Raw genomic sequence first — 71204 nt, forward strand, 5'->3', positions numbered from 1 at the left:
CCACCACCACCCCTACCACCTCCACCTCCTCATCCACCACCACCACCAGCACCTCCCGCATCTTGGAGGGCATGAGCTCAATGGAGGAGTCGGGGGGACGCTGTGTGGGGGTCGCTAGCCCCCGAGATCCCTCCCGCCTCCATCCCCTATTTCGTTTACGTTACCCCACCTCCCTATTACCCGCTACGGTTTCGCCGGCATTCGAACGCGACGCCCCTACGGTTACAGCCTCGCGCCGCGCTCCCACGCTGCGAGCATACGTGCGCACAGCATCATCAATCAAACGCCCCACTCCCCCTCTTTACACCGCTACGTACAGCTCTCGCACACTGCGAGCGTGTGCCCATCTATAGCCCTGTGCGGCACGTTACCAACGCGCATCCGTATCCGCCACGTAACGAACGTATGCGCACTCACTCACGCACGCAGCTCTGCACGGCACTCGCTCAACACTGACCACTCACGTTAGGATCGCGCACCTGTATCGCGCACACACGCACACACTGCACGACAAGATCACGCGAGACCACGCTTCGCTATTAATGATTTATTACCTGGTAACTAATGTTGAATCGGTGAGTCGACGAGGCTGGCCTATTCCACTAAACCGGTACCTATTCCCTATTTATCTGCTATTATCATACTTCACCTCCCCACTCACTGTTTGGCGCCCGCGGAGGTACCTCGATACGTCACACGGACGTCCGGGTCGCTGGCTGGAGCTGCTGCTGGTCCGCTGGCCTGGAGAGAAGAGAGCCCCTTCCCCCTTGCGCCCCCCCTCTTTATTCTCCCTACCTCAAAGGGATGCTGCGCTGAACAATGGGCTCGTGCACCTCGAGCCCGCGCACGGCGGTTCCGGGCGCTTTTGATCCGCTAATCAGTGAGCGCGTAAATCCTAATTAATCCCTTTCTCACGCAGGCCCCCATCATCGAGGTTCATGCGGCGGCGTCCATGACAAAGGTGCGCCGTGGGAATTTGTGCACGGCTGCCCGCGTGACCCCGCTCTCCAGGTTATTCATACTAATAGCCTCATCCTTTAACTCCCCTAATAATGGTGCCTGCGTGCCCGAGCGTAATTACGTCGTCCCTCCGCTGCCGGTGCGGGGGTGCCTGATTATGCAGTTCAGATGCGCTGCGTGTTTTCTAATGATGCTCCTCCATCACAATACTTATTCCCTCTGCCTGCCCCGTCGATACTCGCCTGTGTGGGGGGAAATGCGCCTCAACCGCGGTGGCCAAATGCCCCACGCCGCGACCACACCATATTAAGGCCGGCCGCAGCGCCGCGGTGCCACGTAGCACGGGGGAGGTCATCCAATTCCCTGATCGCCAGAAACCGTGAGAATTAATCCCGATGAGGGTTTCTCGGATAAAAACCGGTCGATCAGGTGACCTTCCCTTCCAGCTCTATGGGGGGGGGGGGGGGGAATGCGTGCGGATGTGTGCTTATGTGGGGGGGGTGATGGGGGGCAGTGCGGTGGGGGAAGCCGGGCGGCTCCCTGGCTCGGCAGAGCGGCCCCGTCGCTGTGGCACCACAGCTGCATGTGGAGTGTCCGTGTGAGTGAGTGTACGTCCGTGAGTGAGTGTACGTAGGTCGACTCAGCCTCAAATGAGTACCCGGTGAGGTGTGTAAAATCGCCACTGGGGAGACAAAGGCGGTCGGGCGTGGTGCTGGCCACCCACCCCCTCGTGTACCGTTCTGGCCTTCATAGGTGCTCGCTAACAGCACTTGCCCCTACAGTCTGTTAAGGCTATACGGGGGATCTTTATCTTTGTCTCTCTCTGTGTGTCTCTGTGTCATCTTTCTCTGTGTGTCTATGTGTGTGTGTCTCTCTCTCTGTCATCTCTCTCTGTCCGTGTCTCCGTGTCTCTCAAATTGAGCAATCTTTGGAAGAACGTCATCAACCAGTTGGGGAGTTGACTTATGTTAGCCGACTCTGTGTTGTATTGCATTACATTTCTAAGTTTACTAGGTTTGTTTTCTCGTTCATGTTTTTGGTTGTTTGTTGCGGTTGCACCCGATTCAAGAGCCGAATGGCTCACGGGGCTATACCAAATAAATGAAACTAAAACTATTATGTAATTTATTTATTTTTTCTACGTGACTTTACCGAAAGAACCAAACAGTATCTTGCTTAAGTTTCAATTTCTCTTCACCTGGCTCGCTACTTTGTAACTTTGTTTTATTTTAAATATTCAGTTTTTTTTTCATTATTTACCAGGCCACACCCGCTTGAGCTGCTGTACTGCTCTTGTTTCAAAAAAATGCGTAATTCGCATGAATTATGTTAATGTATGTAATAATATACATAAATTATGATTATCACGGAGATAATCGTAGTAATGTATGCGAATGCTTGTGATTATGTTAATGTATGCAGTTATTATAATTATGCCTTAGCTTCGTTATCCAGAGTTGTATCAATCAGGATAACCGATTATCTTTGATTAAACATTTGTAATAAAAGACTTGACCACGATGTCTGGCTCGGTGTCCTTTATTTGGTTCGGTTTCTGTTTCCCACACGGCTGTCCTTATTTATCTCCTTCCACACGGTGCCGACTTCGCTGTTTCTCTCGTCACCGCCAACAGCTCCGCTGTTCGTCTCCGCCGCTCCCGTAGCTCCCGTAGCAGCCCCGCTGCTGTTACTCTCACGTAGCCCCTCCGGCTGTACTCGCTGCAGCCCCCCTCTCTGGGTCACTCCCGTAGACTCTGACAGCCTCGTTGCTGTCTCTCTCTCTCTGTCGCTCCCGTAGCTCCTGGCAGCCTCACCGCTGCCTCTCTTACACAGCCTCCCTGGCTGTACTCGCTGCAGCCTCACTCCCTCCAGTAGCCCACTACTGTCTCCGGGGTTGGCCACCGCTGGCCGACGGTGCCACCCCTCCTTGGTTCGCCCGCGTGGCCTCACCCTTTTCCAGTCTCAACCCAACTCCCTTCTCCTTCCGGTTTTACCGCTTAAGGACCCGAACCTTCCTCCCACGTCACATGACTCCACCTCCCCGTGACGTCACATCCCGAAGGTCGATTACACCCGCATTACACATTTATTGATTATCTTAGTGTGTTTATGTTATGTTAGGTCTCCAAATTCATATCTCATCGCAGGTAGACAGTTTTGCATGGACTGGGAGAGAAGCACTCGAACACTTGGTGTTAAGCAATTTTAATTCTAAACAAACATATGACACTAATATGCAGAGGTGGGACAAAGTCATTGTTATGCAAGTCCAAGTCGAGTCGCAAGTCATCAAAGTCATGACTCGAGTCCAAGTCCCATGACTCGAGTCCACACCTCTGCTAATAAATCGAAATTTAACTCTGCTAATATGCAAAGGCAAAAGTATACGTCAATAGATTCAATCGGCAAGATTATGCAATTAACGAAAATAAATGACAAACATTTCTTCTTCTTGGTTCTTTCGGTAAAGTCACGTAGAAGGGAAGTAATAAAATAATAAAAATAAAACATTCTCACGACGTTTCGGCCACAACGCAAGTAGCCGTCCTCAGGTGCCATAGACAAACCCAACGTTAAACCCTCCCCGTAGAGGCGGTTAAATTTCGATTTAAAGCTTTCGTGACTGCAATTTAACCGCCTCTACGGGGAGGGTTTAATGTTGGGTTTGTCTATGGCACCTGAGGACGGCTACTTGCGTTGTGGCCGAAACGTCGTGAGAATGTTTTATTTTTATTATTTTATTACTTCCCTTCTACGTGACTTTACCGAAAGAACCAAGAAGATGAATCCTTGCAGTCACGAAAGCTTTAAATCGAAAAATAAAACATTTCTTATTCATGTAACTCAACGGCAGCAACTGCTTTGCACGATCAGTTGATATTGAACGCACCACCTTGAAATGGCAACCCCTTTTGAAACACAAAGATAACTTTTTAAAATCTTATTCGTGTGCGCGTTGTCCCCTTGTAATATTAATTTTAAAAAAATTAGAGCCGGGAGTTTTGTCTTTAGCTTGTGGGGTGGGGGAGGGATTATACAAACAGTGGCCAGAGAGGTTCTCTCTGGCTTGGGCGTGGCCGCAGCGAGCCCGTGCTGCGCCCTCTCTCCACTGCTGGATTGAGCGGCGTTGGCACCATGTTCCTTGAAGAAACTTGCTTGCTTGGCGCTTGATGGTTCCGTCGTCGCTGCTGGACGTCTTGTCTGTTCTCACTGGGTGTTGGTCGGTGTGTGTGTGTATCAAACACACGGCGCATTCGATGGCGCTCTCTCTCTCTTGGTGGCAGCTCTAGGCTTCTCCACTGCTGGATGATTGTTGAGTCGGCACGATGCTCGGTGATGCCCGAGTCGTGCTGCTGCTGTCCCTCTCTCCTTGATCGCTGCCAACTTCACACGGACACCCGCCCTTACTTCAGGCTGTGTTGGCTCAGGCTCTGGACGAAGCGGCTCTGCGCGCTCACCGGCTTGGAGCGCCCTGGCGATGAACGATGGCTCTTGTTGCTCATCCGCTGCTGCTCGTCATTTGCGATGCTCGCTTGGTCGACGCTTGATGGTTTCCGCCCTTTCTATAGGTCGATTGCTTGTCACTCGTCACTCTCTCTTCTCCGTGCTTTCCTTTGTTCGTGCAGCTGCCAGCTTCACTCGCACTTAACTTCGTTCTGCGAGAAGCGACACCTGCTATCGGCATCGGCGTTTGCTCCCTCACGACGCTCCGCCAGCCGGAGCACGGCTGAACCCAGCCTCGACCCAGGTTGAACTCAGACTTCTGCGACTCGAACGACCCCTCCTCGTTCCATCTCTCTTCGAGGCACGATCTGCCCCAGCTCTCTTGCGAGCCGAGTTGCGAGAGTGAGCGCCACTCGAACCAGACTGCTCATTCGTGATGTGCGCTTGTGCTTAAAACTCAAAACGTGACTCCCCTCTCTGCGCATCTCTTGCGAGAGGAACAACAACGAGAGAAACAGATGTCCCAGCTATGCCAGCACAGACCCCCCCCCTCGCGACCCTTTGACCCCTCCCTCTGAGTGGGTCATTCCGAGGCCAGACCCCCAATACGTATTCAGGCTGGTATGTGTTTGTGCCAAATCGTTGGAAGACAAAGGTGGCCGAGGAGATTTTTGGTTCTATGGAATGCATATTCTTTAAGTTGTGCGTGGTTGACCTATTTTGACTTCCTATTCTTCTGGATGACCGTTGTTCTAACACTTAATAATTATTATTCAGTTTGTGATTTACCATGGTTATTAACACGTATTTCGTAGAGTTTATTGATGTTTGTTGTCTATCTATATACAGGGATCGCACTGTTTTACTCGAGTTATTTTGTTTAATGTCTTGAGGTTAAGTGTAAGTTGCCACTTACGCTTCCTTAACTGTTGGAATTCGTAATTATTATTTTTTTTGGTCAGGTAGATAGAAACATACAATACAAAATTATATATATATATACGGTGAATACGAGTAATATAAGGGAATATCTAATAACAAGCCCCTATTGTTTGTTGGTTAATTCTTTTTGTTAAGTTTCTACTTTTCGGTAAGGAAAACGTTAAAGAAAACGCGAGTTGCAACCGTTGTTATCCTTTACTCTGCACCTTATCTGTAGACATCCAGATGTCTTGGGAGGTTAGTCCATCGATCTTTGTCCATCTGGATGTCTATGACCTCTCTGTGACCGAAATCTTACCGTTTTAATGGCCCTCCATGTTTCATGGATTCCTGGTGTGCTTGTGAGGAGGAGTGGGTTGTTTTCATTATTAAATAAAAATAGAAGAAAAAAAATTTCTTCATTATTCTTAATATAAAAAGGGGGTATAAACACAACAGGAGGCACGTCCCGTGCCCCGCGGTGGGAATAGGCATTTCCGTTTTTTCGTCCGTCACCTTGAAATCGGTCTGATTTTCGATTTAGTGCGGTTTCTCTATATGTATTTATTTACTATTGCCGACCGGCACGTGACGAAGCACGCCATTGCGCATGCGCGAGACGCCGACCAGGGCGGTTGCCCCTGGCAACGGGCAGCAACGCCGTCGCTGCAGGGTGGACGCCATTTTTAATTCGCGTTAAAAATATGCGCACGCATTAACACGCGACGCTGAGGTAAATTCATCAAAGTTTCACGTCCTCTTCACTCCCCCACCCCTCTCCCTCACCACTCTCCCTCACCACTCACCCATCTCCCTCACCACTCTCCCTCACCACTCTCCCTCACCCCTCTCCCTTACCCCTCTCCCTCACCACTCACTCTCACCACTCACCCATCTCCCTCACCACTCGCCCTCACCCCTCACCGCTCACCACCCACGCTCATCCTCACCCCTCTCCCTCACCACTCACTCTCACCACTCACCCATCTCCCTCACCGCTCACCGCTCACCACTCACGCTCATCCTCACCCCTATCCCTCACCACTCGCCCTCACCACTCGCCCTCACCACTCGCCCTCACCACTCGCGAGGAATTTAGCATATGTATGGGAAATGCAGGAATGCGACTAGTACTACTTGTGAAATCCGCTTGATGCGGAGCTTCTCCAATTTTTTCATGCTGGAATTTCAGTCCACACACCCTGGCACTGACCAGAGTGTGGAAGATGCCCAGGCTGCTGGCCGGACGTTTCCCCTCCACGACCACCCTCCTTGCCCTGTATATGGTGAGCTTAGCGTAGCCCACCCAGTACAGTGACCAGCCCCTCAAGATGTTGGGATCTGTCGCCCTTTGGGTGTCCAAAGATGAGGAACGTTGGATAAATGGAGGTTGAACCTTTAGGCCTTAAATGTACGCTCCAGCTTCAAAATACGCTCCAAGCTTGGCGGCGTCTCATTCTTCACCTGAGGACGGCTGCTTGCGTTGTAGCCGAAACGTCGTGAGAATTCTGACTGTGGCAGAGCGAGGCAACTCTCAGCAGTGTGGAGGTGGAGGTGTGGGTGGACTTCCCCCGAGACAATAGAAAGTGAAATGGAGACCCTGTAGATGCGTAAGCTTGAGACGATGTCGCTCCAATAGATGCACCCTTGTCACAGGCCTTTAATGACAAGAATGTGAAGTTGAACACTCAGTTCCTAGGTTCAACCTGCAGGGTAAGAGCGGCCAGTCTTTGTGGACCTGTGGGTTGCGTAGATCTCTAACCAGGAGCGAGATCCAATAAGCTCCCAAGCATTCACTATGTTATCATAATTGCATTTATATGGTGCTCGCTTAATTGCCCCAGCAACACTGAGTTTTGTATCGTTTCTCGTCTCAAACACTCGAAGAGCATCCCCAAGTAGCAGCTGCCCCTGTGTGGCACAAGGTGGTGGCCCTGCACGGGCCTGCGTGTGGACAAGAGCCTGTCAGTAGGGGGCGATGGTTGATGTGGCATCTTAGTTGTGGAGTTTGTAGATAATTATTATTTGGTTCTTTTCGGTTAAGTCACGTCTAAAAATAAAATAATAAATTAAAATAACATATTACGACGTTTCGATTGCAACACAAGCAATCATCATCAGGTATAAAAGAAATAGCAACAAAAATCTAACTAGAAAACTATAGACAGACATACAAGCAGACAGACATCACAACGGCACACATGAGAGGACACAAATCGGCACAAAGAGAGGGGTCGTTTCTGTGACGGTCCCTTAAATATAGAGAGGGGGGGGGGGCGGGGACGGAGAGAGGGAGGGGGCAGAGAGAATTAGCATATCAATGAGTGTACGGCAACGTACTGCTGTTGCAAGTAAGATGACAATGTGGAACGGGCACGCAAAATTGAAAACGGGAATGCAAAATTGAAAATTAGGAGACAGGCACACGAAAATTAAATAACCTAGCAAAATATCGAAATGTGATGTAATACAACACAGAGAGTTGGTTAACACACAATTAACGCATAGCCTGGTTGATTACGTGTTTCAAAATTTGCTAAGTTAGAATTTTAAGTGTGAAAATTCCAAAGAGAGGACACAGGCAGAGAGAACAAATAGCCAGAAAGAAAAAGGATAAGCTTAAAACTTCCCCGTAGAAGTGGTTCAATCTTAATTTAGGAGCTTTCGTGACTGCAGGAATTATTATTTGGTTCTTTTCGGTTAAGTCACGTCTAAAAATAAAATAATAAATTAAAATAACATATTACGACGTTTCGATTGCAACACAAGCAATCATCATCAGGTATAAAAGAAATAGCAACAAAAATCTAACTAGAAAAACTCTCTGTGTTGTCAGATCAGAATCTTGTCATCGCGCTCGGGTTCAATCAACCCGAGCGCGATGACGTCACCACGCACGGGGGCGCCCCAACCAGCCCCCCCCACCCACGTGACCAGCCCCTCCACCCACTGCCCACGTGACCAGCCCCCCCCTGCCCACGTGACCAGCCCCTCCCCTCCCCCGCCCACGTGACCAGCCCCTCCCCTCCCCCACCCACGTGACCAGCCCCTCCCCCGCCCACGTGACCAGCCCCTCCCCCGCCCACGTGACCAGCCCCTCCCCTCCCCCGCCCACGTGACCAGCCCCTCCCCTCCCTCGCCCACGTGACCAGCCCCTCCCCCCCCCGCCCACGTGACCAGCCCCTCCCCCGCCCACGTGACCAGCCCCTCCCCTCCCCCGCCCACGTGACCAGCCCCTCCCCCGCCCACGTGACCAGCCCCTCCCCCCCCCGCCCACGTGACCAGCCCCTCCCCTCCCCCGCCCACGTGACCAGCCCCTCCCCCCCCACCCACGTGACCAGCCCCTCCCCCCCCACCCACGTGACCAGCCCCTCCCCCCCCCGCCCACGTGACCAGCCCCTCCCCTCCCCCGCCCACGTGACCAGCCCCTCCCACGTGACCAGCCCCTCCCCTCCCCCGCCCACGTGACCAGCCCCTCCCGCCCACCCACGTGACCAGCCCCTCCCCCCACCCACGTGACCAGCCACTCCCTCCCCCGCCCACTTGACCAGCCCCTCCCCCCCCACCCACGTGACCAGCCCCTCCCCCCGCCCACGTGACCAGCCACTCCCCCCCCGCCCATGTGACCAGCCCCTCCCCCGCCCACGTGACCAGCCCCCCCCCCGCCCACGTGACCAGCCCATGCCCACGTCACCAGCCCCTCCCCTCCCCCGCCCACGTGACCAGCCTCTTCCCGCCCACGTGACCAGCCCCTCCCCTCCCCAGCCCACGTGACCAGCCCCTCCCCCCGCCCACGTGACCAGCCCCTCCCCTCTCCCGCCCACGTGACCAGCCCCCCCCCCGCCCACGTGACCAGCCCCTCCCCTCCCCCGCCCACGTGACCAGCCCCCCCGCCCGCCCACGTGACCAGCCCCTCCCCCCCCCGCCCACGTGACCAGCCCCTCCCCTCCCCCGCCCACGTGACCAGCCCCCCCACCCACCCACGTGACCAGCCCCTCTCCCCACCCACCCACGTGACCAGCCCCGCCCCTCCCCCAGCCCACGTGACCAGCCCCGCCCCTCCCCTCCCCCAGCCCACGTGACCAGCCCCGCCCCTCCCCCACCCACGTGACCAGCCCCGCCCCTCCCCCAGCCCACGTGACCAGCCCCTCCCCACCCACGTGACCAGCCCCGCCCCTCCCCCTCCCCCAGCCCACGTGACCAGCCCCGCCCCTCCCCCAGCCCACGTGACCAGCCCCGCCCCTCCCCCAGCCCACGTGACCAGCCCCACCCCTCCCCCACCCACGTGACCAGCCCCCCCACGCTGCTACTGCTGCGGCGGCGTTCTGGCGTTTGTCCCAAGCGGGTTGGCTGCAATGAAGCCGTGAAGACACCGAACAGTTCCACTGCTACAATTAGCGCGCTGAGGCGCTGCAGTTGCACTATGTGTCCACACGGTGGCGCTGCAGCAACCATGTTAAATTTCTTCTTAGGTTTTTTCCGGTAAAGTCACGTAGGTAAAACATCAAAATGAATGAAAATAAAATAAAATAAAAAATCACGACGTTTCGGAGGCAACACAAGTCTCCGTCATCAGGTGGGACCGTCACAGCCAGATTAGCTGCATCAAGTGAGGCAATGATTCAAGATGTAATCCCTTAAAAGCGAGTTGAGGGGGGGAGGAGAGGGAGGGGGGAGCTCATCAGACTATGGTAGCCAATGAATGGAACGTATCGGGAGGGAGGGGGGGCGAGGCCAAAAGGGTGGGCGACGGCGTGCAAGCGATTGTGCGCAAGCGGCTAATTACTGCACACGCCAACACAATGGGCAGAGAGGGGGAGGGAAGCTCTAATACACATGATAGACAAAAGAACGAAAATGCCCATGTTAATACCAATGCTGGCTGAACAATGAAGAGAGTACTGTTAAAAAATAACTGGGGATGTTAACACTCGGTAAAGTAAAGTAAAATAGTGCCTGTCAGATAAGATGGTCCAAAAAATTGTAATTAAGTCTTTTTTGCGTGGTTGATAACATCTTTCCAATGATTACTAAGTTTGTACCCATCATCACGGTTGAAATTATGTCTGTGTTTGTATATTTGTATGGCTTCGTGTACAAACCTTTGATGGTAGCCGGGAGGTTTGCAGAGAACCTTGGTCTCGGAAAAGACAATTTCATGAGAGCCCACCGAGTTGTAGCAATGATCGGCAACGGCAGAAGAATCAGTTCTGCCGTGTTTCAGATCTGACTTGTGCTCGCGGACACGATCAGAAACATGACGTTTCTTTTCTCCAATGTAGCAATCACCACAAATGCAACTCAATTTGTAGACTCCAGGATACTGTAAGTCAGGAACGACATCCTTCACAGATGGAATCAGATCACGGATTTTATGCACTGTACTGAATCGGACTTGGATCTTATGTTTGTTTAGAATTTTGGAGATCTTTTTGGTCACGCCAGCTATGTATGGTAACGTGATGGTTTTGGTCGGAGTTTCATGTGGTTGTTTCTGTGTGGTGGGAGAGACAGCTTGGCTGATAGTACGGTCAGAGTATCCGTTCATCCTGAGGGCCCGATGTACATGTCTTAATTCACCAGTCAGGTGGTGTTTGTCAGAAATGCCATGGGCTCTGTGGTATAGCGTTTTGAATTTCGATTTAAAGCTTTCGTGACTGCAGCAGGGATTCATCTTCTTGGTTCTTTCGGTAAAGTCGTCGCGTAGAAGGGAAGTAATAAAATAATATAAATAAAACATAATAAACGTCGTGAGAATTATTTTATTATGTTTTATTTTTTATTATTTTATTACTTCCCTTCTACGTGACTTTACCGAAAGAACCAAGAAGAAGCAACCATGTTGGTCAAGTTATTTCAGCGAATTTTCATTTTGCTTTTTGGTTCTTTCGGTAAAGTAACGTAGAAAGGAAATAAATTAAATAATAGAATAGGACGTTTCGATTGCAACACAAGCAATCGTCATCAGATAGAAAACAAACAGTAAATCTTCTTGGTTCTTTCGGTAAAGTCACGTAGAAGGGAAATAATAAAATAATAAAAATTAAACATAATAAAATGCAATTCTCACGACGTTTCCCTGTCCCCAGACGACCTGCTTGTCAGTTTTGATGTGGTTTCCTTATTCACCAAAGTTCCTGTACCTGACACCATCGCAATCATTGAAGACTTGGTTCATCAAAGCCTGAATGCCGGGGTACCCCCCCTGGTGAGACACTGCTTAACCAATACATACTTCACCTGGAATGGAACTTTCTACAAGCAAACTGAGGGCACCCCAATGGGCTCCCCCCTATCTCCGGTTGTAGCCAACGTCTTCATGGAGAAATTTGAGACTGACGCCATCCAGACTGCCACTCTACGCCCGACCTTGTGGAAGAGGTACGTAGATGCCACTTTTGTCATCTGGCCACATGGCCGGCCTGCTCTAGACCAATTCCTCAACCACATAAATTCCATACACCCAGCCATCACACAGTGTACACACAGTGTACACACAGTGTACACACACAATGTACACACACAATGTACACAGTGTACACACACACACACAGTGTGTACACACAATGTACACACGCAGTGTACACACACACAGTTTACAGACAGTGTGTACAGTGTACACACACAGTGTACACACACACAATGTACACGTGTGTACACACTGTCCATGTGTGTGTACACACAATAATGTCCACATTGTTGAGCCGAGCTCACACACCCAAGGGGTCTCTGTTCAAGGGAGGGAGCAATGGAAAATTAATCTTAATCAACTTAAACTCTAATCCCGCTACGTGACGTCACCACTCAGCATGACCTCATCGGCGTGAAACGCCAGGGGGAGGTGTACCTTGCTAGTGACGTCATGTCACCAAAGTATTCACCCCAACCCGTCTCAAGGGAGCGTGACGTCACCTCTGCCTGGGTCACTTCCGTTATCTATTCAAGCACTATCCTTATTTGAGCAAAGCCACACCCACTGACTGGCGGCTCATTAACATAATTTATTCGTGAAAGACGTCACGAGTTCGTTGTGACCGGTTCGGAACCCACGGCCCATCCCTCCACGATTGGGCCAGGCGCATTAACATAATTTATGTAAGTTACAGAGCCGCTCATTGTGGGAAGGGAGTGTCTTGTACCCCGCAAGTGACGTCATGTCACCTGCTGCTGCCGCGTGACGTCACGAGGTAACGGAAAGTTGACGCTCCGCGCGGGAACTGAAATCTGAGGTGAGAAATTCTCATCGCGGTTGTGGTTGTTGTTGTTGTGGTGCTTGTTGTTGTTGTGGTTGTTGTTGTTTACCGAGGTAGAGCCTCGCTCTCTCTCTCGTAGGGATGTCAATTGAGTAGCAGCGAGCATGGAAGCGATGTCCACTTTGGAACTTTACAACGCGGGGCCTTGCCTCCTGCCCTCGCCTGGTCGCGTTCGCTTCAATTCTCTCGCTTAGTTGAGCAATTTCGATTTAAAGCTTTCGTGACTGCAGTGATTCATATTCTTGGTTCTTTCGGTGAAGTCACGTAGAATAGAAATAAAAAAATAAAACAATAAAACTATACAATTTAATTATGTTTTATATCACGTAGAATGGAAATAATGAAATCATTCCCTTTTATTTTTATTATTTCCATTCTAAGTGACTTTACCGAAAGAATCAAGAAGATAGTTTAGAGACCTGTGGAAGAACGCGATCAGCCAGGCGATGCGTTAGTTCTAGGTGAAGTCACCATGTAGGTAAGAAATGAATACAAATTCATACAAGTAAAAATAGAAATAAAATATAAACAAATTACGACGTTTCGGAGGCAACACAAGTCTCCGTCATCAGGTGGCACCGTCACAGCCACATTTGCTGTATCAAGTGAGGCGTTTTTATTAATTTAATCTATAATGTAGACTGTAGCCTGGTTATTAAGCTGGGTGAGTGTACTGGCAGTCTATAATGTAGACTGTAGCCTGGTTATTAAGCTGGGTGAGTGTACTGGCAGTCTATAATGTAGACTGTAGCCTGGTTATTAAGCTGGGTGAGTGTACTGGCAGTCTATAATGTAGACTGTAGCCTGGTTATTAAGCTGGGTGAGTGTACTGGCAGTCTATAATGTAGACTGTAGCCTGGTTATTAAGCTGGGTGAGTGTACTGGCAGTCTATAATGCAGACTGTAGCCTGGTTATTAAGCTGGGTGAGTGTACTGGCAGTCTATAATGCAGACTGTAGCCTGGTTATTAAGCTGGGTGAGTGTACTGGCAGTCTATAATGCAGATTGTAGCCTGGTTATTAAGCTGGGTGAGTGTACTGGCAGTCTATAATGTAGACTGTAGCCTGGTTATTAAGCTGGGTGAGTGTACTGGCAGTCTATAATGTAGACTGTAGCCTGGTTATTAAGCTGGGTGAGTGTACTGGCAGTCTATAATGTAGACTGTAGCCTGGTTATTAAGCTGGGTGAGTGTACTGGCAGGGTATAATGTAGACTGTAGCCTGGTTATTAAGCTGGGTGAGTGTACTGGCAGTCTATAATGTAGACTGTAGCCTGGTTATTAAGCTGGGTGAGTGTACTGGCAGTCTATAATGTAGACTGTAGCCTGGTTATTAAGCTGGGTGAGTGTACTGGCAGTCTATAATGTAGACTGTAGCCTGGTTATTAAGCTGGGTGAGTGTACTGGCAGTCTATAATGTCGACTGTAGCCTGGTTATTAAGCTGGGTGAGTGTACTGGCAGTCTATAATGTAGACTGTAGCCTGGTTATTAAGCTGGGTGAGTGTACTGGCAGTCTATAATGTAGACTGTAGCCTGGTTATTAAGCTGGGTGAGTGTACTGGCAGTCTATAATGTCGACTGTAGCCTGGTTATTAAGCTGGGTGAGTGTACTGGCAGTCTATAATGTAGACTGTAGCCTGGTTATTAAGCTGGGTGAGTGTACTGGCAGTCTATAATGTAGACTGTAGCCTGGTTATTAAGCTGGGTGAGTGTACTGGCAGTCTATAATGTAGACTGTAGCCTGGTTATTAAGCTGGGTGAGTGTACTGGCAGTCTATAATGTAGACTGTAGCCTGGTTATTAAGCTGGGTGAGTGTACTGGCAGTCTATAATGTCGACTGTAGCCTTGTTATTAAGCTGGGTGAGTGTACTGGCAGTCTATAATGTCGACTGTAGCCTGGTTATTAAGCTGGGTGAGTGTACTGGCATTCTATAATGTAGACTGTAGCCTGGTTATTAAGCTGGGTGAGTGTACTGGCAGTCTATAATGTAGACTGTAGCCTGGTTATTAAGCTGGGTGAGTGTACTGGCAGTCTATAATGTAGACTGTAGCCTGGTTATTAAGCTGGGTGAGTGTACTGGCAGGGTATAATGTCGACTGTAGCCTGGTTATTAAGCTGGGTGAGTGTACTGGCATTCTATAATGTAGACTGTAGCCTGGTTATTAAGCTGGGTGAGTGTACTGGCAGTCTATAATGTAGACTGTAGCCTGGTTATTAAGCTGGGTGAGTGTACTGGCAGTCTATAATGTAGACTGTAGCCTGGTTATTAAGCTGGGTGAGTGTACTGGCAGGGTATAATGTAGACTGTAGCCTGGTTATTAAGCTGGGTGAGTGTACTGGCAGTCTATAATGTAGACTGTAGCCTGGTTATTAAGCTGGGTGAGTGTACTGGCAGTCTATAATGTAGACTATAATTTGCTGCATCAAGTGAGGCGTGATTTATTATAATTTTATTATTTTATTTCTATTTTTACTTTTATTAATTTAAATTTCATTTTTTACCTACGTGGTGACTTTACCGAAAAAACCTAAGAGTACGTTAGTTGGTGTGTTGACCGACTCTGTGTTGCATTACATGAAGTGTCTCTCTCTTTCTGTGCAGTCACCAAACCTCCAAGTCTCTCATTGACACAAGGCCGTCATTATAACATAAGTATAATATTATGTTATAATATATAATATATAATGTTATAATAAGTATAATATGTTATAATTATAATGTTATAATATGTTATGATAAGTATAAAAATCAAATATGCCTTCCCAATATGTTTCTGTAAAAATATTTGTAAATAAAAATTGCGATGCTCTGTTAATAAAGACAACAATTTGCTAAACCTTGGCCACGAAATCTGGACTTGTCTTTATAAAACAATGCATAGATTCCTGTTTATAGGATTGCGTTGTACTTTATGAATCCCTAATCTCTGCCATTACATACTATGAAACAAGAAAGGTTAAAAAGAAAAAACAGAGCAATGTATTACAATACACTCTTAGACATTATTGTATCAAATAAAACAAAGTCCATCCCATGTGCTAGTGAACTTTTAAAAATACATAGACAGACACATGGCTTATGTGTCTGTCTATGTGTCTCCGTGTCTCTCTCTCAAATTGAGCAATCTTTGGAAGAACGTTATCAACCAGGTGGGCTGTTGACTGTTATGTTAGCCGACTCTCTGTGTTGTATTGCATTACATTTCTACGTTTACTAGGTTTTTTTTTCTCTTTCATTTGTACCTGATGATGATTGCTTGTGTTGCAATCGAAACGTCGTATGCTATTATATAATGTATTTATTTATTCTACGTGACTTTACTGAAAGAACCAAAGAGTATCTTGCTTAAGTTTTAATTTCCCTTCACCTGGCTCGCTACTTTGTAACTTGTTTTGTTTTAAATATTCACACAGTTTTTTTTCATTTTTTACCAGGCCACGCCCGCTTGAGCTGCTGTACCGCTCTTGTTTTCAGAAGCGACCTGCCCACAACAACAACAACAAGGTGAGGCTCGTAAACAGCGTGGCGGTGTTCACTCTAGACGCGTGGCGGTGTTCACTCTGGACGCGTGGCGGTGTTCACTCTGGACGCGTGGCGGTGTTCACTCTGGACGCGTGGCGGTGTTCACTCTGGACGCGTGGCGGTGTTCACTCGGGACGCGTGGCGGTGTTCACTCTAGACGCGTGGTGGTGTTCACTCTAGACGCGTGGCGGTGTTCACTCTAGACACGTGGCGGTGTTCACTCTAGACACGTGGTGGTGTTCACTCTAGACACGTGGCGGTGTTCACTCTAGACACGTGGCGGTGTTCACTCTAGACACGTGGCGGTGTTCACTCTAGACACGTGGCGGTGTTCACTCTAGACACGTGGCGGTGTTCACTCTAGACACGTGGCGGTGTTCACTCTGGACGCGTGGCGGTGTTCACTCTGGACGCGTGGCGGTGTTCACTCTAGACGCGTGGCGGTGTTCACTCTAGACACGTGGCGGTGTTCACTCTAGACGCGTGGTGGTGTTCACTCTAGACACGTGGCGGTGTTCACTCTAGACACGTGGCGGTGTTCACTCTAGACACGTGGTGGTGTTCACTCTAGACACGTGGCGTTGTTCACTCTGGACGCGTGGCGGTGTTCACTCTAGACACGTGGCGGTGTTCACTCTGGACGCGTGGCGGTGTTCACTCTAGACACGTGGCGGTGTTCACTCTAGACACGTGGCGGTGTTCACTCTGGACGCGTGGCGGTGTTCACTCTAGACACGTGGCAGTGTTCACTCTAGACACGTGGTGGTGTTCACTCTAGACACGTGGTGGTGTTCACTCTAGACGCGTGGCGGTGTTCACTCTAGACGCGTGGTGGTGTTCACTCTAGACGCGTGGCGGTGTTCACTCTAGACGCGTGGCGGTGTTCACTCTAGACGCGTGGCGGTGTTCACTCTAGACGCGTGGCGGTGTTCACTCTAGACGCGTGGCGGTGTTCACTAGACGCGTGGCGGTGTTCACTCTAGACGCGTGTTGGTGTTCACTCTGGACGCGTGGCGGTGTTCACTCTAGACGCGTGGCGGTGTTCACTATAGACGCGTGGCGGTGTTCACTCTAGACGCGTGGCGGTGTTCACTCTAGACGCGTGGCGGTGTTCACTCTAGACGCGTGGCGGTGTTCAGTCTAGACGCGTGGCGGTGTTCACTCTAGACGCGTGGCGGTGTTCACTCTAGACGCGTGGCGGTGTTCACTCTAGACGCGTGGCGGTGTTCACTCTAGACGCGTGGCGGTGTTCACTCTAGACGCGTGGCGGTGTTCACTCTAGACGCGTGGCGGTGTTCACTCTGGACGCGTGGCGGTGTTCACTCTAGATGCATGGCGGTGTTCACTCTAGAAGCGTGGCGGTGTTCACTCTAGACGCGTGGCGGTGTTCACTCTGGACGCGTGGCGGTGTTCACTCTAGACACATGGCGGTGTTCACTCTAGACTCGTGGCGGTGTTCACTCTAGACGCGTGGCGGTGTTCACTCTAGACGCGTGGCGGTGTTCACTCTAGACGCGTGGCGGTGTTCACTCTGGACGCGTGGTGGTGTTCACTCTAGACGCGTGGCGGTGTTCACTCTAGACGCGTGGCGGTGTTCACTCTAGACGCGTGGCGGTGTTCACTCTAGACGCGTGGTGGTGTTCACTCTAGACACGTGGCGGTGTTCACTCTAGACGCGTGGCGGTGTTCACTCTAGACGCGTGGCGGTGTTCACTCTAGACGCGTGGCGGTGTTCACTCTAGACGCGTGGCGGTGTTCACTCTAGACGCGTGGCGGTGTTCACTCTAGACGCGTGGCGGTGTTCACTCTAGACGCGTGGCGGTGTTCACTCTAGACGCGTGGCGGTGTTCACTCTAGACGCGTGGCGGTGTTCACTCTAGACGCGTGGCGGTGTTCACTCTAGACGCGTGGCGGTGTTCACTCTAGACGCGTGGCGGTGTTCACTCTAGACGCGTGGCGGTGTTTACTATAGACGCGTGGCGGTGATCACTCTAGACGCGTGGCGGTGCTCACTCTAGACGCGTGGCGGTGTTCACTCTAGACGCGTGGCGGTGTTCAGTCTAGACGCGTGGCGGTGTTCACTCTAGACGCGTGGCGGTGTTCACTCTAGACGCGTGGCGGTGTTCACTCTAGACGCGTGGCGGTGTTCACTCTAGACGCGTGGCGGTGTTCACTCTAGACGCGTGGCGGTGTTCACTCTAGACGCGTGGCGGTGTTCACTCTGGACGCGTGGCGGTGTTCACTCTAGAAGCGTGGCGGTGTTCACTCTAGGCGCGTGGCGGTGTTCACTCTGGACGCGTGGCGGTGTTCACTCTAGACACATGGCGGTGTTCACTCTAGACTCGTGGCGGTGTTCACTCTAGACGCGTAGCAGTGTTCACTCTAGACGCGTGGCGGTGTTCACTCTAGACGCGTGGCGGTGTTCACTCTAGACGCGTGGCGGTGTTCACTCTAGACGCGTGGCGGTGTTCACTCTGGACGCGTGGCGGTGTTCACTCTAGACGCGTGGCGTTGTTCACTTTAGACGCGTGGCGGTGTTCACTCTAGACGCGTGGCGGTGTTCACTCTAGACGCGTGGCGGTGTTCACTCTAGACGCGTGGCGGTGTTCACTCTAGACGCGTGGCGGTGTTCACTCTAGACGCGTGGCGGTGTTCACTCTAGACGCGTGGTGGTGTTCACTCTAGACCCGTGGCGGTGTTCACTCTAGACACGTGGCGGTGTTCACTCTAGACACATGGCGGTGTTCACTCTAGACGTTTGGCGGTGTTCACTCTAGACGCGTGGCTGTGTTCACTCTGGACGCGTGGCGGTGTTCACTCTAGACGCGTGGTGGTGTTCACTCTGGACGTGTGGCGGTGTTCACTCTGGACGCGTGGCGGTGTTCACTCTGGACGCGTGGCCGTGTTCACTCTGGACGCGTGGCGGTGTTCACTCTGGACGCGTGGCGGTGTTCACTCGAGACGCGTGGTGGTGTTCACTCTAGACGCGTGGCGGTGTTCACTCTAGACACGTGGCGGTGTTCACTCTAGACACGTGGTGGTGTTCACTCTAGACACGTGGCGGTGTTCACTCTGGACGCGTGGCGGTGTTCACTCTAGACACATGGCTGTGTTCACTCTAGACGCGTGGCGGTGTTCACTCTAGACACGTGGCGGTGTTCACTCTGGACGCGTGGCGGTGTTCACTCTAGACGCGTGGCGGTGTTCACTCTAGACACGTGGCGGTGTTCACTCTAGACACGTGGCGGTGTTCACTCTAGACACGTGGCGGTGTTCACTCTGGACGCGTGGCGGTGTTCACTCTAGACACGTGGCGGTGTTCACTCTAGACACGTGGCGGTGTTCACTCTAGACGCGTGGCGGTGTTCACTCTAGACACGTGGCGGTGTTCACTCTAGACACGTTGCGGTGTTCACTCTAGACACGTGGCGGTGTTAACTCTGGACGCGTGGCGGTGTTCACTCTGGACACGTGGCGGTGTTCACTCTAGACACGTGGTGGTGTTCACTCTAGACACGTGGTGGTGTTTACTCTGGACGCATGGTGGTGTTCACTCTAGACGCGCGGCGGTGTTCACTCTAGACGCGTGGCGGTGTTCACTCTAGACGCGTGGCGGTGTTCACTCTAGACGCGTGGCGGTGTTCACTCTAGACGCGTGGCGGTGTTCACTCTAGACGCGTGGTGGTGTTCACTCGAGACGCGTGGTGGTGTTCACTCTAGACGCGTGGTGGTGTTCACTCTAGACGCGTTGCGGTGTTCACTCTAGACACGTGGTGGTGTTCACTCTAGACACGTGGTGGTGTTCACTCTAGACACGTGGTGGTGTTCACTCTAGACACGTGGCGGTGTTCACTCTAGACACGTGGCGGTGTTCACTATAGACACGTGGCGGTGTTCACTCTAGACACGTGGCGGTGTTCACTCTAGACACGTGGCGGTGTTCACTCTGGACGCGTGGCGGTGTTCACTCTGGACGCGTGGCGGTGTTCACTCTAGACGCGTGGCGGTGTTCACTCTAGACGCGTGGCGGTGTTCACTCTAGACGCGTGGCGGTGTTCACTCTAGACACGTGGTGGTGTTCACTCTAGACACGTGGCGGTGTTCACTCTAGACACGTGGTGGTGTTCACTCTAGACACGTGGTGGTGTTCACTCTGGACGCGTGGCGGTGTTCACTCTAGACACGTGGCGGTGTTCACTCTGGACGCGTGGCGGTGTTCACTCTAGACGCGTGGCGGTGTTCACTCTAGACGCGTGGCGGTGTTCACTCTAGACGCGTGGCGGTGTTCACTCTAGACACGTCGTGGTGTTCACTCTAGACACGTGGCGGTGTTCACTCTAGACGCGTGGCGGTGTTCACTCTAGACGCGTGGCGGTGTTCACTCTAGACGCGTGGCGGTGTTCACTCTAGACGCGTGGCGGTGTTCACTCTAGACGCGTGGCGGTGTTCACTCTAGACGCGTGGCGGTGTTCACTCTAGACGCGTGGCGGTGTTCACTCTAGACGCGTGGCGGTGTTCACTCTAGACGCGTGGCAGTGTTCACTCTAGACGCGTGGCGGTGTTCACTCTAGACGCGTGGCGGTGTTTACTATAGACGCGTGGCGGTGTTCACTCTAGACGCGTGGCGGTGTTCACTCTAGACGCGTGGCGGTGTTCACTCTAGACGCGTGGCGGTGTTCAGTCTAGACGCGTGGCGGTGTTCACTCTAGACGCGTGGCGGTGTTCACTCTAGACGCGTGGCGGTGTTCACTCTAGACGCGTGGCGGTGTTCACTCTAGACGCGTGGCGGTGTTCACTCTAGACGCGTGGCGGTGTTCACTCTAGACGCGTGGCGGTGTTCACTCTAGACGCGTGGCGGTGTTCACTCTGGACGCGTGGCGGTGTTCACTCTAGATGCGTGGCGGTGTTCACTCTAGAAGCGTGGCGGTGTTCACTCTGGACGCGTGGCGGTGTTCACTCTGGACGCGTGGCGGTGTTCACTCTGGACGCGTGGCGGTGTTCACTCTAGAAGCGTGGCGGTTTTCACTCTGGACGCGTGGCGGTGTTCACTATAGACACGTGGCGGTGTTCACTATAGACACGTGGCGGTGTTCACTTTAGACACGTGGCGGTGTTCACTCTAGACACGTGGCGGTGTTCACTCTAGACACGTGGCGGTGTTCACTCTAGACACGTGGCGGTGTTCACTCTGGACGCGTGGCGGTGTTCACTCTAGACACGTGGCGGTGTTAACTCTAGACACGTGGCGGTGTTCACTCTAGACACGTGGCGGTGTTCACTCTAGACACGTGGCGGTGTTCACTCTAGACACGTGGCTGTGTTCACTCTAGACACGTGGTGGTGTTCACTCTAGACACGTGGCGGTGTTCACTCTGGACGCGTGGCGGTGTTCACTCTAGACACGTGGCGGTGTTCACTCTGGACGCGTGGCGGTGTTCACTCTAGACGCGTGGCGGTGTTCACTCTAGACACGTGGCGGTGTTCACTCTGGACGCGTGGCGGTGTTCACTCTAGACACGTGGCGGTGTTCACTCTAGACGCGTGGCGGTGTTCACTCTAGACGCGTGGCGGTGTTCACTCTAGACGCGTGGGGGTGTTCACTCTAGACGCGTGGCGGTGTTCACTCTAGACGCGTGGCGGTGTTCACTCTAGACGCGTGGCGGTGTTCACTCTAGACGCGTGGCGGTGTTCACTCTAGACGCGTGGCGGTGTTCACTCTAGACGCGTGGCGGTGTTCACTCTAGACGCGTGGCGGTGTTCACTCTGGACGCGTGGCGGTGTTCACTCTGGACGCGTGGCGGTGTTCACTCTAGACGCGTGGCGGTGTTCACTCTGGACGCGTGGCGGTGTTCACTCTAGATGCGTGGCGGTGTTCACTCTAGAAGCGTGGCGGTGTTCACTCTGGACGCGTGGCGGTGTTCACTCTGGACGCGTGGCGGTGTTCACTCTGGACGCGTGGCGGTGTTCACTCTAGAAGCGTGGCGGTTTTCACTCTGGACGCGTGGCGGTGTTCACTATAGACACGTGGCGGTGTTCACTATAGACACGTGGCGGTGTTCACTCTAGACACGTGGCGGTGTTCACTCTAGACACGTGGCGGTGTTCACTCTAGACACGTGGCGGTGTTCACTCTAGACACGTGGCGGTGTTCACTCTAGACACGTGGCGGTGTTCACTCTGGACGCGTGGCGGTGTTCACTCTGGACGCGTGGCGGTGTTCACTCTGGACGCGTGGCGGTGTTAACTCTAGACACGTGGCGGTGTTCACTCTAGACACGTGGCGGTGTTCACTCTAGACACGTGGCGGTGTTCACTCTAGACACGTGGCGGTGTTCACTCTAGACACGTGGCGGTGTTCACTCTAGACACGTGGCGGTGTTCACTCTGGACGCGTGGCGGTGTTCACTCTAGACACGTGGCGGTGTTCACTCTGGACGCGTGGCGGTGTTCACTCTAGACGCGTGGCGGTGTTCACTCTGGACGCGTGGCGGTGTTCACTCTAGACACGTGGCGGTGTTCACTCTAGACACGTGGCGGTGTTCACTCTAGACGCGTGGCGGTGTTCACTCTAGACGCGTGGCGGTGTTCACTCTAGACGCGTGGCGGTGTTCACTCTAGACGCGTGGCGGTGTTCACTCTAGACGCGTGGCGGTGTTCACTCTAGACGCGTGGCGGTGTTCACTCTAGACGCGTGGCGGTGTTCACTCTAGACGCGTGGCGGTGTTCACTCTAGACGCGTGGCGGTGTTCACTCTAGACGCGTGGCGGTGTTCACTCTGGACGCGTGGCGGTGTTCACTCTAGATGCGTGGCGGTGTTCACTCTAGAAGCGTGGCGGTGTTCACTCTGGACGTGTGGCGGTGTTCACTCTGGACGCGTGGCGGTGTTCACTCTAGACGCGTGGCGGTGTTCACTCTAGACGCGTGGCGGTGTTCACTCTAGACGCGTGGCGGTGTTCACTCTAGACGCGTGGCGGTGTTCACTCTAGACGCGTGGCGGTGTTCACTCTAGACGCGTGGCGGTGTTCACTCTAGACGCGTGGCGGTGTTCACTCTGGACGCGTGGCGGTGTTCACTCTGGATGCGTGGCGGTGTTCACTCTAGAAGCGTGGCGGTGTTCACTCTGGACGTGTGGCGGTGTTCACTCTGGACGCGTGGCGGTGTTCACTCTGGACGCGTGGCGGTGTTCACTCTAGAAGCGTGGCGGTGTTCACTCTGGACGCGTGGCGGTGTTCACTATAGACACGTGGCGGTGTTCACTATAGACACGTGGCGGTGTTCACTCTAGACGCGTGGCGGTGTTCACTCTAGACGCGTGGCGGTGTTCACTCTAGACGCGTGGCGGTGTTCACTCTAGACGCGTGGCGGTGTTCACTCTAGACGCGTGGCGGTGTTCAGTCTAGACGCGTGGCGGTGTTCACTCTAGACGCGTGGCGGTGTTCACTCTAGACGCGTGGCGGTGTTCACTCTAGACGCGTGGCGGTGTTCACTCTAGACGCGTGGCGGTGTTCACTCTAGACGCGTGGCGGTGTTCACTCTAGACGCGTGGCGGTGTTCACTCTAGACGCGTGGCGGTGTTCACTCTGGACGCGTGGCGGTGTTCACTCTAGATGCGTGGCGGTGTTCACTCTAGAAGCGTGGCGGTGTTCACTCTGGACGCGTGGCGGTGTTCACTCTGGACGCGTGGCGGTGTTCACTCTGGACGCGTGGCGGTGTTCACTCTAGAAGCGTGGCGGTTTTCACTCTGGACGCGTGGCGGTGTTCACTATAGACACGTGGCGGTGTTCACTATAGACACGTGGCGGTGTTCACTCTAGACGCGTGGCGGTGTTCACTCTAGACGCGTGGCGGTGTTCACTCTAGACGCGTGGCGGTGTTCACTCTAGACACGTGGCGGTGTTCACTCTAGACGCGTGGCGGTGTTCACTCTAGACGCGTGGCGGTGTTCAGTCTAGACGCGTGGCGGTGTTCACTCTAGACGCGTGGCGGTGTTCACTCTAGACGCGTGGCGGTGTTCCCTCTAGACGCGTGGCGGTGTTCACTCTAGACGCGTGGCGGTGTTCACTCTAGACGCGTGGCGGTGTTCACTCTAGACACGTGGCGGTGTTCACTATAGACGCGTGGCGGTGTTCACTCTAGACGCGTGGCGGTGTTCACTCTAGACGCGTGGCGGTGTTCACTCTAGACGCGTGGCGGTGTTCACTCTAGACGCGTGGCGGTGTTCACTCTAGACGCGTGGCGGTGTTCACTCTAGACGCGTGGCGGTGTTCACTCTAGACGCGTGGCGGTGTTCACTCTGGACGCGTGGCGGTGTTCACTCTAGACGCGTGGCGGTGTTCACTCTAGAAGCGTGGCGGTGTTCACTCTAGACGCGTGGCGGTGTTCACTCTAGACGCGTGGCGGTGTTCACTCTAGACGCGTGGCGGTGTTCACTCTAGACGCGTGGCGGTGTTCACTCTAGACGCGTGGCGGTGTTCACTCTAGACGCGTGGCGGTGTTCACTCTGGACGCGTGGCGGTGTTCACTCTAGATGCGTGGCGGTGTTCACTCTAGAAGCGTGGCGGTGTTCACTCTAGACGCGTGGCGGTGTTCACTCTAGACGCGTGGCGGTGTTCACTCTAGACGCGTGGCGGTGTTCACTCTGGACCCGTGGCGGTGTTCACTCTAGACACGTGGTGGTGTTCACTCTAGACGCGTGGCGGTGTTCACTCTAGACGCGTGGCGGTGTTCACTCTAGACGCGTGGCGGTGTTCACTCTAGACGCGTGGCGGTGTTCACTCTAGACGAGTGGCGGTGTTCACTCTAGGCGCGTGGCGGTGTTCACTCTTGACGCGTGGCGGTGTTCACTCTAGACGCGTGGCGGTGTTCACTCTAGACGCGTGGCGGTGTTCACTCTAGACGCGTGGCGGTGTTCACTCTAGACGCGTGGCGGTGTTCACTCTAGACGCGTGGCGGTGTTCACTCTAGACGCGTGGCGGTGTTCACTCTAGACGCGTGGCGGTGTTCACTCTAGACGCGTGGCGGTGTTCACTCTAGACGCGTGGCGGTGTTCACTCTAGACGCGTGGCGGTGTTCACTCTAGACGCGTGGCGGTGTTCACTCTAGACGCGTGGCGGTGTTCACTCTAGACGCGTGGCGGTGTTCACTCTAGACGCGTGGCGGTGTTCACTCTAGACGCGTGGCGGTGTTCACTCTAGACGCGTGGCGGTGTTCACTCTAGACGCGTGGCGGTGTTCACTCTAGACGAGTGGCGGTGTTCACTCTAGGCGCGTGGCGGTGTTCACTCTTGACGCGTGGCGGTGTTCACTCTAGACGCGTGGCGGTGTTCACTCTAGACGCGTGGCGGTGTTCACTCTAGACGCGTGGCGGTGTTCACTCTAGACGCGTGGCGGTGTTCACTCTAGACGCGTGGCGGTGTTCACTCTAGACGCGTGGCGGTGTTCACTCTAGACGCGTGGCGGTGTTCACTCTAGACGCGTGGCGGTGTTCACTCTAGACGCGTGGCGGTGTTCACTCTAGACGCGTGGCGGTGTTCACTCTAGACGCGTGGCGGTGTTCACTCTAGACGCGTGGCGGTGTTCACTCTAGACGCGTGGCGGTGTTCACTCTAGACGCGTGGCGGTGTTCACTCTAGACGCGTGGCGGTGTTCACTCTAGACGCGTGGCGGTGTTCACTCTAGACGCGTGGCGGTGTTCACTCTAGACGCGTGGCGGTGTTCACTCTGGACGCTTGGCGGTGTTCACTCTGGACGCGTGGCGGTGTTCACTCTGGACGCGTGGCGGTGTTCACTCTGGACGCGTGGCGGTGTTCACTCTGGACGCGTGGCGGTGTTCACTCTGGACGCGTGGCGGTGTTCACTCTGGACGCGTGGCGGTGTTCACTCTGGACGCGTGGCGGTGTTCACTCTAGACGCGTGGCGGTGTTCACTCTGGACGCGTGGCGGTGTTCACTCTGGACGCGTGGCGGTGTTCACTCTAGACGCGTGGCGGTGTTCACTCTAGACGCGTGGCGTTGTTCACTCTAGACGCGTGGCGGTGTTCACTCTAGACGCGTGGCGGTGTTCACTCTGGACGCGTGGCGGTGTTCACTCTAGACGCGTGGCGGTGTTCACTCTAGACACGTGGTGGTGTTCACTCGAGACACGTGGTGGTGTTCATTCTGGACGCGTGGTGGTGTTCACTCTGGACGCGTGGCGGTGTTCACTTTCTGCATGTGGAGTGGGGACAACCGGGGGATCCGGAGGGAAATCGACGCAACCACGGGGAGAGAGAGACACGCAAACTCCAAATATACAGCAGGCGTCAGGGTTGGGATCGAACCCACGACTTCCTGTATACCAGGAGAGGTAGTTAACATCTCACCACAGAGAGAGAGACACGCAGCCTCGGCTGTGTTGATTGATCCTCAATGAATTGCTTGGTGGAGTGAGGAAGCATTAATACTGAGCAGGTGAAGGTGGCCAGGCGTGGGTCTGGACACACCACCACCTGTGAACCATGCCAGTGTGTGACAGTGGTGGAGCCAGTGGGGGTGGGGTGGCACGTGCCCCCCCAATGATCCGATCGAAAATCCCTAATTTCGATAGGATCATTGGGGTTTATTAGTAACTAGCTTCACTACCCGGCTTTGCCCGGTACTTGGATTCTTGTCTTGGATTAAAACACTGCCTACGCGGAGTGTTTGGGGGAGGTTGCTTGATGTCAGCAGGCACACTGCGTAACGCTGCCGCATGCGGGTGTGACATCACAGATGTGATGACAGATGTGATGTCACCGCTCACTTGCGTGCAAAATAAATGCATTATTGCGCCCCCGCCCCCTCCCCAAAATACAAAAGTCTATTTTTATAATTTTCGCATTGTGTACAGTCATGAAGCTACCCACATGCAAAATTTCAAGTTGCATGTTGGGAAGTATGCTAAACATTTCGAACAGACATATTCACAAATTTCCCTTTTTTATACATATGTAATAAAAGACTTGACCACGATCTCTGGCTCAGTGTCCTTTATTTGGTCCGTACTGTATTACCCACACGGCTGTCTCCTCTTTGCTCAGTCCCCACAGTGCTGACTCCGATGTCTCTCTCTTCTCCACCAGCAGCCCCTCTGTTGGCCTTTGTCGCTCCTGTAGCCCCCACAGCAGCTCCGCTGCTGTTACTCACTCTCAGCCCCCTTGGCTGTAATCGCTGCTGCTCTTCTCCCTCTTGCTTACTCCGCAGCGCTGACAGCCTCGTGCTGTCTCTCTCTCTCTTCGTCGCTCCTGCGACTCTCTGCAGCCACACCGCTGCCTCTAACACACAGCCTTCCTGGCTGTACTCTCCGCAGCTTCTCACCACCCTTTAGCTCCCTGCTATTCTCCGGGGTTGGCTCCCGCTGGCCAACGGTGCCCCCTCCTCACGTTCGCCCACGCGGCCCCACTCTTTTCCATTCACACCCCGACTGACTTCTCTTTCCGGTTTACCCACTTAAGGACCCCAACCTTTCACCCACGTCACCTGGCTCCGCCTCCCCGTGACGTCACATCCGGAAGGTCGCTTACGCCCGCATTACACCACCCTCCCCCGTAGAAAAAACCCAGCCGACCTCGGCTGAACAATACCAAAGCGTAATGCGGTGAACCGACCTTCCGCGCTAAAGGACACCAAGCATGCAATATAACAACAGAACAATAACAACAAGTAACATCAACGGACGTACAGAAAGCATGCAATAAATACAAGGGTAAGAACAAGAACAACAACACAACATACAATCAACGAAACGTAAGTGATTTAGAGCGTGTGCGGGTCGCCGGACCGTCCCGGACGTTCGGCGGCCCGCTCGCAGAACGGGAACGCGATGGAACTCGATGAATGACAGGGGGTAATTCTCCTGTTGCGGTTGGAAGTCCACCAACGTCCCGTGTTCCTGAAGAATCAGTCTTGGCCGTGTCCTTCGAATGTGCCTGCGGCGGGGTCAGAAGGGCTGCAGGGCTCGAAGGTCTCGCAGAGCTGGCAGGCGCCCTCCGAGCAGGGCACCTCGTCCCCCTCGGTGTCACGGCTGACCTGTCTGGAACAGGTACGACAGGCCGCTCTAGCAAGATCAGTGGACGCAGGCAGGGGAGAGTCGGCGGCAACAGACCCCGGCAAGGCAACATTGGGAGATGACGCATCACGTAGGGGAGCAACATATGGTTTCAACCGCGACGTATGAACAAACCATCGGCGAGAACCGATCTGAACGCGCGCCGACTGTGGATTGGGAACCTCAATGAGGCGCACAGGACCATGCCAAGGTTTGTGCAATTTAGGAGAGGTCCCCGGCCGCACCTGCGGGCAATGGAGCCAGGCCAGGTCTCCAACCTTCCAGGGGCACTCCCCCTCGGACCGCCGAGCATACCGCTCGTTCCGGGCCTGGGCTTTGGCCGTAGCTACGCGGGCATTTTCCCGCGCCTCCGTGACCCGGCGAACCGTGTCCTGAATGTATTCAGGAAGTGGTTTACGAGGTCCCTTCACCCCAGTACCCAATTGCACATCCACCGGAGGCACGTTTTCCCGACCATACATAAGGTAAAACGGCGAATACCCTGTAGCCGCATGAGGCGTCATCCTGTACGCCGAAAGCACTCCGGGGATGTGCAGATCCCAATCTGATTGCTGTTCACTCACAGTATGGCAAAGCATGGCAGACAATGTCCTGTTCAGCCGCTCGACCATACCATCCGTCTGCGGATGGTATGGGGATGTCCGTATTTTCTTAGTCCCAAGGCCCGCGCACACTTCCGCCAATAATTTAGAAGAGAAATTTCGGCCCTGGTCCGTGAGGAGTCTCTCAGGCGCCCCCTTATCCATAATGTACCCAAACAAAAAGGCGTCGGTGATGGCTGCGGCCGACTGATCGGGCAACGGCCAGGCCATCGGCCAACGGGAGAGATACTCAACCCCTACCAGCAAATATTTATTTCCCCTCGCCGATGGTGGGAAGGGTCCCAATATGTCCAGTGCCACCAATTCATTGACTCGAGACACCTGAATCGACTGGAGAGGCGGCACGTAAGGATGTTTAGGCGGCTTACGTCGGGCGCACTCAGGGCACGCGCGCACGTGCCCTACGACATCTGTCGCCATGCCGTGCCAAAAATAATGACGTTGCAACGTCAACAAAGTCTTCTGCACCCCTAAATGTAAGAGTGTCTCACAATGGAGAGTCCTAATCAACTCGAATCGCAAGGACGTCGGTACCACCACACGCCAGCTTTCCTGGACCCCTTCTCGCCACATAAGCAGACCATCTCGGAGAGCGGTTCGCGGCCCCACAGCCGAACTCGGACTCCCATTGTCCCTCGTAGACCGCTTCCGCATGGACAACAACGACTCATCCATCATCTGTTCCCGAATCCAGACAGACCGCGGCAGATTCAAAACCCCGTCAGTCGGTCCCGGTTCCATCGGAGTATCCGACTTCTCGACGGCCAACGTAAGCGGCTGAGGGGGGTTCAGAATCGGCGAACACCTATGCGTCCCCGACTCACATTTGCAAGGGGCTCGCCGCGGTAATCTGGAAAGTGCGTCAGCGTTCGCATGGCGCACCCCCTTCCGATGTTGAATTTGGAAGGAAAATTCCTGTAGCGTGTCCAACCAACGTGCCCACTGTCCGGATGGCTGGTCCATTTTAAGTGCATATTGCAAGGCCGCATGATCCGTTCGCACAACAAAGGAACGACCGTAAAGGTACGGTCGAAATTGCCGTAGGAAAAAAACAACCGCCAAAAGTTCTCTACGAGTGACACAGTAGCGAGTTTCCGCAGGAGACAAGACTCGGCTACCATACGCCACGACGCGCTCTACACCCCCTTTAGACTGTGATAACACCGCCCCAATACCTGTGTCACTCGCGTCCGTATCAAGAATGAATGGGCGATCAAAATCGGGATAATCCAATGTTGGGGCCGTTGCCAATAGATCACGCAGACTCCGAAAGGCCGCCTCTTCCGGCTGTCCCCAACCAAACTTCCGTCCTTTACCCGTAAGGAGATGCAAGGGCCTCGCAATCGTCGCAAACCCCGGCACAAATCGTCGATAATACGAGGCAAATCCCAAAAACCGCCGAACATCCCCCACGGTGGCCGGAGTCGGCCAATCCCGGACGCACGCTGTCTTTTCCGGATCCGTGGACACCCCCTCAGCACTCACAATGTGCCCCAGATAACGGACGGACCGTTGCAGTAGGTGGCATTTCTTTGGTTTAAATTTTAAATTCGCAGAGCGCATCCTCGTGAACACTGTCTCCAGCCGCGTTAAATGTTCCTCAAATGTGCGGCTGAAGACAATGATATCGTCCAAATATATAAGACACGTCTCCCACTGCAACCCCGTCAAAACGAGCTCCATCAATCTTTGAAATGTGGCAGGGGCCGCATTCAATCCCATCGGGAGGCAGTTAAATTGAAATAACCCCTGCGGCGTACGGAAAGCGGTTTTCTCCCGTGAGGACTCGTCAAGGGGGAGCTGCCAAAATCCCGAAGAGAGGTCCAGTGTGGAAAAGAACCTAGCCCCCGACAATGCGTCAAGGGAGTCGTCCATACGCGGCAGGGGGTACGCATCTGCCACCGATATCTTATTCAATTTCCGGAAATCAACACAAAATCGCAAGTTGCCATCCTTTTTCTTAACCAAGACCACAGGAGCGCCCCATGGGCTGTTAGATGGCGATATGATGTCCGCAGCCAACATGCCTTCTACTGCCCCCCGAATGTGTTCTCGCTCCGCAGGACTCATCCGATGCGAATTTAATCGAATAGGGGCAGCGTCGCCCGTCTCAATGTGATGGGAAAGCAACGATGTGCGGCCCAGATCCAAATCATCGGAGCTGAACACATCCGAATACGTCAACAACAATTTACGCAGCGCATCACGTTGCTCCACGGACAGGGAAGAATTTTCGTCACATAAGTTAGCAATCCAACGATTATCCGAACCCCTCGGCTCGGAAACACCAGCGACCACTCCCCGGCTATGCGGACAATCGTGCGTCGCAAACGCCGTAGTGGCATGTGCCACAACCGTACCGGCCGGAACACGGATGTTTTCCACCCCCGCGTTAAGCACCTGTAAAAACGGTAATTGATCCGGCCGGACAATGGTCTGTGCCCCAACTAACGCCAATCCTGTTGTTATCGTGGCGGATGGCGACAACAAGACCCCTACTGCTCCCAGACGATTAGGCAGGGGCTTCCGATACCGCAAGGGTATAAGCATCTGTGAACCAGGTGGGATGTCCACAGATGCGACGGACAGCGCCTGCACCTGTACGGCCGAAGCAGGTCGCCCCCAGGGCGACGGCAGAAACGATATTTGACGGCCACCCGGCAATTCAATACAATTCTCATTGATTTTGATCAAAATCGGCATTCTAGCCAAAAAATCGGTGCCTAATAAGCAAGGAACCGCCAAAGATCTTGATATTAACACAACACCCGAAGCCGACACATCCCCAATAGATATCTTAGCATCCACCTGGCCCACGATACCCATACTACCCCCGTTCGCAGCGACGCACGACCCATAAACCGGGCGCACAGCCCCCGGCGGGATGCCCAACAGATGGAAAATGACATCCGATATAATAGTCGCAGACGCTCCAGAGTTGACCAAAATGCGCACGTCCACCCCTTGTATAGACCCCGGTACAGTGGACGAACCCGTAGCGGCCGCGACGACTCTCCGCGCCAATTTGCGCCACTGCGTCACCGAGCGACAAGGCCCCGTCGATGGCCTATCATGAATAACAACAATAGGGTCGCGCAACGAAGGTGATGGGTGAGGTGCAAAGCCTTGCCGGGCATCTGGTGTGTGCCGACACGCCTGTTTCGGAGGGTCTTTGGGCGTCTTGTCCGGTACAGAAACCTCCCGCTGCGGCGGACCCGGGAAGCGGGCCCAGCAATCCTTGGCGTAATGGCCCCTACGGCCGCAGCGGAAGCAGTCGGCATCGTTGCGCCGAAGCGCAGGTCTTGCATCCCGGCGGCCCCGTTCCGATGGCGTAGCGCGCGGACCAGGCCCTCCGCGTCCCGACCATGGAGAGGAGGCGGCCGTCAGCTCCCGAGGACCCCGCTCATCCGGCACATAGACCGCCTTTGTGGGGTCCCACCCCATCGCGCCTCCTTCCTTGACGGGCCCACCCGTCCATGCCGCCACTTGCTTCCAGCGACGGAGATTAAACTGCGCATCCAGACACTTTGCTGCCGCTCGGGAAGTGAGCTTCTCATGCCCACACACAGGCATGGGGATCCCCAGATCCCGAGACAGCTCCAGCATTTTGCCTAATATGAGAGGCTCGAGCAGGTCCTGTGGCGTCTCCGGATAAGCTGCCATGGCCAGCTCCAGCACCGCACCTCTGAACGCCACGGGCGATTCCTCAGGTGCTCGCTGTCGTTGAGCGAATCGCCGATGCGCATCGTCAGGTGGCTCATAAGCGTCGGCCATTTCTTCAAAAACTTCGCATAAGGTCTTCTTTTTGTCGGCCGTTATGGAACGGAAAAATCGAACACATTCATCGTCCAGTAGAGTCGGCAACACTTCCAAGGCCTCAGCATCGGTCCATCTTGCGGAACGTACCGCCGCCAAGAATCGGCAGGCGAAAGCGCTCCAATCGCCCCCGATGGAGAATTCCTTAACTGTGGTGAGGTGGCGACTCCGACTCCTCTTCACGTTCTCTTCAATTGTTGGTTGTTCTGGAGGCAAATTCAACAAGGCGTCGGCCCGCGGCGTGTCCAAGATGGCGGTTTGGCGCCGCGGGACGCGCAAGATGGCGGCTTCTTGCCGCGTGGCTAATGGCGGCGGCAGGGCAGGCAACGTGGCGGCCCGTGGAGCACCTTCAGCTTCCTCCGTCGTCCTCGGCGTGACGAGTTGACATAGCTGCGCCAGGACGTCCTTGAGTGCCTCCAGTTGCACCGCCATCTGTTGCCATCTCTGATCAGCGTCCGATGATGTTGACGGCCCCGCCATCGCGCCGACATCTTCCACACCCGTCCCCATGCTCGCTTCAGCAGAGCTCTCCTCCACCACCCCAGCAGGATCCATGGTTGGAGGGAATTCGTCGTCGTCGGACGATGAAGCTGATGCTGGCGGCGGAGTAATTTTCTTCCTCACTTGCTTCGACATGCCGTTTCACTTCTGGCACCAGTGTAATAAAAGACTTGACCACGATCTCTGGCTCAGTGTCCTTTATTTGGTCCGTACTGTATTACCCACACGGCTGTCTCCTCTTTGCTCAGTCCCCACAGTGCTGACTCCGATGTCTCTCTCTTCTCCACCAGCAGCCCCTCTGTTGGCCTCTGTCGCTCCTGTAGCCCCCACAGCAGCTCCGCTGCTGTTACTCACTCTCAGCCCCCTTGGCTGTAATCGCTGCTGCTCTTCTCCCTCTTGCTTACTCCGCAGCGCTGACAGCCTCGTGCTGTCTCTCTCTCTCTCTTCGTCGCTCCTGCGACTCTCTGCAGCCACACCGCTGCCTCTAACACACAGCCTTCCTGGCTGTACTCTCCGCAGCTTCTCACCACCCTTTAGCTCCCTGCTATTCTCCGGGGTTGGCTCCCGCTGGCCAACGGTGCCCCCTCCTCACGTTCGCCCACGCGGCCCCACTCTTTTCCATTCACACCCCGACTGACTTCTCTTTCCGGTTTACCCACTTAAGGACCCCAACCTTTCACCCACGTCACCTGGCTCCGCCTCCCCGTGACGTCACATCCGGAAGGTCGCTTACGCCCGCATTACACATAGATAAATCAGCATTTTGCGACCCCCACCGCCACCGTGTGGCATGTTATTACGTGCCAGGGACTCTATGAGAGGAAAACAGTCCGTGTCTATAATTGGCAATAAGTAACGGCAAAGCAGTTACAAGCGACTCGCATAATTGTGTGCAGTTGCGTCTACAGTACACGGCTTCCCTGAAGGCATCAACACCTTCAGCGAGCGCGATGCCGAGGTTCTTACTTACTAACAACTCCTTACTTACTAACAACTCCTATCATTTTTCATTGCTGGAGGTGTTACCCCCCCCACCTTAAAATCCTGACTCCGCCTCTGTGCGACAGTATGAAGTTTGCATTTGCAGTAAAGTCTATTAACTCTATTGAGCACGGAGGTTATATCAAATAGTAGTTTATTTTTGTTTTTCTCTGGAAGTCTTTGTAAGATTGGAGTCGGGAAGTGATCACAGCACACGTGCAGCTGAAGTCGGAACTGTTCATCACAGCAATCAAGGACATCTGAGCCTGGCTTCACACCTCTAAGTTGTGATTGAACATTTATTTATGCATTTGTGGATAACACAAATAGTATTATTTTCAACACCCTTTGCTTTGTCAGCTAAATTTAGCTTTCATAAACATTTATTTTGAAGCCAGACAGCCGAAATTGTGTGCTCGGAGTTTTGGGTTAACATTCATTTTGAAGATACGAGGGCTTCCAGGCATGTTTATGACCATTTTCCCTCTCATTGTGTGCCATAACAGACCGTGTGATGAATTTGGAATGCTTTTTCACTATATCATGAATATATGAATAAGTATAGACATGTGTAGATGGTGTGGATATAACTTTTTTTTTGTCTGCAGCTGTCGCTGCCTCTGCAGAATTGGTCTGATGGAGCAAAGGCACTCGGCGCGGCTCAGTGCAAAAAGGCATCAATGCGACCGGTGTGCATACAGCACGGATCGTACTGAACATTTGACACGGCACCAGAGAACTCACACAGGAGAGAAACCCTTCAAGTGCAGTGTGTGTGGAAAGGCGTTTATAGATTCATCTACTCTTGTAGAACACCAGAGAACACACACGGGAGAGAAACCCTTCAAGTGCAGTGTGTGTGGAAAGGCGTTTATAGATTCATCTACTCTTGTAGAACACCAAAGAACACACACGGGAGAGAAACCCTTCATGTGCAGTGTGTGTGGGAGGGTGTTTGCACGTTCAGCTCATCTTGTAGAACACCAGAGAACACACACGGGAGATAAACCCTTCAAGTGCAGTGTGTGTGGGAAGGCGTTTGCACTTTCATCAAATCTTAAAAAACACCAGAGAACACACACGGGAGATAAACCCTTCAAGTGCAGTGTGTGTGGGAATGCGTTTGCACATTCATCTTCTCTTATAACACACCAGAGGTCACACACAGGAGAGAAACCCTTCAAGTGCAGTGTGTGTGGGAAGGCGTTTGCCCAGTCATCTGCTCTTGTAAAACATCAGAGAACACACACGGGAGAGAAACCCTTCAAGTGCAGTGTGTGTGGGAAGGCGTTTGCATGTTCATCGACTCTTAGAAAACACACGGGAGAGAAACCCTTCAAGTGCAGTGAGAGAACACACATGGGAGAGAAACTCTTCAAGTGCAGTGTGTGTGGGAAGGCGTTTTCAAAGTTATCTGCTCTTGTAACACACCAGAGAACACACACGGGAGAGAAGCCCTTCAAGTGCAGTGTGTGTGGGAAGGCATTTGCACGTTCATCGACTCTTAAAAAACACCAGAGAACACACACGGGAGAGAAACCCTTCAAGTGCAGTGTGTGTGGGAAGGCGTTTGCACGTTCATCGACTCTTAAAAAACACCAGAGAACACACACGGGAGAGAAACCCTTCAAGTGTAGTGTGTGTGGGAAGGCGTTTGCACTTTCATATACTCTTGTTGCACACCAGAAAACACACACGGGAGAGAAACCCTTCAAGTGCAGTGTGTGCGGGAAGGCGTTTGCATGGTCACCACATTTTCAAAGACACCAGAGAACACACAAGCATCAGAATATCCACAAGGAGCGGAGTCTGAAATCAGCTTGTGAAAGTCAACGTGCCGCAATGAGCCCATCCCTCATGAAACAAGAACCGGAAGAAAATCCCAGCTTGGACGCTTTTAAAGGTGTCAAGGTGAAATATGAGGAGGTGAAGGTGAAATGTGAAGACGTGATGGTGAAGAGCGAAAAAGTGATGGTAAAATGTGAAGATGAAGAGTCAACTCCAAAATCTGACCTTCACATCGATGGAGGCAACGTGAAGCAGGAGGAGAATTCTGACTGTGAGGCAGAGCGAGGCAACTCCCAGCAGTTTGTGGAAGTGGAGGTGTGGGTGGACTTCCTCCGAGACGATGCAAAGTCAAATGGAGACCGGTAGACGTGTAAGCCAGAGACGATGTCGCTCCAATAGATGCACCTTTCTCACAGGCCTTTAATGACAAGAATGTGAAGTTGAACACTGAATTCCTAGGTGCAACCTGCAGGGTAAGAGCGGCCAGTCTTTGTGGACCTGTGTGTTGAGAAGATCTCTAACCAGGAGTGGGAGCCAATAAGCTCCCAAGCATTCAATGTTATCAATTGCATTTATATTGTGCTTGCTTAATCGCCTCGGCAACTCGAAGTTTTGTATCGTATCTCGTTTCAAACACTCGAAGAGTATCCCCAAGTAGCAGCTACCCCTGTGTGGCACAAGGTGGTGGCCCTGCACCGGCCTGCATGTGGACCAAAGCCTGTCAGTAGGGGGCGATGGTTGATGTGGCATCTTGGTTGTGGAGTTTGTAGGTAATGTTTGGAATTTGCTAAATGTTGACCCAGATGCCAGCATGAAATGGCCGACTCGTTTTGAATGGTGCATTAGTATGTTGCACATATGTAGAGGTGTAATTGTGGAAATGTATGGGCACGGATGGGTAACAAACACAAGGGGCGTGGCTAGGGCCGTACACAGAGGAGGTGCTCACACCGACGTCCGCACCTGCATCCCCCACGGGCCCCTCCCGGGGGCCGAGTGCTATAAAAGGTGGTGAGCCGGAGGGCTCGAGGTCGAGTGTTAGCTTTAACCAGCGAAGAGTGAAGACCAGCTAGAATAGGCCCCGGAGCTCCCCTGGCTCGCTGTCCTTGTCAGGACCGACCAGGGCAAGCCGGTGGCGTGGCCCCGAGAGCCCAGACTGACGTTCTTATAAGAGCCGGTCTGGAGACTCAGGGTGCCGGGATCCCAGCTTGACCAGGGCTGGGATAGGTAGCCTCCCCTAGCTCCGTAGTGGAGGACTCGGGCGTAGGATAGCGGGGTTAGACGTTGTGTCTCCCTGTTAGACGAGTGAAGGGGACGATACCCCTTCAAGTGTTGTGTGTACCCGTTACTGTACACGAGTTGGTATTAATACATGTGTGCCTCCGACCCCGTCGTCAAAGCCTCCTAAATACTTACTACACATACACTGTTTAGCAGATGGTGCGTATTTTTTTAATTAACTTCTTGTTAATAGGATGTAACCTGATTCAGTATATTTCAGTGCAGTAATTAAATTTTGTTAATATGCCTGTCAATAATTTAGAATGAATACTTGTCTGATAGTGTGCGTACATGTAACCTTTTGTCTATAAGCGTCAAACATTGAATAAGTCATGTTAGTGTAGTGCCGTAGATGGGCCACACTGGCAGTGGTGGACAGGGCCCATCTGCAGGTAGCTCGGACCCCCAGGGGAGGGGCCACTGTGCCAGCCCAAGAGGGGGGGGGGCTGCTGGGGGCTCTAGGATCCTAGGCAGCTAAGCCCTCGGCGCCGGGCTCTAGGATCCCAGACAACCCAGACAGCTGAGCCCCTTGGCGCCACCAACGGGGAGGCTGTGGGGTATCTGGGAGCCCACACAACCCCACCCCTCGATGGGCAAGAGGGATAAAAGAGCCACTCCCCAGCCGATCGGGGCCAGTCGCAGCTCAAGACCCAAGACCAGCCAGCTTAGGACCCTGGACCCCTCGTCCCGCTTGTCCTTGTAAGGGCCGGGACGCTGTGCGGGCCAGTGGTGGGACTCTGGGACTCCCGGCTCTACGTCCTTGTAAGGGCGAGTTCCGAGAGCCAGAGTCTAGACCCGCACCTTGGCTGGGTCGGGTCAATTAGCCTCCCCTAGGGTAATTGTAGCCGGAGGACCCCAGAGCGTAGCTCGAGTCAGGTACGCTAAGAGCAGGCTGCGTCGCTATACTGTGTACCTAGGCTGTCTACCTAGGCTGTAACAGAGTATCAGGACTGTTGGAGTGTTGTATTATAATAAAGAAGTTACCTCTACAAGTGTCTCCAGAACTCAATACATTTGTCACTATATGGGTCTCTGTGCGAGTCTGTCGGTCTCTGTGTGAGTCTGTGGATCTCTGTGTGATGAGTCTGTCGGTCTCTGTTTGGTGAGTATGGGTCTCACCCACACAGCCACTCACTCACAAACCCACACACTCACCCACCCACACACTCACCCACAAAGATCCCCCGTATAGCCTTAACAGACTGTAGGGGCAAGTGCTCTTAGCGAGCACCTATGAAGGCCGGAACGGTACACGAGGGGGTGGGTGGCCAGCACCACGCCCGACTGCCTTTGTCTCCCCAGTGGCGATGTTTACACACCGCACCAAGTACTCATTTAAGGCTGAGTCGACCTAGGGGAAGCCCAGGACCGGTTCAGATAATCGTCACTGGTGTTAGCCGTGAGCGGGAATCGAACCCGGGTCACCAGGTTCATAGTGCAACGCACTAACCGCTACACTACCCGCTCCCCACACTCACCCACACACTCACCCACCCACACACTCACCCATCAGCCCACGTCTTCTCCAGTCCGTGCCACGCCCACTTGAGCCTCTTCTTTCCGCTGGCTGGACATGCGGGCAGCGCCGCCCCTACAGGACACGCTGTGTGGGTGTAGTACCGCCCCTACAGGACAGGGTGTGTCAGTGTAGTACCGCCCCTACAGGACAGGGTGTGTCGGTGTAGTACCGCCCCTACAGAACACGTGACCAGTCAAGTTGACAGGGGCCCCCAAGAGGGGGGCTGGGGGGGGGGGTCACGTGATTGGGTCCCAGATCCTTCCCGAGGGTTCAGGCACAGCAGCACAACCCATGGCACCTGCAGGGTCTGTCACGTGACCTCCTCATGCACCTAGCCTGGCACAGCAGCACAACCCATGGCACCTGCAGGGTCTGTCCCGTCGTGACGTCCATTCTCAATGGCTGCTGCTGCTGCTGTTGGAGGGAAAACCCGGAGGACCCGGAGACAAATCCAAGTGACCACGGAGAGAGACGCAGACTCCAAACATACAGCAGCAGCAGGCATCGTCAGGGTCGGGATCAAACCCACGACCCTTCCCGCACACCAGCAGTGGATCAGGTCGAATCATTTGCAGGTACATTTTCGTTTTTATTCAGCATTGGGAGGTGTGTGCGTGACGCACGCGTGCACGTGTGTGTGTGTGCGTGTGTGCGTATGCGTGCTCCCTCCGAGTCAGATGTAAAACTACACAAGCCCTTAAACTACTCTGCTTAGATTTAGAACTTTCTTGACTGCAGGAGTTCATATTCCACGGCTCTTTCGGCAAAGTCACATAATAGAAGAAACAATATTAATAACAAATAAAGTGAATAAAAAATCACGACGTTTCGATCCCAACACCAGCCTGATGACGACTGCTTTCGTCACGATCGAAACGTCGTGATATTTTTATTCACTTCATTTGTTAATTCGTATTCTTATTTTTCTGTTGCGTGACTATTAAACTGCGTTTTCTTCTTTTAGCAGGCACGCAAAGCCCCACTGAGCTAATGCGTAGTGGTGGGCAGCTCCCACAACCACGTGACCAATATCACCACCACGTGACCAATATCACCACCACGTGACCAATATCACCACCACGTGGACATTTATAGCAGCAGACAAACCCTGTCGAGCAGTCGTTCTTCACCTTGCATGGCCGGATTCTTCTTTAGAAGGTAAATCATCGAAAACATAAATCAATCACAGGCACGTCAGTGACAGCGATCTCGTTTCACCAAACCCGATGAATTTATTGACGTTGTACATTTCTTCTTCGAACGACTGAGAACCGAAAGTGACGCAGGGCTGCAGTGAAGGTGGATAAAGCGCCGCTCTAAACGTGCGGCGACGTCAAATTCTAAAACCGTGGATTGGCAACAGAAAAGCCGGAGCAACCCGGAGGACAGATCCACGCGACCACCAATGGGTAGGGAGCGAGAGAGACACCGCAAACTCCAAATACACAGCAACAGCAGCAGCAACGGGCGTCGTTGTGGGGGCCTATGATTGAACCCACGCCCGCTCAGCTTACCAGGAGAGGTTCGTGAACATCTCCCAAGCCACGGGTGGCAAACTCCTCTCTCTGCAGCCCTGCAAAGCATCGCCCGCTCCCTCCCCTAGACCCTCACCCCAGCATCCGCCCACACCTCCGGGTTTTGTACGAGTTCAATTCATAGTGCGCGCGCGTGCGCGTGAGTGTGCATGTGAGTGAGTGTGCGCATGCGTGTGCATGTGAGTGTGCATGTGAGTGTGCACGTGAGTGTGCATGTGAGTGAGTGTGCGCGTGCGTGTGCATGTGAGTGAGCGTGCGTGCGCGTGCGTGCGCGTGAGTGTGCACTTGAGTGTGCGTGCACGTGCGTGCGTGCGCGTGAGCGTGCACGTGAGTGCAGCCGGCGGCCTACGGGCACCACGCGTCGCCCGACTGGCACTCGCACGCCTTGACGAAGGTGTAGCTGTACTGCTTGGAGGTGCCGTCGTCGCACAGGAGCACGGCGCTGCGCTCTTCCGTCACCGTCTCCCTGCAGCAGCTGCACTCGTGGACCACCCCGCCCATCTCGAACCTGGGCACGGGCACAGAGCGGGCGACGTTTAGCCAAGAGCATCCTGTGGGGGTGGCACTTGGACACTACCATGCCACGGAGTGGGCAGGTGTCAACTTGGACACTACCGTGCCACGGAGTGAGCAGGTCTCAACTTGGACACTACCGTGTCACGGAGTGGACAGGTCTCAACTTGGACACTACCGTGTCACGGAGTGGACAGGTCTCAACTTGGACACTACCGTGTCGAAGAGTGAGCAGGTCTCAACTTGGACACTACCGTGTCGAGGAGTGGGCAGGTCTCAACTTGGACACTACCGTGTCGAGGAGTGGGCAGGTGTCAACTTGGACATTACCGTGTTGAGGAGTGGGCAGGTGTCAACTTGGACATTACCGTGTTGAGGAGTGGGCAGGTGTCAACTTGGACACTACCATGTCACGGAGTGGACAGGTCTCAACTTGGACACTACCGTGTCGAGGAGTGAGCAGGTCTCAACTTGGACACTACCGTGTCGAGGAGTGAGCAGGTCTCAACTTGGACACTACCGTGTCGAGGAGTGGGCAGGTCTCAACTTGGACACTACCGTGCCACGGAGAGGGCAGGTCCCACCGCGCGGGCCACTCACCGTGTCGAGGAGGGGCAGTTGCCGCTGCAGTGTCCCAGCTCGACGGGCTCGCTGACGCAGGAGCCCACGGAGATGCTCTCGCTGGTGGTGAACGAGTCACACTTGGGCCGCGAGGTGTCGTTGCGCTCGCACTGCACGGGGCAGCAGCCCGACTCGTCGTACGTGGGGGGGCTCTGCGCGCACAACACACCGACGCCGGACGGACCGTTTCACCGCCACGAACCGCCAAAGCAACCGACCACCACCGTTTGGGAAACCGTCGGCTGTTTGGAGGCGGGCGCTGTTCGTGAGCGGCCGCGTCTTAAACCCTTGCCCCTGTTAGGAGATATCTGCAAGTTGTAACTCTACACGGGTGTGAACTCAGACTAACTCTACACAGCTGTGAACTGAGACTCACTCTACACAGCTGTGAAATCAGACTCACTCTACACAGCTGTGAACTGAGACTCACTCTACACAGCTGTGAACTCAGACTCACTCTACACAGCTGTGGACTGAGACTCACTCTACACAGCTGTGAACTCAGACTCACTCTACACAGCTGTGAACTCAGACTCACTCTACACAGCTGTGAACTGAGACTCACTCTACACAGCTGTGAACTCAGACTCACTCTACACGGGTGTGAACCCAGACTAACTCTACACAGCTGTGAACTCAGACTCACTCTACACGGGTGTGAACTCAGACTCACTCTACACGGGTGTGAACCCAGACTCACTCTACACAGCTGTGAACTCAGACTCACTCTACACAGCTGTGAACTCAGACTCACTCTACACAGCTGTGAACTCAGACTCACTCTACACAGCCGTGAACTCTGCCATAACTGAACACGGGTGTGAACTCAGACTCACTCTACACGGGTGTGAACCCTGCCATAACTGAACACAGCTGTGTGAGTGGCCAGGGCCTTCCTCCCTCTGGAGGGTGACGCCGCCGACCCGGGAGGCGAACCTTGCAGCTGGACAGGTCGAAGGCGGCGCAGCTGGTCACCGTCTCCACGAGGGCTGCGCTGCCCTGGTGCGCCGCACACGAGAACTGCACGCAGCTGTCCGACGGGTGCCTCCAGCTACTACCAACCTACAGCGGGCGGCAGGGGTGGTGATGGTAGAGTTAGGGGGTGGGTGATGGTAGTGGTGGAGGAGGTGGTGGAGGAGGAGGTGGTGGAGGAGGAGGTGGAGGAGGTGGTGGTGGTGGTGATGGAGGAGGTAGTGGTGGAGGAGGTAGTGGTGGAGGTGGTGGTGGTGGTGGTGGAGAAGGAGGAGGTGGTGGAGGAGGTAGTGGTGGAGGAGGTGGTGCTGATGGTGGTGGAGGTGGAGGAGGTGGTGGTGGAGTAGGTAGTGGTGGAGGGGGTGGTGGAGGTGGTGGAGGAGGTGGTGGAGGAGGTGGTGCTGGTGGTGGTGGTGGTGGTGGAGGTGGAGGTAGTGGTGGAGGAGGTGGTGGAGGTGGTGGAGCAGGTGGTGGTGGAGGAGGTGGTGGAGGTGGTGGAGGAGGTGGTGCTGGTGGTGATTGTAGGGTTAGACAGACAGACAGCCATACCGACAGACAGACCCTTACCTCATAGGACTTATCGCCGTACACGCAGGCATCTGTTGGGGGAAGGGGGCAGAGAGGCGACAGCGGCGTCTTGAGAGTCACGGACGGACGCGGCGTGAACGTCGCACAAACTCCTCCATCCCACCACCACGGAGGGTCTCCCCTTCCCCTTCGTTAGCGAACTCTGAACTCCAACCCAAAACCCCAACCCAACCCAACCCCATAACCCAAACCCACAACCCCAAACCCCAACCTTAAACACATAATCCCCAACACCAAACCAAACCCACAACCCTAACCACAACCCAAAACCACAACCCCACAACCCCACCCCAAACCTAAACCCACAACCCCAACCCAAAACCACAACCCCAACCCAAAACCACAACCCCAACCACAACCCCACAACCCCACCCCAAACCTAAACCCACAACCCCACAACCCCAACCCAAAACCACAACCCCAACCTCAACCCCCTATGGTGCAGTGCCGGGTCTCCGCCTGACCACTGCCGTTGCTGCCGATGACGAAACCGGCGCGCGACCCTCACCGCACTGCAGGGCCGGGCAGCACGCGTCGGCACCAGCGGCCGGGACGACGTTGACCCCCGGGGGGCACGAGGGGGTCGGCTGGAGGCACGGCACGGCCGACGACTCCACCTGTCCACCAGCCAGGCAGGACTTCTGGTCGCAGCCTTCCAGCCACGTGTCACCAGCCTGCATGGAGGAGGCAACACACACACGCCCACAGACTCAGTACTGCCCACAGACTCAACACTGCACCATAGACTCAGCACTGCCCACAGACTCAGTACTGCCCACAGACTCAACACTGCCCATAGACTCAACACTGCACCATAGACTCAGCACTGCCCATAGACTCAACACTGCCCATAGACTCAACACTGCACCATAGACTCAGCACTGCCCCATAGACTCAGCACTGCCCACAGACTCAGCACTGCCCACAGACTCAGCACTGCCCATAGACTCAACACTGCCCATAGACTCAACACTGCACCATAGACTCAGCACTGCCCCATAGACTCAGCACTGCCCACAGACTCAGCACTGCCCACAGACTCAGCACTGCCCATAGACTCAACACTGCCCATAGACTCAACACTGCACCATAGACTCAGCACTGCCCCATAGACTCAGCACTGCCCATAGACTCAACACTGCCCATAGACTCAACACTGCCCATAGACTCAACACTGCACCATAGACTCAGCACTGCCCCATAGACTCAACACTGCCCATAGACTCAATACTAAGTCGGCACTCACGTATTTGGGGATGTGGTCGCTTGTCCAGCAGTCTGCAAGCCACGAGAGAGGGGAGAGAGAGGTGAGTCAGCATCTGTGTTTAGACCGGAGGATTAAGAAGCTATTTGCATTTCATGGCAATAAAACAGGAGGTGCGTTAAGATGTTTAAACACCAAATAGATAAATACCACTCACGGGGAATCAAGTCTTTATCGTAAGCGCCATGTACTCTGACAGCCTCGTGGCCTTACCAGGACACGCGTCCACACACAAGCCTCGTCGCCTTACCAGGACACGTCCAAGCAAGCCTCGTGGCCTTACCAGGACACGTGTCCACACACAAGCCTCGTGGCCTTACCAGGACACGCGTCCACGCACACGTCCGAGCCGGCCTCCTGCAGCTTCTGGCCTTCTGGACAGAAGCAGCCCTCACCCACCCATACGCTGCCCTCCTCGGCACTGCACGGGACACACACACGCGTGTGTGGGCACGTGTGTGGGCACGTGTGGACACACGGGGGGGGGGGAGGGGACACACACGCGGGGACATGTGTGAACATGCGTGGGCACACGCGGGGATGTGTGGGAGTGTTGGAGTGCTGGGAGTGTTGGTAGTGATGGGAGTGTTGGAGTGATGGGAGTTTTGGAGTGATGTGTGTGATGTGAGTGATGGACTGATGGTAGTGATGGTAGTGTTGGTAGTGATGTGAGTGATGGTAGTGATGGTAGTGTTGGTAGTGATGTGTGTGATGTGAGTGATAGTGATGATGTGAGTGATTTGTGTGATGGTAGTGATGTGAGTGATGTGTGTGATGGTAGTGATGGTGATGATGTGAGTGATGGTGATGATGTGAGTGATGTGAGTGATGTGTGTGATGGTGATGATGTGAGTGATGTGTGTGATGGTAGTGTTGGTAGTGATCTGAGTAATGTGTGTGATGTGAGTGATGTGAGTGATGGTGATGATGTGAGTGATGTGAGTGATGTGTGTGATGGTAGTGATGGTGATGATGTGAGTGATGGTAGTGATGGTGATGATGGTAGTGATGGTGATGATGTGAGTGATGGTGATGATGTGAGTGATGGTGATGATGTGAGTGATGGTGATGATGTGAGTGATGTGAGTGATGTGTGTGATGTGAGTGATGGTGATGTGAGTGATGGTGATGATGGTAGTGATGGTGATGATGTGAGTGATGGTGATGATGGTAGTGATGGTGATGATGTGAGTGATGGTGATGATGTGAGTGATGGTGATGATGTGAGTGATGGTAGTGATGGTGATGATGGTAGTGATGGTGATGATGTGAGTGATGGTGATGATGTGAGTGATGGTGATGATGTGAGTGATGGTGATGATGTGAGTTATGTGAGTGATGGTGATGATGGTAGTGATGGTGATGATGTGAGTGATGGTGATGATGGTAGTGATGGTGATGATGTGAGTGATGGTGATGATGGTAGTGATGGTGATGATGTGAGTGATGGTAGTGATGGTGATGATGGTAGTGATGGTGATGATGTGAGTGATGGTGGTGATGTGAGTGATGATGTGAGTGATGGTGATGATGGTAGTGAAGGTGATGATGTGAGTGATGGTAGTGATGGTGATGATGTGAGTGATGGTAGTGATGGTGATGATGTGAGTGATGGTGATGATGTGAGTGATGGTGATGATGTGAGTGATGTGAGTGATGGTGATGATGTGAGTGATGTGAGTGATGGTAGTGATGGTGATGATGTGAGTGATGGTGATGATGTGAGTGATGGTAGTGATGGTGATGATGTGAGTGATGGTGATGATGTGAGTGATGGTGATGATTGTAGTGATGGTGATGATGTGAGTGATGGTAGTGATGATGTGAGTGATGGTGATGATGTGAGTGATGGTAGTGATGATGTGAGTGATGGTGATGATGTGAGTGATGGTAGTGATGGTGATGATGTGAGTGATGGTAGTGATGGTGATGATGTGAGTGATGGTAGTGATGGTGATGATGTGAGTGATGTGAGTGATGGTGATGATGTGAGTGATGTGAGTGATGGTGATGATGTGAGTGATGGTGATGATGTGAGTGATGGTAGTGATGATGTGAGTGATGGTGATTGTAGTGATGGTGATGATGTGAGTGATGGTAGTGATGATGTGAGTGATGTGAGTGATGGTGATGATGTGAGTGATGGTGATGATGTGAGTGATGGTAGTGATGGTGATGATGTGAGTGATGGTGATGATGTGAGTGATGTGAGTGATGGTGATGATGTGAGTGATGTGAGTGATGGTAGTGATGGTGATGATGTGAGTGATGGTGATGATGTGAGTGATGGTAGTGATGGTGATGATGTGAGTGATGGTGATGATGTGAGTGATGGTGATGATGTGAGTGATGGTGATGATGTGAGTGATGGTGATGATGTGAGTGATGGTAGTGATGATGTGAGTGATGGTGATGATGTGAGTGATGGTAGTGATGGTGATGATGTGAGTGATGGTAGTGATGGTGATGATGTGAGTGATGGTAGTGATGGTGATGATGTGAGTGATGTGAGTGATGGTGATGATGTGAGTGATGTGAGTGATGGTGATGATGTGAGTGATGGTGATGATGTGAGTGATGGTGATGATGTGAGTGATGGTGATGATGTGAGTGATGGTAGTGATGATGTGAGTGATGGTAGTGATGATGTGAGTGATGGTGATTGTAGTGATGGTGATGATGTGAGTGATGGTAGTGATGGTGATGATGTGAGTGATGGTGATGATGTGAGTGATGGTGATGATGTGAGTGATGGTAGTGATGGTGATGATGTGAGTGATGGTGATGATGTGAGTGATGTGAGTGATGGTGATGATGTGAGTGATGGTGATGATGTGAGTGGGGTTGAGGGCTCACGTCTCCACGCCGCAGGTGATCTCCACCTTGGCTGCGCACGCCTTGTACACCAGCTGGCCCGGGCACTCGAACGCTGCGAAAGACATTGAACAACAATTTCTCTAGAGATGCCGCTTGTTGTTGTGTAGTGTATAGTGTAGTAGTGTATAGTGTAGTGTATAGCATAGTGTATAGTGTTGTAGTGTATAGTGTAGTGTATAGTCTAGTGTGTAGTGTTGTAGTGTATAGTAGTGTATAGTGTAGTGTATTGTGTCGTAGGGGAGTGTTTTTTAGTTTGAATGTTCACCACAACAACTGTGGCTAATGCAGCGACATGATTCCTTGCTAAAGGTTTCTGTTTTGGGTTTTCACATCTTAACACGACTCCTGTTTCATTACTGCCAGAAAGGGTAAAACCACTTCTTTGTTTTTTTTTGTCTCTTTGCGTTCCAAACGTCCGACGTTTCGGGACACGGTCCTCCCCCCGTCCCCCCCCCCGGGCACGACTCACGGCAGCGTCCTTGGGACAGCGACCTCCAGTCGACGCACTTCCCCACGCGACCGCACTCCGCCGCGGCCGTCTGCGCGCTGGAGCAGTCGATCTCCGTGCGGTTCGCGACGCAGTGGTCGAACTTGCAGCCCTCGTGGTACACGCTCAGGTCCACGTCATCCTTGCACGACTTGAAGTTCCTAGCCGAGGAGGTGGTGGAGGAGGAGGTGGAGGAGGTGGTGGAGGAGATTGAGATGGGCGAATGGCAACGTCCTCCGGGGAGACGCGAGCGAGCGAGTGAACTTACGGCGTGGGGGGGGGGGGGGTGCTGTAGCGGCTACACGTGGATAGACTCCTACCCCGAAGGGGGGGGGGGGGGGTGGGAAGAGGCAGTGGATGGAGGAGGGGGAGGAGGTAAAGGAGGGAGGTGGGGGAGGGGGAGGAGGGGGGAGGAGAGAGGGGGTGGTGGGAGGAACCACCCGCGGGTCGCTAGCGAGGGAGAGGGTCGCGAGCCAGTGAGAGGGTCGCCAGCGAACGAGCGAGCGTCTTACTCCAGGATCAGCTGGTCGCAGATCTTGGCGCCTTCGCAGTCCGCTGGTGGCGGCGGCGGCGGCTTGCATCCCCCGCCGGGCGGCAGCTGGGGCCTCACGCACTGCGGCCTCGCGGCGTCAGCGATCAGCCAGTCCTGCGCCGTGGACAGGCAGCAGTTGTCGACGGGCCGCGACGCTCCGTCCCGCCCGGAGCAGTCGTCGGTGCGGTCGTTGTTGCACCTCCCTGGGGGGGGGGGGGGGGGCAGGTGGAGGAGTGGGGGGGGAGGAGAAGAGGAGGTTGAGGAGGAGTGAAGGAGCAGGAGGGCGCGGCCGCGACGGTCATTCTCAGAATCTGAATATTTTGTATTTATCTTCCCTGGAGGCATCCGATGAGATATGTTGCTCTGTTGTTCCAGAGATGTCCAGTAGGGGCATGCGGTCAGAACAACAACAACAAACACAACAACAACAAACAATACTCACAGACACGATAGGAGTGCAGAATGTATGAAAGGTAAACAAATCGCTTCGAATCGACGCACAAATAAAATTTACTGTTTTTAGTTTCCATCTTGCCAGGTGCGAGGCTCCAGCTGAGCTGCTACGAAGCAGCTCAGATTGTCAGAAGCGGCGTGCCCATCACGGACGATAGCAGCTCAATCACGTGGTCTGATGTCGTCATCATCATCATCACGTGGACAATCAACTTCTACACCATCAGTTTAACACGTAGGCTTTCGCGACCAATATTATTCATAATCAACGTTTTTTGGTTTAGATCGCGTTATTTATAAATGTGTCGTAACCCTCCACCATTCTGGCGAATTGCCCGATGATGCTGGATGCAATTAACAGCGAAACGTCGTACTCAAATTGTAAATGTTGTGGTTTCACGCTTCAACACACCGGTGGGCTAAAGCAGTGAACTATTTGTCTTTTGTCAACGTGACACTTTTTACTGATTGGCCGTGTCGGGTGGTGGAGGGTTACGACACATTTCTACACCATCACCATCTACACCGTCTACACCGTCACCGTCCGCACGTACCGCACTGTCCCTCCGTGTTGTCTCCGAACAGCTCCCTGGGCACGTCGATGAGGAAGCCCAGGCCGTTGAACTGGATCTTGACGCGGATATCAGCGATCACCACGAAGTCGTCCGTCTTCACCGACGACACCTGGAAGCCCTTGTCAGTGAACGGAGCCTTCTTCGTCTGCCCGTTCAGCTGGATCTGAGGGGGCGAGAGACGGTGCGGAAACGTCAAAAACAAACAAGCGACGATGTCATCTTCCCAGCGGTGGCGGCGGTGGCTTTTGATCTGGGTCATCGGATAGACGGTCACCATGCCGCGTGCTTTCAGATGCTAGATACACTGCACTATACACTACACTATACACTACAATACACTACACACTACTATACACTACACTATATATACTACAATACACTACACTATACACTACACTATACACTACACTATACAAAGATATACAATACCATACTCTACACACTACAATACTACATTAGACTATCACCAATTACATTGGTCGCGATGGCGGGGGGTGGGGGGGTGGGGCAGGGGGGCAGAGGTCTCAACCGGGTACCCGATACCCGTACCCTACCCGATACCCGGCTACCCGTACCCGGCCGGGTACGGGTACCCGTTTGCGACCCTGGTGCGGCCGGGTACGGGTACGGGTAGACCGTGAGTCACCGGTAAGTAACCGTTTGTCACTCATTTCAGGTAGGGTACGGGTAGGGAACGGGTACCTGTACCCGGTTGGGTACGGGTACCCGTTTGCGACCCTGGTGCGGCCGGGTACGGGTACGGGTAAGGAATCAAAACCCGTTTGCGACCTCTGCAGGGAGGCCGGGGGGGGGGGGGGGGGTGGCTGACCTTGCGCAGGGCGAAGTCGACCTCGGAGGCGAGGCCGACACGCAGCTCGTTGCCCTTGTAGGCGATGATGAGCGTGCGGGGGCACGAGACGTGGTGACGAGCGTCGCAGTCGAAGAATTCGGCGCTGATGGAGAGGTCGTAGGTCTTCTGCTTCTCCTGCAGCAGCACGTAGCTGCACGGGTCCAGCAGCGTGAACTTCGCGCCGTCGAACGTGCGCATGTGGGGGTCTCCGTAGCCCGTGCAGAGGCCTGCGTGGCGGGGGTGGGAGGGTTGTCGGGGTTAGGGGGGCGGGGGGGGGCTGTTAAGACGTAATCACGTCGGTGTTGATTTTCTTCTTGGGGTCAAAGATGGCGTGAATATAGTTGAATCTTGTAGTAGTAGGTTTTTACCCTTTCAACTGGTACAAAAATTGACACCTTTATACAAGGCATCATGTTTGCAATAACCACAACTTCTTCTTCTTTAGTGCTGCCTAACGGCGTGTGCGACTTCACGATAATATTGGTCCCGGTCTAGCACGGCGTGTAGAGTTTGTGCTGTTGTTAATTGTAGCCATGTTTTGATGTTACTGAGCCATGTCGTTTTTGGCCGTCCTGGTCGTTTTTTCCCTTCGATTTTTCCTTCCAGGATTTGCTTTAATAGCTGGTATTTGTGGTCGTTTCGGGCAATGTGGCCTAGGTAGTAACACAACACAAGCAGTCAAAATGCAAACAAAAAGAAACAACTCTGATGATGATAATGATATGCACTGCCCTTGAAGTTGATTGGTCCACACCTGGGACAACTTTTCTTAGAGCCTAGTCTCCATTGGTGTTGGACCAGATGACGACAACTCAAAGACAGTGCACTATCAGAGTATTGAGAGCTCGGGGTAAGTATTTACACTATGAGACATCTCCTTTACCAGTGGCAAAATATAGTAGTAGGTTTTTACCCTTTCAACTGACTGCTTGTGTTGTGGTTATTGTAAACATGATGCCTTGTATAAAGGTGTCAGTTTTTGTACCAGTTGAAAGGGTAAAAACCTACTATATTTTGCCACTGGTAAAGGAGATGTCTCATGGTATAAGTTTAATCTTGATTTGAAGCTTTCATGACTGCAGGGATCCACACTCTTTGGTTCTTTCGGTAAAGTCACGTGGGTAGAAAATCAATAATAGATCACGACGTTTTGTCTGAGCCTACTTCAGCAGTTTTCTCTTACTGTGGTTGTCCCACCTGATGACGATTGCTTGTATTGCTGTATCAAGCACGATAGCTGTATCAAGCACTTAGCTGTATCGAGTACTTAGCTGTATCAAGCAATTAGCTGTATCAAGTACTTAGCTGTATCAAGTACTTAGCTGTATCAAGTACTTAGCTGTATCAAGCACTTAGCTGTATCAAGCACTTAGCTGTATCAAGCACTTAGCTGTATCGAGTACTTAGCTGTATCAAGCAATTAGCTGTATCAAGTACTTAGCTGTATCAAGTACTTAGCTGTATCAAGTACTTAGCTGTATCAAGCACTTAGCTGTATCAAGCACTTAGCTGTATCAAGCACTTAGCTGTATCAAGTACTTAGCTGTATCAAGTACTTAGCTGTATCAAGTACTTAGCTGTATCATGCACTTAGCTGTATCAAGCACTTAGCTGTATCAAGTACTTAGCTGTATCAAGCACTTAGCCGTATCAAGCACTTAGCTGTATCAAGCACTTAGCTGTATCAAGCACTTAGCTGTATCAAGCACTTAGCTGTATCAAGTACTTAGCTGTATCAAGCACTTAGCTGTATCAAGTACTTAGCTGTATCAAGCACTTAGCTGTATCAAGCACTTAGCTGTATCAAGCACTTAGCTGTATCAAGCACTTAGCTGTATCAAGCACTTAGCTGTATCAAGCACTTAGCTGTATCAAGCACTTAGCTGTATCAAGTACTTAGCTGTATAAAGCACTTAGCTGTATCAAGCACTTAGCTGTATCAAGCACTTAGCTGTATCAAGCACTTAGCTGTATCAAGCACTTAGCTGTATCAAGCACTTAGCTGTATCAAGCACTTAGCTGTATCAAGCACTTAGCTGTATCAAGTACTATAGCTGTATCAAGCACTTAGCTGTATCAAGCACTTAGCTGTATCAAGCACTTAGCTGTATCAAGCACTTAGCTGTATCAAGCACTTAGCTGTATCAAGCACTTAGCTGTATCAAGCACTTAGCTGTATCAAGTACGATAGCTGTATCAAGCACGACTGCTGTATCGTATCCCGCGAAGCTTCGTAAGTCGGCTGGTCCGTTAGTCGCGGCGGAGTCCCCCGTAGTCCCGCGCCTGCGATCGTCGCCACTCACAGTCGCACTGCCAGTGGAAGCAGCAGCCGTCGACGTCCGGGGCGCGCACGGGCTTGCGCCCGGAGACGCACACGGGCGCCGGTAGCTCCGTGCAGGGCCTCTTCTCCATGCTGACCTTGGAGCCGCTGCCCAGGCACGTGGCCACCATGCAGTCGGCCGTGTTCCACGTCTCTCCGAGCTGCGGGGGGCGGCGGGGGGACGACGCGAACGCAGCAGCAGTGGCGTTAGCGTGACATGACACGGAGCCGCAGCGTGATATGACACACTACACTATATACTGTACTGTAGACTACACTATACACTACACTATACACTACACTATACACTACTATACACTACACTATATACTACAATATATACTACACTATACACTACTATACACTACACATTACACTATTCACTACTATACACTATACTACTATATTACACTATACACTACACTATTCACTACTATACACTACACTACTATATTACACTATACACTACACTATACACTACACTACATACTACACTATACACTACACTATTCACTACTATACACTACACTACTATACTACACTACACACTACACTATTCACTACTATACACTACACTACTATATTACACTATACACTACACTATTCACTACTATACACTACCATAGATTGCACGACACACTACACGACACGACTAAATACCACTATACACTACACTGCCCACTACATCAAACACTCGCCGCGCACCGGACAAACTACGAGCGGCCATTCTACACCGGAAGGCCCCGTTCGAGCTCACCGCGCGAGGTGGCACCAGAGCGTCGCAGTCGCCGATTGGTGGAGGCTTTGTGGGCGGAGGCTTTGTGGGCGGAGCCTTGGTGGGCGGAGGTCTGGTGGGCGGCGGCTTAGCGGTGGTCCGCACGGCCGTGACGAAGGCCGTGGTGGCCGGGCACGGCACCACGCTCGCCTCCACGCCCGAGCAGTCCGGCCTGCAGATGGCCACGCGGCACTTGCCGTCCCGCTGCGTGGTGTTGTACAGCACCTCGCCTGGGGGGTACAGAGAAACAAGAGGGTTCGGAACCAGCCGGCAGCCCTGGTTAATACTGCGATGTGCGTGTCGAGCGTAGAGATACCGCTGCTACTGCTACTACTACACTTGCCGTCCCACTGCGTGGTGTTGTATAGCACCTCGCCTGGGGGCACAGAGAAACAAGAGGGTTTACGAAGGTTCTGAAACCAGCCGGCAGCCCTGGTTAATACTGCGATGTGCTACTACTGCTCTTGCATCGTGCTGATTGGCTGTGGCTCTGCTGTCACCCACTCAGTGGGCTGAGTGTGATTGATGCTGATTGGCTGTGGCTCTGCTGTCACCCACTCAGTGGGCTGAGTGTGATTGATGCTGATTGGCTGTGGCTGAGTTTGATTGATGCTGATTGGCTGTGGCTCTGCCAACCACTCAGTGGGCCGAGTCGTCTGCTGGGCAGGAGCCAGCAAAATCTCATTGTCACTGAGCGCGCTCATCACTGAAAGGTCGATCGTCAATCTTTGGCATGGAGATACGCGGAAAATGGTTATGCTTTTGGATCATCCGCGCTTTTGGAATTGTACGCGGCCATCCTTCCCGTCATTCGTGCGGATAATCGAGCATCTCCAGAGTACGAGTTAGATTTAGAACTAGACTGGCACACGCACCTGCAGGGGTGACCGTCTTGCCGGCAGTGCAGAAACACGGAGCTGCAAACACAAGCAGAGGTAGGAGAGGCATCATCAGTCACCAGGCATCAACAGGTCACGTTCTAAACCATGGGACCAGAGGTCGCAAACAGGTTTTGATTCCTTACCCGTACCCGGCCGCACCAGGGTTGCAAATGGGTACCCGTACCCGGCCGTACCCATACCCTACCCGTACCCGGCCCGGTACGGGTAGGGTACGGGTAGGGTACGGGTATCGGGTACCCGATTGCGACCTCTGGGATGAAGCCATGTTGCAGGCGCGGGTGGGTTGATTCTAGGAACTTGAATTGTGAGAGGAGACAAGACGTTGGGAAATGAGTGACAAACAGTTACTCACCAGTGACTCACGGTCTACCTGTACTCGTACCCGGCCGCATCAGGGTCGCAAACGGCTACCCGTACCCGGCCGGGTACAGGTAGCCGGGTATCGGGTAGGGTACACGGGTATCTGGTACCCGGTTGCGACCTCTGCATGGGACTCTTTGAAACTCTCTTTATTTTACAAGGTGTAAGGGCCACTAAAGCTGCATAGCTCTCTTTCAGAAACGACCTGGCTATCACAAACGACAGCATCTCAACGAAGTGGATAATCGTCACCACGCTTTCCCACCTGATGAGGGATGCTTGTGTTGCGCCCAAAACGTCGTGATTTATTTCATTTTTCTACCTTCGTGACTTTACCGAAAGAACCAAAGAGTATGGATTCCCGCAGTCACGAAAGCTTCAAGTCAAGATTGGCTGATCGTCATCACGTGGACATTTATAGGAGCCAAATAATCAAAACGCGTGATGTCAGGGTCGGGATCAAACCCACGGCCTCCCGCATACCGGGCGAGAGAGTTAACATCATGCCTAATAGTGACGCAACGGTTTAACTAAAATAGTATTGACATTGGATCTACACTACACAACACTATACACGACAGCGCTATACTAAATTGAAAACTAATTTCTGTAGAACTGCTTTGTGAGTTTAGTTTGTTGTCCTTCCCTCCACACCTCCGATTAGCGCAGTTGGTTATGCACAATGTGAGTACTACACTATACACTACATACCACACTATACACTACACTATACACTACTTTACACTTCACAATATACACTTCAATATACAGTACACACTATTATACACACGATACTACACTACACTATACACTACACATACACTATACACTTCTACACTATACACTACACATACACTATACACTTCTACACATACACTATACACTACTACACACTACACTATACACTACACATACACTATACACTACACTATACACTACACTACACATACACTATACACTTCTACACTATACACTACACACTACACTATACACTACACTACTACACTATACACTACACATACACGATACACTTCTACACTACACACTATACACTACACTATACACTACACTATACACTACACATACACTATACACTACTACACACTACACTATACACTACACACTATACACTACACTATACACTACACTACTACACTATACACTACACATACACTATACACTACTACACTATACACTTCACTACACATACACTATACACTACTACACTATACACTTCACTACACACTACACTATACACTACACATACACTATACACTTCTACACTATACACTACACTATACACTACACTACACACTATACACTACACTACTACACTATACACTACACATACACTATACACTACTACACACTACACTATACACTACACTATACACTACACTATACACTACACTATACACTACACTACTACACTATACACTACACATACACTATACACTACTACTACACTATACACTTCTACACTATACACTACACTACTACACTATACACTACACTATACACTACTACACTATACACTACACTATACACTACACATACACTATACACTACTACACACTACACTATACACTACACTACACACTACTACACTATACACTTCTACACTATACACTACACTACACACTACACTACTACACTATACACTACACATACACTATACACTACTACACTATACACTACACTACACACTACTACACTATACACTTCTACACTATACACTACACTACTACACTATACACTACACTATACACTACTACACACTACACTATACACTACACTACACACTATACACTTCTACACTATACACTACACTACACACTATACACTACACTATACACTACACTACACACTACAGTGACTACACTATACACTACTACACTTACACGATACACTACCATGCACTACAAACTACACCACATACAAACGCGCCAACGAAAATACCGCCCTCCCCCCGCCCCGCCCCCATCCGTTGGCCGTCACGGCCGTCGCCCCCCTCTCACTCGTGACGCGGATCTCCGTGGTGGCCTCCGTGGTGACGGCCGCCGTCTCCGTGGGTGCCGGCGGCGCCGCCGTCGTGCCGAGCGACGTCCCGACTCCTGCCGTGGTCGCCGGGACCTCGGCGCAGCACACGCGGATCTCGTAGTTGTAGCAGAGGCCCAGCGGACCGCTCTGGTCCACGTTGCGGCACACGAGGCCCACCGAGGCGTCGCAGGTCACTGCCTGCCCGTTCGCGGCGAGCGGCTCGCCGGGCAGGCGCGTCGAGCGGCAGTCGACGCTCTGCACGCGCTGGCTGGGCCCGCACGGCGGCCCACGTGACGCCGCCATCTTGTCGAACGTCTCGAAGTCGCCGCCGTCGTCGCCCGGCGAAGGGCTGCTCACGTCGAGCCACTGGGTCCAGCGGCCGGAGCATTCTGTGAGAGGGGCGAGTTTGTGTGGGTCGGTGTGCGTGTGTCGGTATGTGTGTGTGTCGGTGTGTCAGTGTGTCAGTGTGTGTGTGTGTGTGTCGGTGCGTGTGTGTCGGTGCGTGTGTGTCAGTGTGTGTCAGTGTGTGTGTGTCAGTGTGTGTGTGTGGCGTTCCATTCTTATGAGCCAAGTTAATTATTATTTTGTTATTACATGTATCATCGTTCGTGAGGTGTTGTTTACCTCTCAATTCATTAATTTGTTCCTTGTCTGATGGTGGCCAAATTGTGTCTGGCGTGGTCAAACTTCCGTTCAATGGGTGACCCCAGGGGATATTTTCCCGTGTTAATCCCAAGCTGTGGAATTCACTTCCTAGAAAATTCGATGTGCCGAATCTTTATTTAAGAATCATTTTTTACTTCAAGGGCTTATCTCCCCATTGATTTGGTTTTATGTTTTGGGAATGTGGAGGGTGGGGTAGGTTTAAGAATTGCGTGAGTTATTTACTTGGTTGCTTATAACTCTGTGCAATACCTCGCGACCTCTGGGTTAAACGTTCTTTATCGTGTAAATTATTCTTAATATTGTTGATTATACTCTTTGGTTCTTTCGGTAAAGTCAAAGAGTATGGATTCCTGCAGTCATGAAAGCTTCAAATCAAGATTGTTGATTATGTTAAATACATAGTTATCTGACGATGGAGGTGGTGTATTTTCACCTGATGATGGTGGTGGTGTTGGTTCTTCTCCTGATGATGGCGGTGGTGTCTTTTCTCCTGATGATGGTAGTTGTGTCGGTTCTGGTGGTGGTTCAGTGGGTGGCACCTGAGATGTCTCTTCCCCTGATGATGGTGGTGGTGTCTTCTCTCCTGATGATGGAGGTGGTGTCTTTTCTCCTGATGATGGTGGTGGTGTGGGTTCGTCTCCTGATGATTCTTCTGATGATGGTGGTTGTGTCGGTTCTGGTGCTGGTTCAGTGGGTGGCACCTGAGATGTCTCTTCCCCTGATGATGGTGGTGGTGTCTTCTCTCCTGATGATGGAGGTGGTGTCTTTTCTCCTGATGATGGTGGTGGCGTCTTTTCTCCTGATGATGGAGGTGGTGTCTTTTCTCCTGAAGATGGAGGTGGTGTCTTTTCTTCTGACGATGGAGGTGGTGTCTTTTCTCCTGAAGATGGAGGTGGTGTCTTTTCTCCTGATGATGGTGGTGGTGTCTTTTCTCCTGATGATGGAGGTGGTGTCTTTTCTCCTGAAGATGGAGGTGGTGTCTCTTCACCTGAAGATGGAGGTGGTGTCTTTTCTCCTGACGATGGCGGTGGTGTCTTTTCTCCTGAAGATGGAGGTGGTGTCTTTTCTCCTGACGATGGCGGTGGTGTCTTTTCTCCTGAAGATGGCGGTGGTGTCTTGTCTCCTGAAGATGGCGGTGGTGTCTTTTCTCCTGAAGATGGAGGTGGTGTCTTTTCTCCTGACGATGGCGGTGGTGTCTTTTCTCCTGAAGATGGCGGTGGTGTCTTTTCTCCTGATGATGGCGGTGGTGTCTTTTCTCCTGAAGATGGCGGTGGTGTCTTTTCTCCTGACGATGGCGGTGGTGTCTTTTCTCCTGAAGATGGAGGTGGTGTCTTTTCTCCTGATGATGGTGGTGGTGTCTTTTCTCCTGACGATGGAGGTGGTGTCTTTTCTCCTGACGATGGCGGTGGTGTCTTTTCTCCTGACGATGGCGGTGGTGTCTTTTCTCCTGACGATGGCGGTGGTGTCTTTTCTCCTGAAGATGGAGGTGGTGTCTTTTCTCCTGAAGATGGAGGTGGTGTCTTTTCTCCTGACGATGGAGGTGGTGTCTTTTCTCCTGAAGATGGAGGTGGTGTCTCTTCACCTGATGATGGAGGTGGTGTCTTTTCTCCTGATGATGGTGGTGGCGTCTTTTCTCCTGACGATGGTGGTGGTGTCTTTTCTCCTGAAGATGGAGGTGGTGTCTTTTCTCCTGATGATGGCGGTGGTGTCTTTTCTCCTGAAGATGGCGGTGGTGTCTTTTCTCCTGAAGATGGAGGTGGCGTCTTTTCTCCTGATGATGGTGGTGGTGTCTTTTCTCCTGATGATGGCGGTGGTGTCTTTTCTCCTGAAGATGGCGGTGGTGTCTTTTCTCTTGAAGATGGAGGTGGCGTCTTTTCTCCTGATGATGGTGGTGGTGTCTTTTCTCCTGATGATGGAGGTGGCGTCTTTTCTCCTGATGATGGTGGTGGTGTCTTTTCTCCTGATGATGGAGGTGGCGTCTTTTCTCCTGATGATGGCGGTGGTGTTTTTTCTCCTGAAGATGGTGGTGGTGTCTTTTCTCCGGATGATGGCGGTGGTGTCTTTTCTTCTGATGATGGGAGTGATGTCGGTTCTTCTCCTGATGATTCTTCTGATGATGGTACTTCTGTCGGTTCCGGTAGTTGTTCAGTGGGTGACACGTTGGTAGTGATGGGTACTTCAGTTGGTATCTGTTCTAAGCAGCAAAAACGAACTTCAAAATCGTAGCAGCTTGGTGGGTATTGGTCTTCGTTCCAGCAACTGAATCCCGTGTTCTTGTTGCAAGTGGCTTTGAGGCCTAACAACTGCCATTCGTAATCACGGAACCGAATCCCTCGGCAATCAATGTTGCCTACTGAATAGCCGGGCTTACAAACTACTTCGCCTGATTCCACGATTCTTTGGTAGCTTTCAAATTCTCCTCCTTCCGTGCCAGGCGTTGGTTGATGTTTGTTATACCACTCAGACCACGTTCCCGAACAACCTGGTTGTTCTGGTGGTGAGGGTTTCGTTGTTTCCTGCTTCGGAGGTTTAGTGGGTGACACTTGAGTTGTTTCTTCACCTGACGATGGAGGTGGTGTCTTTTCTCCTGATGATGGAGGTGGTGTCTTTTCTCCTGAAGATGGAGGTGGTGTCTTTTCTCCTGATGATGGCGGTGGTGTCTTTTCTCCTGAAGATGGAGGTGGTGTCTTTTCTCCTGATGATGGAGGTGGTGTCTTTTCTCCTGAAGATGGAGGTGGTGTCTTTTCTCCTGATGATGGCGGTGGTGTCTTTTCTCCTGAAGATGGAGGTGGTGTCTTTTCTCCTGAAGATGGAGGTGGTGTCTTTTCTCCTGATGATGGAGGTGGTGTCTTTTCTCCTGATGATGGAGGTGGTGTCTTTTCTCCTGATGATGGAGGTGGTGTCTTTTCTCCTGATGATGGAGGTGGTGTCTTTTCTCCTGATGATGGCGGTGGTGTCTTTTCTCCTGATGATGGCGGTGGTGTCTTTTCTCCTGATGATGGTGGTGCTTCGGTCGTGCTTTGTTCTAAGCAGCAAAAACGAACTTCGAAGTCGTAGCAGATTGGAGGACTCTGGTGCTCATTTAAGCATCTGAAGCCTGTATCCTTGTTACAAGTGGCTTTGAGCCCTAGCAACTGCCATGCGTAATCAGGGAACTGGGCAGCTCTGCAGTCAATATTTGCCACAGAATAGCCAGCATTGCACACAACATTTCCTGAGTTCACGATGTTTTCGTAACTTTCAAATTCTCCTCCTTCACTGCTATACGTTGGCTGATGCACGTTGTTCCACTGAGACCAGGACCCCAAGCAAATTGGTGGTGGGGATTTGGTCGTTTCTGGCTTGGTGGGTGGCACATGAGTTGGCTCCTTTGGTGGCTTGGTGGGTGGTGCATGGGTTGGCTCCTTGGGTGGTTTGGTGGGTGGCACCTGGGTTGGCTCCTTTGGTGGTTTGGTGGGTGGTGCATGGGTTGGCTCCTTGGGTGGCTTGGTCGGTGGCACTTGAGTTGGCTCCTTTGGTGGTTTGGTGGGTGGCGCCTCGGTTGGCGGTGGCTTTGGACAGTTGCTCACGCAGGTGGAGGAGCCCGCCTCTGAGAGCATCTGTCCCTCTGGACAGAAGCAGCCTTCACCCACCCAAGAGTCCTTCTCTTCAGCACTAAACGAGGAAGGAATAACAACAATTTATTTACACCTCTAAGGCGCATTCCATCCTTAGATCCCAACGCTTCAACAATGGAGATCTATGGCGAAATTATGCACCACACATTTGAAGTCTGATACAACCTTTAACGTAATATATGATAACTGGCTGTACTACCCGGCTTCGCCCGGGACTTGGATTCACCACGCCCGGCCGCCTTTGTCCCCCCAGTGGCGATGTTCACACACCACACCAGTTACTCGTTTGAGGGTGAGTCGACCTAGGGGGAGGCCCAGGACCGGTTGAAATAGTCGTTACCGGTGGTGGCCATGAGCGGGAATCGAACTCGGGTCGCCGGGTTCGTAGCGCAGCGCACTAACCACTATGCTACAACGTGTCACGCTTCCACGTGCGCGGGTCACGTAACAGATTTGACTTCACAGCTCACTTGCTGTGCAAAAAAATCTCTGCATTATTGAGCTCCCCGCCCCCCCCCCCCCCCCCCCATGGTGCACAGTCTGGAAAGTACCCACATGGCAAATTTCCAGTTTGTTGCATGTCGGGAAGTACGCTACACATTTTGAACAGACACACATATTCACAACTTTGCCTTTTATATATATGGAGGTAATCTGGATGCATCGCTTATATGGTTGTTTCAGGCTATCTGACGTAAGTTTGATACTTCAAAATGCATTTGCCGTGCGACGCTAGTTGGACAGGCGTGGTCTAATTGGGCACAGAATTACACGGACTGCGTCTCGTTTAGAGGAGCCGTGCAAAGCCCGTTCGAGCACTGCAGTTGGCCATGTCATGGCACTGTGGTTATCGTGGGTCTGACGATAGTCCGCATGATGGACGTGAAATTAACGATACTCTTCCAGCCATTGTGGGGTTGGTGCATTGGAAAAGGGAACGTGACAGTTGAGATTTACTGTATCGTCCTTTCACTGGTGTGAACCTGGGACCACTGGCTTCTTAATAACCACTCACTACTGGCAAATTCGGCAATTGATCGGTTGTCCAAAAGCTCAAAGTAGCATTTATTTCACTGCCAGTCTGCAACCTGTCCGCTTAACAATTATCTGGTGTAGGTTCTTGCAGGAAGGAGGGAAGGAAGGATGGGCGTAGAGGGAGAGTGGGGACGAGGGATTTGTGGAGTGGATGCGATTGTATCACCTGCTGACACCGCACACTTTGGAAATCTTGGCCACGCACGGCTTGTAGACCATGCTGCCAGGGCACTTGAACGCTGCAAGAGTCCAACAAACATCCATGCCGTCGTTAGCAGAAATGTCAATGTCGCTGCTACCGGTCATCGCTCCACATTCAGATGTTGGTGATCAGTGAAGTTATCCAAGGCAACATTTACATCGTGATGTCCATTTAGATGCAAACTCTGCCCATACAGTGAGTGGCCTGTCTCTCATGGTGGCCCCCCTCACTGATTGTCGGCCCTGCCCACTGATCACAGGCTCCACCGACAACTCTGGTAGGTTCCACCCTTACCTCACCATGTATCGAGCATGCCAACACATTATCATTGAACCTTTTTTGGCAGTATAAAAGTATGAAAATAAGAATATGTTATACGATATCTGGCAGTAAAAGAGGCATCAAGATGATAATTGGGTTTTTTTACCCTTCTATCTGGCAACAAAACTGACACCTTTTTAAAAGGAGTCATTTTTGCATAGACCACAATACCTGCAGTCGTAATGTCTCGGGTGTGGACCAACCAACTTCAAGGACAGTGCATACATTATCAGAGTTGTGTTTTTTGTTTGCATTATGACTGCAGGTATGGTGGTTTATGCAAACATGAATCCTTGTAAAAAGGTGTCAGTTTTGTTGCCAGATAGAATGGTAAAAAAAAACAATTATATTTTTGACTGGCAAATGAGGTTCCAATGGTGAGGCATCAAGATATTCAAACAGCAAGGAAGTCTGCATTAACCACACGTACTTGTGGTGAACATGCAAACAAGACATGCTCTGATAATATATGGGCATGTCTTTGAAACTGATAGGCCTGCACACAAAACAGCCTTCTCTATGGCCTAATCTCACCAGTGTCAGACCAGAGAAAATTCTCTGGCCTGACACTCGAATTGGGGTTCTTTATACTTCAGCGGTACACGTTAACTCGTCTTACATTTTAACTGCAATTTTACTTTGAACTCCCGTACAAAATTACTGACGATTTTTTCTGGTGCCTCAATATATACCGCATGGCAGGCATGCTATGGAAAGTACATGATCAAAAAATGACTATAATTATGCCAATATTTGTTACATCAAGCTGGCCAACGTCATGTGCTACTTCCAGAAAGGCATGCCAATGACACTGCTCTACAAAAAAAAAAAATACGGTTCAGGAAATGGCCCCCGTCCCCCCCCCGGGCACGACTCACGGCAGCGTCCTTGGGACAGCGACCTCCAGTCGACGCACTTCCCCACGCGCCCGCACTCCGCCGCGGCCGTCTGCGCGCTGGAGCAGTCGATCTCCGTGCGGTTCGCGACGCAGTGGTCGAACTTGCAGCCCTCGTGGTACACGCTCAGGTCGATGTCGTCCTTGCACGACTTCAGGTTCCTAGCCGAGGAGGAGGAGGTGGAGGTGATTGAGATGGGTCAATGTCAATGCCCTTCCGGAAACGTAAGTGACCGTGCGAACTCACAATGTGGATTTGTGTTGCGTCTGCACCATGGCCACATCTTAAGATGCTGTGCAGTGACAGTGGGCATAGTTCTCTGATGTGGTTTTGAGTTGTACAGTATGTTGTTGTTCTAAGGTAAAACTATAGCTCTTTTTAGTTGACCAAGTAAGGCCCACTGGTCTATGCAGCTCTTTTTCAGAAGCAACCTAACCACACATAATGACGGCTCAACGAAGTGGCTTATCATGTGGAAAATGTATCTGCAGCCATATACTCTAAACGCATGTTGATTCTAAAAGTTGAAGAAAAAACCGGAGGACCAAGAAAAAAATCCACACGACCATGGGGAGCACATGCAAACTCCATGTATACAGCAGGCGTCAGGGTCGGAATCTAACCCACGACCTCCTGTATACCAGGCGAGGTAGTTAACATCTTCTAGCCACCGTGGTGATGATGATGATGAGAGAGAGACGCAGACTCCAAATATACAGCAGCAGGCATCGTCAGTGTCGGCATCGAACCCACGACCTTCTGCGTACCACGCAAAAGTAGTTAACATCTCCTAGCCACCGTGGCACCCTCCAAGCAAACTCTGGGCTGGGTTAGAAAACGTCTGGGTTGTAACCAGGTTTGTTCAATGAATGCCTGGATGAGCGGATGTCATTGGCGTGGCCGGGTGTGAAAAAGAGCTTCAAGGTGGATTCCTCCACTATCAATACAGATTCTCATTCGGAACACTCGGACCTCTGAACTAAAGACCACCAGAAACGTGCCCAGTCGATGCCAGAGGCAGTCTTGCCCCGCATCTTGCCGTCGCGGCAATTGCTACTCAGGGATTGGACCACCGAGCCCCACGTGCACAATTCAGGACACGCCCCATTAAAGGGCTGGTTTAAGAAAAAAAATGGCGTCCAGGGAGCGGCTCTGCAGTGCGATTGGTGGAGCGAGCGACAGGTAAGTCAAGGTGCGCGAAGTTGAATGAATACCAACATAAAAATTACGTTGTTAAATGGCCGTGTCTTGCGTTGGAATCAACCTTCATGGATTGTTGACCCATTGGATAATAATGGCGATGAATTTGATGCGTCATTGCGGTTCGATGTTAACGTTGATAATTATTGACGACCTAATGCACCGCATACGGCTGTCAGCTACGCGATGGTCATCTTGAGCGTTTGTTGTTGCCGTGTTACTATTTTAGTCATTTTTTGGCGCCAAAGTGTAATGTCACAAAACGGCATTGGAGGCCACTCCCCCCTAGTATGGCCGCAATAAATTTGTAACGGGTAGCGTTCCACATCATGCAAAAGGTGTGCCCTGATGGAAGAGCTGCGTTATAGCGACAAAGCACGTGTGAACACTACGAAGCGTTAAGCAAGGGCTCACGGCACTAGCATAGTAAGGTTCCGAGTAAGGAAATGGACGACAATACAGACCAGCCAATAGCTCCGCGCCCTTCGTCGCCGTCTTCCGTACGGCTGCTGACGTAGATTCTAAAGCATCGACTCCCGTGTCACCTTCAGCTGGTTAAGCCCAGGTAACGACCACGTCGGGCGCAAGCGGAGTGGTGCATCGCCAGCGATGGAGCACCGACCGCACCGCTGGTAAGCTGGCGCCGCGGACGCGCTGTGCCGCCTTACCAGAGGTCGCAACCGGGTACCCGATACCCGGCCGGGTACGGGTACCTGTTTGTGTGAGTCATTGGTGAGTCACCGTTTGTCACTCATTTCCCAACTTCTTTTCTCTTCTCACAATTCAAGTTCCTAGAATCAACCCACCCGCGCCTGCAACATGGCTTCATCCCAGAGGTCGCAATCAGGTACCCGATATCCGTACGGGTACGGCCGGGTACGGGTATCCGTTTGCGACCCTGGTGCGGCCGGGTACGGGTAAGGAATCAAAACCCGTTTGCGACCTCTGCGTCTTACTCGAGGATGAGCGTGTCGCAGATCTTGGCTTCCTTGCAGTCCGAGGGCGGCGGCGGTGGCGGCGGCGTGCAGTCGGTGCCGGGCGGCAGGTCGGGCCTCGCGCACTGCGACCGCCCGTTGCTGATGAGCCAGTCCTGCGCCGTCTTCAAGCAGCACTTGGCGATGCGCGCCACCCCGTCCCGCCCGGCGCAGTCGTCCCCGACGTTGTTGTTGCACATCCCTGGGGAGGTGGACGCATTCAGGTTGATCGTAACGATAATTAGACGAATATTTACATTGGTAAATTGGCGCGTTTTCATCCCTAGATGCTGGCAATGTATGGTAAACATCAAAGAACTGGTCGTGGTAGTGTTGGTGGTGGGGGCGGGGGCAAAGGACAGTCTGAAAGAGGTGATTTTTCAAGATAGGACTTTAAACTTAGCTAACGATTCTGATTGTCGTATTAGCAAAGGCCGCAAAGGGCTGTTTCAAAAGCTTGGGAGTTGCACTGACAAAACAAAAACCCATCACCCCAGGCAGTGAGCCTTGACCTCGGAGTCCTTAAAAGGAGGCTATTGCTTCCTGGAAATACTTGGGGGCTAACCCAATGAGTGTCTTGCGGGTGCAGGGCAGCAGAGTCGGCAGCACCCGGTGTAGATTCAACTCAACATCAGAGCTTGGCTCCGTGAGTCCAGCCTCTTTGTCCAGTCTGTCACACTACATTACGTCCAGCGTAAACTCCAACGTGTTTACGGGTGGAACCCCATGTTCGGCATGATGTCCGGACATTTTGCTACACGTTCTGGGAGTTTTATTTACAAAGTTCGTCGATTTTTCTGTGAGAAGAGATTGGAAAACCTCATGCCAAACAACACGAGGTGGGAGAGCAGTGAATGCCGTTCATATCTTAAAATGAGCAGGTAAGTGTTGTTAAGGGTTGTATTGTTTTCATGGGTCGGACTCGGTCAAACTTGTGCCGAATGACAAGCCACCTGTGTTCTTATCTGTTCGCAAGTTGATCTGTTCGTGAGTCCAACTTTACTCCTGTTGATTCCAAACACGTTGTACGTAATGTACACTAACCACGGGGAATGGCTCATTGCTCACCCCGAGCCCTCGTTACTTTGATACTGCAGCATTGTCTTTGAGCTGTACGCCTTTTGGCGTCCTCTGGTCGAGCACCAATTGGGTTGAGGCTCAAAAGAAAGCCGTCCCTTGGTCTGGACCAATCAGTTTCAAGGACAATACATATATTATCATCGCGTGTTTTTTGATTGCATTTGACTGCAGGTATTGTGGTTAATGCAGTTACATGAATCCTCTTAAAAAAGGTTTCAGTTTTATTGCCAGAAAAAAGGGGAAAAACCCTATTATCACGGGGAATGGCTCTATAAGTTGTGTGACCTCCTGCAGATGTAGATGCCACCACCACAGTCTATTGTGCAATGGTCCGAACAGGCAACTGGACATACGGACAAGTTTGTATCTTTAAAAGTTCATAAGATAAATGTTCATAAGTAGAGGTGTCCCTGTAGTAGCATGGGCTAGGGAGAAGTGATGGGTTTTAAGGGAGGAACTGGAGCGAGAAGGGCGAGTGAACAAAACCGTAACTGGGCACAGGGCAAGGGAGGCAGAGAGAAGGGCTGTCCCTTGCAAAACTCGTTATTATCTCTCCCTCAGCGTCCACATCCCTGCACCGGGCTCCTCACACGCACCCGCAAACGTGAACCCCGCGCGACCCCGACGCTCGCGTGACCCCGCGTCCCCCCCACGTACCGCACTGTCCCTCTGTGTTGTCTCCGAACAGCTCCCTGGACACGTCGATGAGGAAGCCCAGGCCGTTGAACTGGATCTTGACGCGGATGTCGGGGATCACCACGAAGTCGTCCGTCTTCACCGACGTCACCTGGAAGCCCTTGTCGGTGAACGGAGCCTTCTTCGTCTGCCCGTTCAGCTGGATCTGTGGTTGAGATTCGCGCGGAGACGCCCGTGACGTTATTCGAAAATAATTAGGCCAAGGAGAGGCTTCCTCACATTCTGTAACCCCCCGTGTTCGGGAGGTTAAGCGAGCTCTGTTCTGTGCCGAGAGGTCCTGACAGTTTGTAATGGTATCAGACAGACTCGATGTGTCTCACGTCACACGAGACGTGACGTAGCGCGCGGCGCTGACCTTGCGCAGGGCGAAGTCGACCTCGGAGGCGAGGCCGACGCGCAGCTCGTTGCCCTTGTAGACGATGATGAGCGTGCGGGGGCACGAGACGTGGTTACGAGCGTCGCAGTCGAAGAAGTCGGCGCTGATGGAGAGGTCGTAGGTCTTCCGCTTCTCCTGCAGCAGCACGTAGCTGCACGGGTCCAGCACGGAGAACTTCGCTCCGTCGAACGTGCGCATGTGGGGGTCTCCGAAGCCCGTGCAGAGGCCTGCGTGCGTAAGGGGGTGAAGCGGGTATGGTTGTTAGAGCGAGAGGTTTAGTTCGTCGTGCTTCCCACGCACCTACGATTAGCGTGGTTGGCTACGTACGGTGCGAAAGAAGTTAAACGTACACACGTACGTACCGGGCACCCGTGAAATGCTGGACATTTGTCAAAGAGAAGCTTCATAGCTCATTGGATTCTTCCAGGTAAAATAAATATTCTGATTCTCAGGTAGAGATACGGGTAGACGACCTTCATTTACAACCATCGAAGAAACCGTTTGGGGGGGCGGAGTGTTGGTGCAGTGTACGTTAAACCAGGTGACCAGATTGTGATTTGTGACCATGAATAACACCGGCAGAGAGGCCACTGACAAGTCTCGAGGAGCAATTCACACACAGAGTGTGTACGCGGGAAGAGATCCTTCTCTGGACTTCTCCCGAAAAATCCTTTGCGTGTCATAATCAAGGTGACACCACCGCCATCATCGGGAGAAAAGACACCACCGCCATCCGGAAAAAATACACCACCTCATTCAACGCGAGAAAAAACACCACCTCCATCATCAGCAGATGACGGTCAAAGCGATTTGAAACTACCCCACCTCACCAACACTTTCTACCTTCTACCAGATTCATTCCACAGCTGTTGCTGCTGCACCGTAGGCAAGCGAATCCCAAGGTCTGTCCTTCACAGTATTATCTAAACATAACTGTGGATCGTCATAGATCGGACCTTCATGAACCAGAGACAGCCTGAATATAAATGTCTACGTAAATATTCTTAGTTTTTTTTTTCCTTTCGGTAAAGTCACGTAGGTAAAAAAAAAAAATAAGTAGCGCCCATCGGGAGCAGCACTCACAGTCGCATTCCCAGTGGGAGCAGCAGCTGTCGGCGTCGGGCACGCTCACGGCTTTACGTCCAGAGACGCACGTGGGAGGAGGCAGCACCACGCAGGGCCTCTTCACGGAGTTGACTACTGAGCCGAAGCCTACGCACGTGGCCACCATGCAGTTGGGAGCGTTCCACGACTCTCCACGCTGAGGATGAGATGGGGGGGGGGGGGTGAAAGGGGACGGGCACAAACGCAGCCACAGTGTCAGCATCGACCGCTAGAGCAATGCTAAAAAGGCCTCCCTAAGGCTCTTAGCACCCTCCAATCAAATCATCCATCTAGCATGTGTGCACGAGCTGATTTCGTAGGGACAAGTCGATGGTGAATAGCTTCTTGGGTGTGTTAGTCTAAAATCTTACTACCTTCTGCTGTGTTAAATACACAGACTCCTCTACTCATGAACAAGGTAGGTTCCAAAGGGCTGTTCGTAAGTAGATTTGTTTGTGAGTCCAATTTTACCCCTCTCGATTCCAACCGTGTTGTCCAGCATGCAAACTAAACATGAGGAATTGCTTTAAGAGTTGTATAATCTCCTATAGATATAGATGCCACTGGTTATTCATGTTCTGCACATGTAGATGCCACTATGGTCATGTATTGCGTGGCAGTTGAACTTACACCTCTTGGTCCGGACAGCTGCAACTGGACAGACGGGACAGGTTTGTTCGTATTTATGGAAGATCTCAAGTCGAACTTTCATAAGTAGAGGAGTCCCTGTATCATGAATTGTCCTGTAATTAGTGTAGCCATGTCTTTGGCTGTGGTACAGTGCAATTTGCCTTCCACCAGTTTGTGGTATCCTCCTTTAGATATTTCTTAAGGAGAGAGATGCACGCATCTTGTCTCTTAAAATCGAGCCAATCTCAGTCCAAATTTAACAATTTAATTTGCTCACCCACATTAATTTATTTTATACATATAGCCAAGTATAAAACCACACCTTGACTATTATATTACGTGCTTCCTTAAGCGACGAAACGTTACACCACTCATCTTGAATAATGCCCGTCTTATTTCCCCTCCTGTGATCCTCCGACACGAACTGGCATCACACGCGGTGGTACGCGGCAGAGGTCGCAAACGGGTTTTGATTCCTTACCCGTACTCGGCCGCACCAGGGTCGCAAACGGGTACCCGTACCTTACCCGATACCCGGCTACCCGTACCCGGCCGGGTATCGGGTAGGGTACGGGTATTGGGTACCCGATTGCGACATCTGGGATGAAGCCATGTTGCAGACACGGGTGGGTTGATCTAGGAACTTGAAATGTGAGAAGAGACAAGACGTTGGGAAATGAGTGACAAACGGTGACTCACCAGTGACTCACGGCCTACCCGTTACCCGTACCCAGCCACACCAGGGTCGCAAACGGGTAACCGTACCCGGTCGGGTACGGGTAGCCGGGTATCGGGTAGGGTACGGGTATCGGGTACCCGATTGCGACCTCTGGCACGCGGATAACAATCGGGGTGTGTGGAGAGAGGGCCAGGGGCTTGCCTTTCGTGGTGGGCTCAGAGCATTGCAGTCGTTGCTCGGAGTTGTTGACGCTTTGGTAGTCAACTTGGGTGGAGGCTTGGTGGGCGACACTTTTGTAGTCCGTGGTGGTGGTGGTGGTGGCGGCGGTGGTAGATGTGGTGTTGGTTTAGGTGTTTTTTCAGTGGGTTGATTTTTAGTCGTCTTCACGTGTGGCGGTTTCGTGGGTGACACTTTAGTCGTTTCTTCTTTTGGTGGTGGTGTTTTTTCTCCTGATGATGGCGGTGGTGTTTTTTCTCCTGACGATGGCGGTGGTGTCTTTTCACCTGAAGATGGAGGTGGTGTTTTTTCTCCTGATGATGGCGGTGGTGTTTTTTCTCCTGATGATGGCGGTGGTGTTTTTTCTCCTGATGATGGCGGTGGTGTCTTTTCTCCTGATGATGGCGGTGGTGTCTTTTCTCCTGATGATGGAGGTGGTGTTTTTTCTCCTGATGATGGAGGTGGTGTCTTTTCACCTGAAGATGGAGGTGGTGTCTTTTCTCCTGATGATGGCGGTGGTGTTTTTTCTCCTGATGATGGCGGTGGTGTCTTTTCTCCTGATGATGGAGGTGGTGTTTTTTCTCCTGATGATGGCGGTGGTGTCTTTTCACCTGAAGATGGAGGTGGTGTCTTTTCTCCTGAAGATGGAGGTGGTGTTTTTTCTCCTGATGATGGAGGTGGTGTCTTTTCTCCTGATGATGGCGGTGGTGTCTTTTCTCCTGATGATGGCGGTGGTGTCTTTTCTCCTGATGATGGAGGTGGTGTCTTTTCTCCTGATGATGGCGGTGGTGTTTTTTCTCCTGATGATGGGGGCGGTGTCTTTTCTCCTGATGATGGAGGTGGCGTCTTTTCTCCTGATGATGGCGGTGGTGTCTTTTCTCCTGAAGATGGAGGTGGCGTCTTTTCTCCTGATGATGGTGGTGGTGTCTTTTCTCCTGATGATGGAGGTGGCGTCTTTTCTCCTGATGATGGCGGTGGTGTCTTTTCTCCTGATGATGGTGGTGGTGTCTTTTCTCCTGATGATGGAGGTGGCGTCTTTTCTCCTGATGATGGCGGTGGTGTTTTTTCTCCTGACGATGGCGGTGGTGTCTTTTCACCTGAAGATGGAGGTGGTGTTTTTTCTCCTGATGATGGCGGTGGTGTTTTTTCTCCTGATGATGGCGGTGGTGTTTTTT

The 71204-nt window shown here is 52.4% G+C and overlaps 3 protein-coding genes across 4 annotated transcripts; 1 reads left to right on the forward strand and 2 right to left on the reverse strand.

The window, feature by feature from the left end:
- Positions 1–12537: 12537 nt before the first annotated feature.
- On the forward strand, positions 12538–37540 carry LOC144953187 (uncharacterized). 2 transcript variants are annotated; one of them, XM_078883744.1, is made up of 3 exons: positions 12538–12554; positions 16015–16084; positions 34694–37540. In XM_078883744.1, the coding sequence occupies exon 3, from the start codon at positions 34722–34724 to the stop codon at positions 36237–36239; it is 1518 nt and encodes a 505-aa protein (XP_078739870.1). In that variant the 5' UTR covers positions 12538–12554; positions 16015–16084; positions 34694–34721; the 3' UTR covers positions 36240–37540. The 2 variants fall into 2 exon arrangements, with proteins under 2 accessions (XP_078739870.1, XP_078739872.1); XM_078883746.1 differs by having other exon boundaries at positions 12545–12554; positions 15994–16084.
- A 3775-nt stretch (positions 37541–41315) lies between these two features.
- LOC144953112 (intestinal mucin-like protein) lies at positions 41316–54027 on the reverse strand. Its single transcript, XM_078883645.1, has 14 exons — positions 53911–54027; positions 53018–53265; positions 52244–52421; positions 49920–50167; positions 49070–49253; positions 48043–48265; positions 47513–47691; positions 47023–47095; positions 44487–44587; positions 44149–44180; positions 43411–43576; positions 42882–42913; positions 42279–42404; positions 41316–41494 (listed from the first exon to the last, which is right to left on the reverse strand). The coding sequence occupies exons 1-14, from the start codon at positions 53984–53986 to the stop codon at positions 41318–41320; spliced, it is 2043 nt and encodes a 680-aa protein (XP_078739771.1). The 5' UTR covers positions 53987–54027; the 3' UTR covers positions 41316–41317.
- A 5350-nt stretch (positions 54028–59377) lies between these two features.
- LOC144953154 (intestinal mucin-like protein) lies at positions 59378–70279 on the reverse strand. Its single transcript, XM_078883715.1, has 9 exons — positions 70015–70279; positions 68484–68661; positions 67380–67627; positions 66986–67169; positions 65231–65450; positions 63057–63235; positions 61822–61894; positions 60048–60657; positions 59378–59425 (listed from the first exon to the last, which is right to left on the reverse strand). Exons 2-9 carry the CDS (start codon positions 68629–68631, stop codon positions 59378–59380), a joined length of 1710 nt encoding a protein of 569 aa, XP_078739841.1. The 5' UTR covers positions 68632–68661; positions 70015–70279.
- Between the last annotated feature and the right edge of the window lie 925 nt (positions 70280–71204).

The sequence above is a fragment of the Lampetra fluviatilis genome, chromosome 72 (genome assembly GCF_964198595.1).
Source record: "Lampetra fluviatilis chromosome 72, kcLamFluv1.1, whole genome shotgun sequence".
Lineage (NCBI taxonomy): Eukaryota > Metazoa > Chordata > Hyperoartia > Petromyzontiformes > Petromyzontidae > Lampetra > Lampetra fluviatilis.

Coding starts and splice junctions, on each gene's coding strand:
- LOC144953112 (XM_078883645.1), bottom strand. CDS start 53,986: ATGATGCCTCTCCTACCTCTGCTTGTGTTTGCAGCTCCGTGTTTCTGC. Junction 44,588..47,022: donor ATCACCTGCGGCGTGGAGAC/GTGAGCCCTCAA, acceptor TGTCCCGTGCAG/TGCCGAGGAGGGCAGCGTAT. Junction 41,495..42,278: donor TCGACCTGTCCAGCTGCAAG/GTTCGCCTCCCG, acceptor TTGTGCGCGCAG/AGCCCCCCCACGTACGACGA.
- LOC144953154 (XM_078883715.1), bottom strand. CDS start 68,631: ATGGTGGCCACGTGCGTAGGCTTCGGCTCAGTAGTCAACTCCGTGAAG. Junction 67,628..68,483: donor CTCCCACTGGGAATGCGACT/GTGAGTGCTGCT, acceptor TTACGCACGCAG/GCCTCTGCACGGGCTTCGGA. Junction 61,895..63,056: donor GCTGTCCCAAGGACGCTGCC/GTGAGTCGTGCC, acceptor GGACTCTTGCAG/CGTTCAAGTGCCCTGGCAGC.
- LOC144953187 (XM_078883744.1), top strand. CDS start 34,722: ATGGAGCAAAGGCACTCGGCGCGGCTCAGTGCAAAAAGGCATCAATGC.